Source organism: Pyrus communis, chromosome 4 (genome assembly GCF_963583255.1).
Source record: "Pyrus communis chromosome 4, drPyrComm1.1, whole genome shotgun sequence".
In the NCBI taxonomy this organism is placed as follows: domain Eukaryota; kingdom Viridiplantae; phylum Streptophyta; class Magnoliopsida; order Rosales; family Rosaceae; genus Pyrus; species Pyrus communis.
The window spans coordinates 27,972,978-28,035,795 of record NC_084806.1 but is presented as its reverse complement, the minus strand read 5'-3'; the positions used below and the strand labels follow the sequence as shown (position 1 = coordinate 28,035,795).

The following is a 62,818-nucleotide window of genomic DNA, read 5'->3' as shown; positions in this document are numbered from 1 at the left end:
TGCTATTTGCACAGTCACTGCAACATTATTTGCACAGTCGTTGCACTTCATTCGCTTCTCTGGGTTCATGTGCACATATATATATATGTATTTATATGGGATCGAATCGTCACCGCACAAACATTGCACAACCACTGCATTGCCTGCCTTCTTGCATCCCGACTGCCCTGCCCTGCAATCCTGCGCTGCCGGTAACCGCACGCACTGCTTCCTTGCTACACTGCGTTCTCCACGTCTGCTGCCCGTTGAACTGGGTGCTAGACCAAAAAGGGTGGTTGCGAGCGTAGGTTTGAACTGCCAAGGCGAGTTGCTTTCCACTTCTTCAACCTTTGCAGCTCTCTGTGCTATTTGTGGGAGTTCAGTTGCTGTGGATGGGAAGGAGAGGAAGCAGTCACTTAGCAAGTTTCTTTGCACAACCTTTGCTCTGTAAGGTTTAATCCTTTTAAGCTGAAGACGATTTTGATATGTACATATGTGTGTGTGTGTGTGTGTGTATATATATATATATATTGATTTTGACATGCACTTTTATATATACATATATATATATATTGATTTTGACATGCACTTTTATATATACATACATATATATATATATATATATATTGATTTTGAAATGCATTTTCTGACATGCATTTATATATATATATATATTGATTTTGACATGCACTTTCTGACATGCACTTATATATATATATATACATGCACGGACGTTGGATGTCCCGTGTGTGTGTGCACCTTTTATATATATATATATATATATAGGTGATTGTCTCATAGCTTGTCCCGTCACTTCATGTTTGTGCATATAAAATATGTAATGTGTGTACCCCACTGATGGATTTCCTTGTTGTGATGATACGATTTTTTTTTTTTTTTTTTTTTTTTGGGGAGGCAGAGCATGATGCTAGGACCCTTATGAAGTTTCCAAAGGTGTGGTAGCTGGTGGCAGAGTGGGCAGGATTGCGGGTGCACATATGCTTTTTTGCTGCCTAGTGTTTGTGCAAGAGACTGCAACGGGGTTCCGCTGTGTAGTGCCTTTTGATCACAGTTTTCCCTCGGTGGTGCGCTGCCGTGTGGTGTTGTGCAAGAGACTGCAGCGGGGCTTCGCTGTGTAATGCCTTTTGGTCACAGTTTTCCCTTGGTGGTGGCGTCACCATGCGGTGGAAGAAGCTGCTTGCGTAATCGTTGCGGGGTTGCGTAGTGCGATTGCGTGACATTTTGGTTTTCTTTGCCACTGTAGCATGTCTTGAAGGAACGTTCTGTGGCTGCCCTTTTTGCTGTGCTGCTCAAGTTTTGTGGCTGATTTTGTTTTGTTGCGGTCATGGTATTTTTCAAGTGTTTTAAGAGCAACACCATCACCATTCTTGCGAAGGAAAGTGATCTGCAAGATAGGGGAACAACGCTGAAGATTTACGCCCCACTGACTGGCCCTAAGGCGCTTGCTCTTCCTACAAAAGACAACTCCATGCATATTAAGTCGTGGTCTTCTGAAGTATCTTAGGAGGTGGCAGACTTTGTTCGATCAAATACGGAGAAGAAGGCGTGCACACTGAGGATTCTTATCTTGAACCCTTCGCACCACGCTCGTGACAATCATCCAGCTTCGTTTAAGCTTCTTGGTGATCATATCCGCAGTGGAGCTATGGCTTGGAACGATGCCTTGTCGACTATCGGAGAAGCCGTTTTTGCTGAGTCTTATTGGGAGTGGCTTGAAGATGTCTTGGGCCGATCTAAACATATGCTTACTAGCGTGGGCCTTTACCATGCCGTGTACGCATCTTTGTTCAGTTATGATCTCCATCATTCCGTCCTTCATGCGTTCTTCGAGCATTGGTGTTCATCGACTAACACGCTTCATACAACTCAAGGAGAGATGTCAATTTCACTTTGGGATCTCCACAAGATAGGGGGCTTGCCAATCCAAGGTAAGTTTTATAACGAGGTTGTTCCTAGTGCGGAGGAACTTTCTTTCTGCAATAGCCGAGGATTGCCTGCGAGTTGTCGTTGTTTATTTTGGGCATATCACAAGCTTTCCCAAGATGCTCGAGGTAAATCAAGCGTGAAGATTTCTTCATGGATTCGCTTCTGGTATTGGGAGGACATAAGGTACAAGAAGTCCTTGAAGAAAAGAGGTTGCAACAAAACCACTAAGCCAAAGGGAGACCCATATCTGTCTGGTGCTATTGGTTCAGCTAGGCGTCGTTCCCTTGCCGAGTTGAGAGCGTTTGAGGACCTTGGCATAGCATCAGAGCATGTGGAAGAATCTTACCTAGCTGCTTTTTTAGCTTGTTGGCTTTGTAAGTTTGTTTTTCTAACCGGCGACGTCAACTTTGTTCGTCCCGAGGTTTTCAAAGTTGCTAGCAAGATGGCTGCAAGTGAATCTTTCAGTCTTGCTATCCCGGTCTTGGCCAACATTTATAACGGCTTGAGTGTTGTTTCGAACTCGGCGAAAACTAAAGATCGTGCTGCGGTTCTTCCCTACCACTATGTGTATGGTTGGTTGGGTGAGTACTTCGACACTCATTTTTTTTCTTAAACTCTAGACAAGTCGAGGCCTTTGATGACGAAGTATTCTGGCGTGCTTTCTTCGAAGAGCCTCAAAGATTCCCAAGCGCAAGCACTGTTTAGAAGCTGCGAAGGCTTGAAGATGGACCATCTGGCGAGAGTTGGCTCGGTGCGGCGAGGCATCATGGATGATTGTATCTTCGCTTCTCGGACTTATCTTACCTTATAAGTCTTCGCTCGAGGTATGTTTCTTTGGGACAAGAAGATCGATGCATTGTTCAGCCGTATAGTCCCCACCGTTTCAGCAGGCAATTTGGTTTTGTCCAAAATGTGCCAGGCAAGCTGAAGGAAAAAAACCAATTAGACTCTTTGCAAGCCGTGTATATGCATTGGGAGTCTTATACCCGTGCATGTACAAATGCTTCTATCACCCTGCCGGCCAAAGACGAGTTCAAGAGTAGTCCAGTGACCCGTGCTTATGTAAGTTGGTGGTCAAAGGTACATTATGAGAACTTGGGGATAGCAAGTGGTACCAATTCTTCTCATTCACGCCTTAATGTATCGAGGGGGGGTTGTTCTGTGGTTCCTACACAACTGATATCTTTCGATTGCGCGAGTGCTGCTACTTTGCAAGATAGACCAGTGGTTTTAGTCCCTCAATGCCCACGCTTGTCTTCTCAACATCTGGATGTATCTGAAGAGGCCGGTGATGAAGTTGATTCGCACGAAGATGGACTTGTTTTGCGGCGGCGTCAACAAGTATTAAACAAGCGACGACTTGAAGGCGCTCAAGTCGATAGCGATGTTATTTTTTGTCATAAGAAGAAAGAAGTGTTTAGGCTCCCTCAACTCGATGACAGTGTGTCGTTTGAGAAAGATGTATACATTTTCTTCTCTCTTATGACTTCTTCTGCTTTCATTGTTCTAGGTTTTGTTTCTAACAGCTTTCTTTGTTCTCTTTAGGTTGGGCTTTCTTGTTCTTTTGACTTGGCGACCACAGGTATTTATTCTTATACGGAGATGCTATTTGGAGGCGACCTACCTACAGGCGGGGAGATAGGGGATCCACCTGGTACAGAGCTTGTCCCAAATCCGTCAAGTTTCCCAAGTTTGCCGTGTGTAGGTGGAGGTATGCAAGATCCCGTCATGCGTTCTATACCTTTACCAGCTAACTCTGAGATCTCTCTAAGAGGGCCAAACCTTAGTGGTACTGAGCAGCTTATTCATCGCATCAATTTTCGTGCGCCAATGGATATCAAGAGCCATATTGAGGAGAGGATTTCAAAATGCCCGCTGGAGGACCTTGCGTTGCTTAAAGAGGATTTATCGAAGCTTATTTCTGCAATTGCCAATCTTAACGCTGATTCTTCATCCTTGAAGATCAAGATCGCCGAACTTATGGCCGCTTCAACTGAGTATTCTTCCTTGCGTGCTATTTCCTCGAAGAAGTCGAGTCCAGATGTTAGAGCTCACCAGCTTGCAGCAATAGACTTGTCACTAACCCAAGTCCGGTCTTCTCAACAAGCTGCTTCGGGAGATTATCAAGCCACAGAAACTTCTTTAGCTTCCGTCCAAGTACGTCTAGATACGTTGATACGAGAGCAAGAACAGTTGGGCATCGAAGCATCACGACTTGAAAGTGTTCTCGGGGAGCGGGGAGCTACACTTTCTCAATGCCAAGAGGAGATTTCACGCCTAGAACAAGAGAAAGACATGGCTATGGAGTTGCCCATCTTGTCTCTCACCGAGGTAGAGACTTTGAAGACTTTGGAAGGCTTGCTTGAAGATCGCCTCCGCAGTTTTAGGGACATAGTTTTCGAGTAGTGTCTTCTGTCTTCTATTTTGTAATCGGACTTTTTCCTTCAAAGAAATAAAGTGTTTGCATTCTTGAATTTGCTTTTTATTCTCCAAAGTGTTTGTGTTTTTGTTGATGATGTGACTGTACTTGAAGTTTTGAAGTTTCAAGTTGCCTACGTACTCTTGGTTGAGGAGGGATCAAGTCATGACGTAGTTCAAATGAGTGATGCTTTTTTTTTTTTTTTTTTTTTATTGGATTTTAATGGTGATTTTGGTGATGATTTTGCCGTACACAATTTATGCTCTTGCGGGCCAGGAGTGTGGCGCGTTTGCTTTAAGGGTAGTAGCGCTTCAAAAATTTGCCGTTGATGGGGCCGATCTTCAAGCCGTCTTCTGCCATAATTAAGTAGGCGTCGTTGGTGTAGACCTCTTGTATTACGTAGGGTCCATCCCACTTTGATGTGAACTTACTTTTTGTCTTATGAGTTGTGATGATAGGCCTACGCAATGCCAGCACGAGATTTCCGGCTTGGAAAGACCTAGGGCGAACTTTCTTGTTGAATGCCTTGGATAACCGTGCTTGGTAGCATTCCAAGTGTTGTTGAGCTTCGAGCCTTCTTTCATCCAGTGCTTCCAACTCTTGAAGGCGCAACTTTGCATTTTCTTCATCAGTCAAGCCTTTTTGTATAGCCATCCTTAGTGAGGGGATTTGACTTTCGAGCGATAGAACAGCTTCCACGCCATATACAAGAGAATAAGGCGTAGTTTGGGTGGGAGTCCTATGTGTAGTCCTATATGCCCAAAGTGCTTCACTTATTCTTTCATGCCAGTCTTTCTTTGTTCGGTCGATTACCTTTTTCAGGATGTTGCACAGTGTCTTATTGAATGCTTTTGCGAGGCCGTTGGCCGGAGCATGATACATGGAAGACTTGTGCTGCTTGAATTTGTATTTGTCGCAAAGCTCGTCCACGAGTCGGTTGGAGAACTGTTTTCCGTTGTCAGTGATAATGTAGCGAGGCACACCATATTAGTGGATGATATGCTCCTTGATGAAACGAACGACAGTTTCTTTTTTGACTTCCCTTAAAGGTATGGCTTCAGCCCACTTGGAGAAGTAATATGTTGCAGCTAGGATGTAAGCTTCTCCTGCAGATGACTTTGGCATAATTGGTCCTACAACGTCCAATCCCCATGCGTCGAACGGCCATGAAGCAACTGTAGGGTGTAATGGTTTATGCGGTTGATGTATGAAGTTGGCGTGGAATTGGCAGGCTTGGCACCTTTTGGCGTGTTCCATGCAATCCTTCACCATGCTCGGCCAGTAGTAACCCATTCTTTTAAGCTGGAAATGTAGCTTTGGTCCAGACTGATGCGCCCCACACACACCTGAATGTGCTTCATCCATGGCTTGATTAGCTTCTTCCTCGCCTAGGCATCTCAGGAGCACTCCTTCAAAAGAGCGTCGGTAGAGTGTTCCTTTGTAGTAAAGGAAGCGAGGTGCTCGTCGACGTATTTCGGAATGGTGTCTAAGATCATCTGGAAGCTTTCCATGCTCTAAGTAGTCGATCAGCGACTGTCTCCACTCTTCAGCATCGACTGGAAGTACTGAGATGACATTTGTATCATCCAGTGACATTTCATTAACGAGCGGAATCACCCATCTTTGGCAAACTGGCACGTCTGTAGCTTCATCTTTTCCTAGTGTCATACTCGAGGCTAGATTGGCGAGAGCGTTTGCCATTTGATTTTCCTTTCTTGGCACATGTTCTAGTGTCACGGCCTCGAAATTTTGTAGCAGTTGAGTTGCTAGCCGGAAGTATGGGACGAGATCATCTTTCCTCACCTCATATTCAGTTAAGAGTTGATTGATTATGAGCTTGGATTCACCATATACCTCAAGAGCTGTGATTTCCATGTTGATCGCCATTTGGAGCCCGATGATCAATGCTTGGTACTCAGCAACATTGTTGGAGCATAGCTCACTCAGTTGGAAGGAGTAAGGTAGTATTTGCCTTTGTGGCGACATGAATACTACTCCTGCCCCCGCTCCATCTGCTCGTGCGGATCCGTCAAAGAACATCGTCCATGTCGGAAAGATGTCGATGTAGAACACCTCCTCGTCAGGCAAGTCGTCTGAGATTTTCCAATCAGCCGGGATTGGATGATCGGCAAGGAAGTCTGCTAGCGCTTGTCCCTTGACGGCTTTAGCTGGGACGTATATGATCTCATATTGATTAAGAAGCAAAGCCCATTTAGCGAGTCGCCCTGTCAAGACTGGCTTAGACATGACGTATTTGACAGGGTCGGCTTTAGCAACCAAGTGGATGGTGTAAGCATGCATGTAATGTCTGAGCTTTTGAATGGCAAACACCAAAGCGAGGCACATCTTTTCTATTGGGGAATAGTTCAACTCAGCACTGGTGAGAGTTCGACTGAGGTAGTAAAGTGCTCATTCTTTCTGGGATTCATTCTCTTGCGCCAAGAGTGCTCAGATTGAACTTTCCTGAGCAGCAATATACAATATGAGCGGTTTCCCGGGCACAGGTACCCCCAGGACAGATGGACTTGACAAATATTTCTTTATGCTTTCAAAAGCATTATGGCATGCTTTGTCCCATACGAATGGAACATCTTTCTTCATAAGGCGACTAAACGGTTGACAACACCCTGCAAGGTTGGAGATGAAGCGTCTGAAGAAGGCTAGCCATCCTTGTAGACTTTTCAGCTCGTGCAGGTTTCTTGGCTCGGGCATGCTTTGAATGGCCTTGATCTTTGATTGGTCCACTTCAATACCACGGTGCTTGATGATGAAGCCGAGGAATTTTCCAGAGGTGACGCCAAACGCACACTTTAACGGGTTCATCTTGAGGTTGTATTTTCGCAGCCTTTCGAACACTATTCGCAGATCTTTCAAATGGTATGATCTTTTCTTTGTCTTAACCACCACATCATCTACGTAACATTCTACGTTTTTGTGTAGCATGTCATTGAAGATTTTCTGCATTGCGCGTTGATACGTAGCTCTAACATTCTTTAGACCAAAAGGCATCACCTTGTAGCAATATATACCTTTTGGAGTGCGAAAAGCTGTTAGTTCCTCATCTTCGAGGGCCATGCGAATTTGATTGTACCCAGAAGAGCCATCCATGATTAATAATGCCTCATAGCCAGTGGTTGCATCCACCATGATTTCAATGATTGGCAAGGGGAAGTCATCCTTCGGGCAAGCATCATTGAGGTCCCGAAAGTCTACGCAAACACGTATTTGTCCTGATTTTTTAAGGACAATTACGATGTTGGAGATCCACTTGGGGTATTGCACTTCTCGAATAAAGCCTGCTTCGATTAGCTTGTCGATCTCGACCTAGATTAGTGGGATAAGCTCGGATCGATAGCGTCTTTGAGTTTGCTTTATCGGTCGCGTTCCAGGTTTGACCACAAGATGATGAACAGCGATGATAGGGTCTAGGCCGGGCATTTCTTTGTAGGTCCAAGCAAAGACATCTTTGTACTCTAACAATAGCTGATAATACTCTTCTATCTCATTCGTACTTAATAATGCACTTACGAAGATAGGCTTTGGTTCCTCGTTTGTACCTAAGTTGAGTTCCTTGAGATCATCAATCGTGGCTTGCCCTCCATCTTCGAGCTGTGGTGGTGCAGCAGTGACATCTTCCTCGGGGATTTCGTCTTCTTTGCCTTCTTGAATCGTGATATGGAATACATCTTGGACCTCCTCTTCAGTGCTATCTTCTCGAGCTTGTTGGCATGAGGATTGTCCGGTGTGGATGATAGTACGCCTTCTTACTTTTAATGGTCCATTTGTGTTAACTTCTAAGATTGATTGGCGCTTCATCCTTGAAGGAATCAAGCTTCGAACGTCGCCTTTTTCTGCTAACCAATCAAACTTTTCTTCCTTTGGTGTTGTCTTCCTCTTTCTAGAAGGCTTTTCATTATCTTCAAATCTTTCCGAAGCTGATCGTCGCAGAGGAGAGATAGCTGTGTTGCTTTGTTTCTTAGGCTTTAACAACTTTTCAAAGACAGAGCTTTGGGATGTTGGCGCGTTAAGCCTCTTGAAGACAGAGGTTCGGTCTTGACCACCAATGCGATTAAGCACTGAAATTCTGGGGCTTGAACGGCTCATCCTATCAAAGACCGACGTCCGAGAAGCGGGTTTAGGTTCTTCTTGGTCTTGTTCAATGCTCACGCTGACGTATTGAGCGCTAGTATTTTTCGCTTTGTTTGAAATCATCACAGGTGCATTTGGTGTGAAGCCAAGTCTGGCTTTGTTGTTGTCCACTCCGTAACCATGCTCCTTAAACTTCTTTTGAGTTTTGGTGAGGTTACGTTCTTTGTCATTGACAGTGTTTGAAACCTTCTTTCCAGCCGTAGAAGAGGAAGCGAAGTCGTACCCGGCCTTCAACATGAGTTTGTAGGCGTTTAGGTCGAAACCTTCCTCGGTCCTTTTGGTTGGAAGAAAGCTTGATTCCATCTCCTCTGGTAGAGCTTTTATGAAGCCTTGTGGTAGTCTTGCGACCTTAGCACTCCCTAGCTGTGTCAGAGGCAAAACCGCATTCGTCTTAAGCAACTTCACATTATCCTTATGCCACCGTGTGTCGGCTTTTCTTGTTCCAGTTTCGAATGGAGATTGACCATTCTTTCTTCTTGACATCGGGATATACCGGAATATGGGCGTGTTCGGTCCTTTTGAAGGCATCCTACTCCCTTTGGTTGTCGCAAGTTTAGCAAACTCGTCATCGTCTTTGCTTAACGATGGCACGGCTTGTTCTTTTTACTTTTTAGGCATGGCTTGCCACTCCTGCTTTTTAAGTGTTGCTTTGCCCGTGGATTTGATCTCTTCCGGAAGAGCTTCGGGTACCATGTCTTCGTCCATGTAGAACTTGGCGTCTGCAAAGTGTGATTCGGCTTTAGTGAATGGCTTGGTGTCACCTTGGATCACCTTCACTCCTTCTCGGTAAAATTTTAGGCATTGGTGAAGGGTGGACGGTACTACCCCATTTGCGTGGATCCAAGGTCTTCCTAGGAGCAAGCTGTAAGAAGTTCTTGCATCAATCACGTGGAATATCGTGCTTGATTTGAGCTCACCAATGGTCATCTCTACTCGGATCATGCTCATCGCCCTTTGTCCTCCTTGGTTAAAACCTTGGATCAGCAGACGGCTTAGGGATAGTTCATTCACCTTGATGCCAATTATGGTCATTGTTGATTTTGGCATGATGTTTATGGCCGACCCACCATCCACAAGCATGCGGTTGACTTTGTGTTCCCTTACGTACCCCGAGATGAAGAGAGGACGGTTGTGTGGCTTTGATCCCAGCAATAGGTCTTCGTCAGTGAAGTTAATTGCGTCATAGGTGGCACAACATGTGGCACATTCATGTGGCTGAAGCTTCGAGCCTTCGTCGTTACTTTCTTGCACTTCGTGGTCGCCAGGACTTGCCAAGACTGCTGCTAGTGCTCTTCACATCCTTTTTGGTAATTGTAGCGCTTCCTCGATGCTAAAGTGTGTTGGCAGACCTTCTTCAGGTGCGAGGGTCTTTTCTACCTCAGTGGCGACAGCTTTGCCTTTTGAGGGCTCTTCTATTTCTACTTTAACTATGTGACAAGCGACGGTAGTGCACTGTTGGAAAAAGTCATTCGGGAAGTACTCGTGCAAGGAAACGGGAACGCGTGGCTCCTGCTCCATAGGTTCACCAGCATATGTGGTCTTATCATCCTTTCTTTTAGGCTTCCCATTGTTGCGACCGTGGTGATTTCTTCTTTGTTCCACCTTTGGCTGTATGACCCGTGGTCTTGGCTTCCTTGTCTTTTTGTAGGTTACCAATATCCATCCTTCTTCATCATCGGTATGCGCATCTTGGTCGCTTTCCCCCAGTGATGGTTGTGTAGGAGGTGCCGTGCAGCTTGAGCATTCACGGGAATGGTCAGGTGTCTCTTGGAGAGGCATGGGATCGAACGATCCAAACGCAATTGTAGTGGTATGCGTTGTGGCCGTGTCCTCAAGGTCGAGCTCAATTTGCCCTTGTTGTGCTAGCTTCATGATGAGTTCTTTAAGAACGAAGCACTTGCCAACAAGATGGCTCATAATACGATGGTACTTGCAGTACCTAGGATCGTTTATGCGATTCATTTCTTCAGGACGCTTGCATTCGGGTAGCTCAATCACCTTTTTTTCTAGCAAGTTATCTAACATGGCAGCCATGTCAGAGTCAGGAAAAAGGTACGTTTTCTGTTCCAACTCTCTCAAGGTGCTCTTGTATCTGTCTTGGGTGAGAGAAGGCTCGCCTGTCTTGATCTCCTTCGCTTTCTTCTTGGAGAAGATCTTGATGGGCACTGATGAGGTCTTGATAAGGGTAGTGTTGACGGTGAAAGCTTCCTTAGCGGGCTTCTTCCCGGTCTTGTCTACATTTGGGGCGAATACTTTATCCTTCTTGAAGTTAGTAATCGGCTCATTTTTCCCGTGATTAGCGATACTCAGCTCCATGTCGTGGGAACAAGTTGCTAGCTCTTCGAATGTTCTTGGTTTTATGCCTTGGAGGATGTAATGTAACCCCCAGTGCATGCCTTGAACGCACATCTCAATGGTAGAGGTTTCAAAAAGTCGATCTTTGCAATCCAGACTTAACGAACGCCATCTATTGATGTAGTCGACGACAGGTTCATCTTTCTACTGTTTCGTACTGGTCAGCTCTAGCATGCTTACAATACGGCGAGTGCTGTAGAAACGGTTGAGGAATTCCCTTTCTAGCTGGTCCCAACTGTTGATAGACTCGGGTTCGAGGTCGGTGTACCAGTCAAAAGCATTACTTTTCAGCGAACGCACGAATTGTTTGACGAGGTAGTCCCCCTCTGTCCCAGCATTGTTGCAAGTTTTAATGAAATGGGCGACATGTTGCTTCGGGTTGCCTTTTCCATCGAATTGCATGAATTTTGGGGGCTGATAACCAATTGGCATCTTCAAAGCATCAATCTTCTTGGAATAAGGCTTTGAGTACAGTACGGAGTCATGTGAGCTTCCTTCGTACTGTGTCTTGATAGTGCTTGCAATCATCTCCTGTAGCTGCTGGATAGAGAGAGATCCCATGAACGCCGTTGCTTGGTCTAGCTTCAGCTTCTCTTCGACTTTCTCCGCTAGAGGCTTCTCTTCTTCGTCGACTTCTTTCTTTAATAGGCCAACATTTGGGTCGACTTTCACGTCGGGCCGCGCATCTAGTTGGTTGACAAGTGCGGCAATCTGCAAGTCCTTCTCTTCCACAGTTCGTGTGAGTTTTGCGATTGTTTCATTCATCTGAGCTAGTTGCTCATTGATTGAAGTTGCTCCAGTGGTCATGACTTGCATGGTTGTACTGCTGCTCGAATCAGCGTCGGAGAGTAGGGACTCTGAGTATTTGCTCGGGCTCTCCCCTCTTGACACCCTTAGCGAGGCTAGGGTGATCACAGGCTCGTGCCTCAGGTGCTCTTGTTTTTTTGACAGAGTTAATGCAGGGGTGGAAACCGCGGCAAAAAGGGCTCTTGCCTTACTTCGGGTTGTGATGCCCGAAATATCACCACTTGCGGCGATGATGTTCTTGTTCTTCGCTTTGATTGCGGGAACAGCTTGATCTTTTCTTGATGCCATTTGCGTTTTTCGATGATTTGAGAATAGAGATAAGAGGTAGAGATATCCCACCGGGCGTGCCAAATTTGTAAACACGAAAAATTCCTAAAACAAGAAACAAGAATACGTGTACAAAATATATTTTTGTATTAATGATTTTTGGGGTTACAATCTCTTTGTAATTTGATCCTCTGATTCTATCTTCGTAGGGTGTAGGTTTGTGGATGAACTGTTGATCCAAAGGACCGTCGGGGCTTGATCTAGGGATGAACAGTTGATGAATGGATCTTCAAGGGGCGTTGGGCTTGATCTTGAAGAATGGGTGTATAGGTTTGTTGAGATTGTTGATCCAAAGGGCCGTTGGGGCTTGATCTTAGGATGAACGGATGATGAATGATGAACACTTTCTTCAAGGGGCCGCCGGGGCTTGATCTTGAGTCCGTGGAAGTTCTTCAAGGGCCGTTGGGGCTTGATATTGAAGGAGGATTTGACGAAGAACGAAGAGTCCTTTCTTGATCATTCGGGATTTTCTTGAGAGCTTTAGAGTTTCAAGGCTTCAAGGTTTTAGTCTAAGTTTGTAAATTCCCCATTTTCTCTTGATGGAGAAAGCTATTTATAGGCCAAGAGAGTGAATCACCACCATCCATTTTTTTGGTGAAGTGAGTGGAGTTGGTAGGTGAAGTAAATATGTAATGTAGGTGAAATAAATGTGTGATGTAAGTGAAATGAATAAAAGTTGTAATTTTAATACATTGGTTAACATTTATTTTACTAAAATTTCGGTATCTACGATACGACACTAATTCCATTTCATTTCAACTCCACCTCAGTTCAATTCATTCTCAATTCTTCTCATTCCGTCTGTTTAAAGCTGGGGATTTGGGTGTTTTCTCTGGCCTGGTAAGATTGGTTTTCAAGATTTCTGGGGTTGTGATAAGGCCTGAATATTTAGCGGTTTTTGCGTTTGTTTCTGTGTGATTTGCACTGATTGTGGTCAAATCAATTTCCGATTTTGTTTTCCGTTTGAGCACCGGTGGTTTTTGCATCTCTGGGAAGTTAATTTTCTGCAACTGAGGTATGTTTTCTGACTACTGTGTTTTGGTTAATTTTGGATGAATTGTAACCCTTTGGTTTTGGGTTAGCTCTGATCATATGATAGGGTTTTCCTGGCTAAGAGGATATTCTGCGGTTTGGTTCCTCGCTTGGTCAGTCGCAGATTTACCGACGGTTCCGGCGATCCTGTTATTTTTTGGGTAAGTTTTTTCTTTTTTTGTTGTTTCCCCGTTTGACAACCCCTTGGTCAATGTTAGATTAAAATATGTTTGTAATTTTTTCGAACAGATGATAGGGGTGATTGGAATTTGGGAAAATATGGTCTCAAGTTAAAATTTGTATATGGTTTCAGCGCTGTGTGCATTGTCAATGTGAAATTAGTGAGCCATAAATAATTTGTTGGAAATAATAAGTGTCTGATGAATTTTAAGGCGTTGAAGCTATCTTGTTACTGACAGGTGTTAGGTTAGCACAAAAAATTACAGGATTTTAGTTTTTGGTTTTCCCTTGCTGAACCACATGATCAATTGGATTGGATTAATGTGTGTGGTACAGTATTTTTAAGCCCAAGAAATATTAAAGTATAAACATTCTTATAAGGAATTTTTTTTGTATGTTTTCTCACTTTTCTTAGTTTATGATTCAATTTTGTACTCCATTCATGTATTTCATCAACTTATCAATTAGGTTCTTCTTTTGTCATTTTAAGAATCAGGTTGTTCTTCTTTTGTGATTTCAGTAATTGGGTCTTTAGTGACTGCACAGATTCATGGTTTTTTCACTATTTCAGAAGCAGTTCATTGAGTTGGATGTAATTTTGTTGAACTTGAAAATCATTTGATCTTCAGGGCGACCAAGTAAGTTTGTGGAGGTCCATTTTGTTTTGATTCTTATACAAGGTGACAATATTTGTTATTTGAGTCAGATAATTTTTGGAATGGATTTGAAACAAAGATGAGAGAATATGCAAATTAGTCTGTTATATAGGAGGAAATGAGTCTATTCTGCCATTTGGATGACAGTAGTTTTTAGTTTTAAGATCATTGAGAGTGATGAGATTTCAATGATATTTGTTTGTAGGAAACTGATTTTAAACAAAATAGTTAGCTTTTTTAAAGCTCATGCAGGTTTTATGAATACCAAACCTTAGGGATATCGTGTTGTTTTAGCCTCTTATCCAGATTTACGACTGCACTTTCCTGCGGTGTTTAGAGAGGTTTTTCATGCTATCCGATGTTGTATAGTTAGGTTTTTACGTTTGATTATTTAGTTTAATGACTGTTTGGACCATTACAAGTATTCTTTCTTTGGGTGTTTTTTGTTCTGATAATTAAATTCATATAAATTTGTTGGCCTTTTGGTTTATCAGTTATGTTATGTTTGGCTGAGCTTAAACATAAAATGTGTTCCGTTGAGACGCTATTCATTAAACAAAAAATTATTGCTGCCTTTTGCACGTTGTTTAAATTTGAGATGCAAGTGTCTCTCCTCTTAGGTTATGACATGGCCTTGGATTGTACATGCTTAGTGAAAAAAGTTTTCATCTTTTTTTTGTCGTTGTGGTTTTTTCAGTTATACCCTGCTTTGAATGGAAAAAAAAAAGTATTTTGCATTCACTATTATGTGTGTTTAATATTTATATTCACTTTTTCAGTTATACGTACTGGAAACAATACTGGTTACAAAATTTTCATACCAAGGATTACTCTTGCAGCAACAGAGAGTAAGTGGCCTTTTGTTTTTAAAAGACGTCGATTCTCAATTAGACCATGTTTTGCAATGACTATTAACAAAAGTCAAGCTTTGAAACAAGATGGTTTATGTCTTCTTGAACCAGTCTTTACCCATGGTCAATTGTATGTTGCATTATTTAGAGTGACATCAAGAGAAGGTCTCAAAATTTTGATAACTGATGGAGAAAATAATGCCAACAATTATACTGCAAATATAGTATTTAAAGATGTTCTTCAAAATTTACAATCAAATTGTTAATTTAATTTGCCTATATTATATATATTTAGTACAATTTCGGCAATCATAAAACAATGTTTGCTTTCAGTCTCGAAAGCATTGTTAACTGTTATGCTTATCTATGTTCTGGATGTGCAGAATAAATGATGCAATCAGATCAAACGTAACATATACAACAACATTAAACTTAGGTTAGTTTTAATACAGCTATCTTTTTCACTCACCCGTGTTATAAATTCTTTTGTTTTACCCTGACTTTATGATGTCTTAGAATATTTGATCTCTGCATAGAATTACTGTTTATAATGCTTCCACTGACCATTTCGTCATCTTCAACTTCTAGAAAAATTACAGCTGTCTATATGAATTATACCAACAGTCCATTCCCATATCCTTTTTGGCTTTTTCATATTTTATTCTTTGTAATTTCCATTATGTAATAACTATAACGAACTACCTATGAAATTTTGAATACTTATATTCCTCAATTTACACCACAACTTAGCACCTACGAAAATTAGGCATTTTCATAATTAAAGTTTTAACATATACTCATTTACTCTGCAGGTTCATATTCCTCAATTTATCTTAATGCATTGGAAAAATTGCACCTCCACAGCCAAGGTAAATATTGCTAAAACTACTAATACTCCACACATGCCAAATATAAACAACCACACATATACGTTTCTTTCCTTTTGATAAAAATATGTCTCCAGCCATTTCTAGCATCTGTGTTTAATCTATAAAATATGCATATACAAATACTATGTTTGCTAAAAAAACATATTAATATTGATCTCTTTTTTTGTACAAATTAGGTCATCATTCTGTTGAAATATACCAATTTCTTTCTGTTTCCTTTCTTTCATCTTGCCAGCACCCATGGTGTTCATCACTCACTCAGCTACGCGGTTCATTGTCTCCTTTGTTTCTCATACAAGAACATTCCTGTAACAATTAATGGTATGTTAAAAATATTTTAATTTATTCCCTTTTCCATAAATGCTTTCTGCTTAAATTAAATTTTTACTAATCTTTCTCTTCAGTGGAACTGATTGTTACACATATATATATCCACAGTATTTGCTTTTTATTTGCTTTTAATACATCATTAATTACTTGCCTACACATAAATGGATTCAGTTGGACATCCAAAAGTGTTATCAAAGATGTTGTAAACAAAAATGTATCCACTCCATGACCCTTGGTTGAACAAAAAAAACACATCACCAATAAAAGAAATTGTTTAATTTATCTATACAACATTCTTATTATTGGTTAGATAGATTAAACAATTCTCCACTTCATTTTGTGTTCTTTTGTTCAATCAAAGGATAGCCATAAAATATACCTATGGTTAAAGAGTCTAGATTCATACTTTAGGATATCCATCTTATATCCCTCAATGAATAGGTAAGCAACTTATTGTGTATTTATAGCAAGTGAAAAGAAGAAACTATTTGTTTATGTATTGGTAACAGTCAGTTCCTCTGAAGAGGAAAGATGGACATGATCATAATGCCAAGCAAAATTAAAGTTCAAACATCACCCCAAATTATATCTTTGTATGCCATAAATATACAAAATAAGGCATATCTGATCCATCCCTCAACGTCCTTTGTTACCATTTTTACAATGAAAAAAGACATAATTCACCCTATTTTTCCATTAGTAATTTCTAATTTCCTTTCTGTTTCTTATTTTCAAACTCATTCCCCAGCCTGATCAACATCTTTACCTATTTTTCCATTGGTAATTTGTATTTTTAATTATTTTCCGTTCTTGCCTGAGTTTTTCTCACAACTTATAGTGTACAACTTGCTTTCTTCATTCTCTACACTATGGATTCGTGTCATTTAATTAGGATACCGTATGATTACACATTTTGCTATAGTTTTTCAAATGTCTTACAATGGTTTTGCATTACTGCTGATATCCTGCATCTCCACCTTGCAGAAACTACAAGGTATGCTTCCACTCCTCATGATCTGTAAATTACTATATTTGTCATTCAAATAATCTTAACAAACATTATGTAACCCATGTTTACCTAAGAAATCCAAAATTACAAAAAAATAGAAAACAATTATATAAAGAAATGAACATACACGAACCAACTCATGCACAGTTTATGTTACTGCATTTGTTTCAGCATTTTGGTGTTTGTTCATTTGATTGAAATGCTGTTCCATCCTTGCACAAATTACAAGGTATGCTCCAATCAATGCTTTGATAAATTCCATTCAAATTGATACCAGTTATCACTGCATTTGAACATGTTCTGTTTGACACGCGCAGCGTCGTGCGGGCACCATTTCTAGTGTGTGTGTGTGTGTGTGTGTGTCTATATATATATATATATGAGGGAAGGGATTCCCATTTTTTTATAAAAATGAGGATTAGTTGCGGGGTTCACACTATATCGAACTTTAATGATCCGAACCTTTTTTTTTTTCAAGTTGCACTTCATAAATCATTCTTGCAAAATATTAGCCAAATCGGAAATGTTTAAGACATCTAACTGAGTTTAAAGAAATTAACGAATACTTTGTTATATAAGAAACAATGAAATTTGATCATAAGGATGATCTACGAATCGAGACTTACAAAATAGACGGTTCAGATCGTTGAAGTTCGATTTGGAGTGAGCCTCACACGTAATCCTCGTGTTTTGAAAAAAAATGAGGATCCCTTTGCATAAAGGGCTGTATATATATAGGTTCAAGCTAAATCACTCATGGGCAACCAAAACTACTTGATTTCCAACATTTCTGCCACTAAAAAGTCCCACAAGAACTGCAGGAGCACTCTCAAAGTCCCACAAGAACTGCAGGAGCACTCTCAAGGCCTTAAGCTATGTCTTCCAGATACACTATTTTCCCTTCTCTGATGTAGGGGATCACCATGTCCAGAAACTTGGGGTAGAGGTGGAAATAATCAGACATGACGAAGCCTTGGATGCGAATCTGATTGTAGATGATAAAGACGCGGTTGCTGTAGTCTTGCTGCTGTTTGAGATTTTAATATGAGATCAATCCGCATACCGCAATTCGGCCATGACGTCTCATGTTAATGAGCACAGCATCCAGCATTTTTCCTCCAACGTTCTCAAAGTGAATGTCAATGCCTTCAGGGAAGTACCTTTTCAAAGCTGCCTCCAGGTCAGGCTCTTCCTTATAATTGAAAGCCTCATCAAATCCAAGCTTGTTCTTTAGTAGATCGACCTACAGCCATGAAGGCAAATTGTGGACTTTATGATACACACACACACACACAAATACAGTTATTGCGTATAAGATGTCCCTTTTTTTTCTTAAGGAATGGACTCGTCGAGAAAACCTATCATCTTTCCAATTTTCTTCAGCTTTAGAGTGTAGAATCACCTTTCAAAGTGTAGAACTTAAACTTTATGGGTTCTTATCTCGGATTAGTTGATGGCTTCGATTATGCATTTTAAGTAGTATCAAAGTTGAATAAACTTTATCATAAAGTGAGACTTTCTCGAAAGGTCCATCCTTTATAAAAGAACGAACATCCTACAAAAAGAATCTCAATTGCTTTAACTTGTTTTTCATACAGTAATATTTGACACTAAGTGGAAGGAGGATATGTACTTTATGGAGAGGGATTGGCAATGCCACACAATGGTCCAACCGCTTACTAGGTATCAAACTCAGCACAAATATTATACATCTCGCCATCTATTTGACTCGAACATGAGACGTTTTACTTACAAATGAAGATGAATGCTACTAGACTGTGGTACTAGTTGGTTTTAGTCGCTTGAACTTTGTTTGCTTAAACTTGCACTTAATGAGGGTTCTCCTTAATCGTTAATTTTATTCCTAAATGATCATAAAGCTAATAACGCACCTTCTCTTTGCTTCCAACACTTCCAACAACATAGCATCCCATTAGCTTTGCAAACTGCCCAACAAGCTGACCAACTGCACCAGCTGCGGCAGAAACGAAGACATAATCTCCTTTCTTCGGCGAACAGATTTCATGAAAACCAACGAAGGCAGTTATACCATGCCTAAATGATTCAAAGAAATAAAGGATTAAATAGTGATTGTACAAAGTATGAACATGTATAACTCATAGTTTTGATGAAGAACTGGCACATACCAAGAAGTCCAGTACAGTAGGCAAGGGGAACATCAGTGTGGTGGATTTTAAAGAGCTGTTCTGGCTCTGTGAAGATGCTGTACTCTTCCCATCCTGTTGTGCCCCAAACCAAGTCACCTTCCTTGAACTCCGGGTGCCCCGACTCCAAAATTTTAGCCACACCAAACCCATTTAATGGCTGAAGAAATGCATCAACAAGTATTTATTTTCAGATTTTTCATGTAGTGAATTCAGTTGTAACATGCTTAAGCCAGATGATTGAATCTCAACCCTCTAAAATGAGAAAGCATAGTGATTTCATACTCCGTCTTCTCCTTCCCCTATATTATTCTTTGATTTATTCAATCCAAACGCTAAAAAAGAGAGATGAGTGCAAAGGATAAAGGAGAGTGAGAAAATATTTTTCTGATAAAAAACACTAGAATATGGTCATTCGTGCTACGTGAGTCTTTAAACAGGAAAAGAAATTTCGATGTCTAGAGAGTCATCTGCCCAAGATAGACAAGGATGATTCCCTGCATTCAAGTCCTACATAGGCCTATTTTGGTGCCCCTGAATGCAGGGGATCCCCTTATGCGTGTCTTAGGCAGGACGTGGAACGTGGAACAGGTAGTTCTTGATCACCACTGCCTTGTAGTCCTACAATCTATAAATCACAAAAAATACATAACCAAAACAGAACATTGATAATCATGGAACCAAACAGAAAATCAAGAAAGCCAAAGAGAGTTTTCACAGAGCCAGGAGTGAGTGAAGTGAAGACACTATTAGGAGGTTGAGTTCTATCCATTCGAAGCCTCAAATAAGGGTCGCACGACAAGTAAAGGTTCTTGACCACCACTGCCTTGCAGTCCTGGGGAACCTTGAGCTTCAAGGTACTAACTGTCACGTGCATGTCGGACTTTTTGGCTTTTTCAGAGACCTAGTTCTTCAGTATCACCCGCTTGTTCCTCACTTCCTCTGCGCCACTTGCCGTTGCCGTTGCCATTGCCATTGCCGTTGCTCAACCAAAACCAAACTCTCCATATATCTTTTCAGGTCCTTAGTTTCTTTGAAAAATATGTAGCATTTAATTTACGGATAACACTAGGGTGACCAAAATTTTAAACCAAATTATATGATTGTTGATGATTGGATTAGTATGTTGATTAAAGTGCTTATTTTTTAATTGCTAACACGTCATTTGGTTTACTTAGCATTATCTTTAATTTACGTATCAAAGTTTGCTTGATTTTGTTTGTCAAAGTGTTTGAGGAGTTGTATGGTGGCACGTATATGGTTGGATATATCTCCTTCCATTCCATTTCTGCTCAAGAAAGCTACGGTCATGTCATCATCTTAAGGAATCATAGACGGAACTAATACTATAGCTGCCAAGAAAAGTCCATGCTCCTAATCTTTAAGAGCATTCCACCACACGAATACACTGACATTGCCACATGGCGTCCCTTGTCATTCAAGCAACATAACCAACGCAAAGTGTTGTTCGCAAGACCAACTTACATGATATAAGTACACCGCCACTATAGTGTTTGGTGTCAATCATACAATGTCTCGTGGAAATATACTTGCACGTAGCATTGCCCACATAACCCAAAACATCACGGCAACGATGTTGGTTAATACAAGATGCCACAGTTACTGTATACTCGTTCCATGGAAGTCTTTCTCGTCATTCACTCTCCGAAAAATCATCATCAAACTCCTTTTACGTCAATATAGTGAATGAAAGTTAAACATTGTGCATATACTAGTTGAGTATTTGTAGGAGTTTCGTCATCTGGGAAAAACAGTAACATTCACAACTTGGCACAGAAACATAGCTGCCTGTGTTTGATGTGTAAAGGATACTTTGTCCAGCAACAGCATGGGATTTCTAATCGCCAAAGCGTCGTCCATGAACCTTTACTAGGACATAAATTCTAGCTCATTCAACTGGGAAAAAATTAGTCGTTTTACGCCACAAAGACGACACTTCATTTTACGTCACTCCATATACCCTGAAAATAAATCAATCAGAAGGAGGAGGAAGACAACCGTTGATTTCGAGACATGGAATCATGGCAGCCATATTTGAAACGCATACAGCGATGGTATTTCAGCAACCGAAAAAGAACATGTAGAGAACTGAACAAGATTACAAGGCACAAGTAAAGTGCTGCAGCGTACAAAAGCTGAATTAAGGAAGAAATTATATCATTAATATAAATACTGGTGTTTTTCTATTAGACAAGCTAGGAAACTATTGAATTGCATCTCAGACAACTTAATTACATCGCTTGTTTCACCGAGTTAAGGCGAAAACTCTACATATTGATTTAAAAGGGCAACTATAAATAAGAAAACTTTTTTTATCATATACATAATTCCCAACAAAAAATTTGTTGGCAAATAATTCGATAGAGAGGCCTAATCTGGAAACAGCGGAAGCAGCACTACAACTCTCACCTTGAAACTTGTACAGATGTATTTTCAAATGTGTTTCAGCATTCTGGAGATGAATTTTGTCGTCATTACCATCCTCCACTTGTTCGGGCATTACAAGTCATAGTGAATTGGAACCAAGAGCTGAGTTGCTCAATTGATCAGGTTACTGTTTAACTCTAGAATTTGCTAACCATGAAGATTTTCGTGGAAAATTAACACTATTTACACATTTTCCCAGCATAAATGGTAACAGAGACATGCAAACAATTATCGCATCGGCATTACCTTATAGATGAAACAAGCAACTTGCAAGCATTCACTATAGTAAATTTATGCTTTAACAGGGCCTTTTGCTCCCTCAGTTCTCTTCTCTTCAAGTGGTTTTTTGACTGTCTCAACCGTGGAGACTTCTTCCTTACCATCTTCGTCAGAACTACCCTTGTTGCTAACGAAGATCCCTAAAAAAAGCAGTACAAGCTTTTTAACCTGATGCCGCTCAAAAAAATTCACTCGCTTTAAAAATTTATAATACGAATTGAACAAATTATTATAACTAGTTGTCCTCCACCAACCTATGAACCATATTCCAGACGCAAGAAACAGAACAGATGTCACAGCAAGAGTTGTTATCCTCCAATTTTTAACATGGTCCTGCATATGAAAAGAACAAAACCCAAAACGGGAAAAACGAACATGGTGAGGATGCTAAACCGACAAGACAACCCTTCTATGAAAATTCACTCCAAACTGAACACTGGAATCAACTTCTTTCCCTTGCTGTCAGTATACCGCCTAGGAGCTGCTTCTCCAAATACCAACAGTAATAGAGTGACATAATTATATCACCAAAACATCAGCAGTAATCTCCACTTCCTCAAACAAATTATATAGAAAATAACTTTGAAGGCGCACCTGGAGTATTCCAGCAAGAGGCGAGGAAGGAACATCACCAAAGATGTGGATTGAAACAGTTGAGACAGCCATAGCCAATGGCCTAAGACTTGGTGTCACGCACTGCAGAGACACATAATTAACTGGAGCCTGCCAAGGAAAAGTGATTAACAGGGAAAACGTTATATAAAACTGGAATAGTATTTTATATTTATTATATATCAGTGAGCAGTCATTATCATATTATATGCTTCAGACTAACCACATATGTGTGGGTTTTCATCCCTACTGGTGGTACTTATGTGCATAACCAAACGTTGAGTTATGGCGTTAAAGTTTAGTAGACAAGATCATACTCATCATATACTAATCCACTCATTATTATAAGCAGACTATTACAAATTGAAGTTTAGCGTGCACAGTATGAATTGAAACCACCAAAGTTCAACCCAAATTGGAGAATTTTAAGATTACCTGGGTTGCAAACACAAGGAGCTCCCCCAATGCGAAGAGAACTACAAAACCATACAAGTTCCTTACACAGAAGGCACTGAAGCAAAATATTGCGCCTAGAAATGTTGCAACAGAGAGAAGCTGTGAAAGAAGCAAAGGGTTTCAACAGCACATTCTAATGAAACATGTTAAAGAAGACCGTATCATAAACGCTGGACACAAGCAGAACTCACCTTAAAAGCGTTATAAATTGTGGCAGTCACTGCATCAAGGATGAGCCCTCCAGCTAACGTCCCCAGAATTCCACAAACAATTGTAATACCTCCGAACCACAAATCTGGCTTATTCTGTCCAAAGTTCCAATGAACGAGAATACTGTCAGAATTGTTAGAATATTATTTCCTTTATGCTAGACTGCCGTTATTAATATAGTCTATTATATTATAAGGTAAAAGAGCTGATCCCATAAGTAATATCACTGGGAGATCATCGATATACCAACGCTTTTGATAGTTAAGGTCAAAATTCAGTTTCCTTTTAGTAAAAAAAGCAGGATTACGTGACCAAAAAAAAAAAAAAAAAAAAAGAAAAAAAAGAGCAAAGAGCTATACCATATGATAAATGTCATAACCAGCCTTTGGTCCCCAGTACGAGTAGGCTCCAATGACAAAGTTATATGACACATAACCTGCCAGTCAATTAAATTGTGAGTAAAAAAAATATAAAAAGTATGTAAATAATAAATAGTAACCTTTAGTAGCACTTTATCAGAACTTTCTCCAGTTAAATTAGTGTAAGATTGCAAACATTACCACTTTTTTTTTACCCAATACAGGTAAAACATGATCAAGATCTATAAGATTAAGTACAATTGAAATTATATTTTACTATATTAGGATAAAATTTTAGAAGAACAAGTAGAGGATGAGGGAGTACCTAAGACATTAACAACATAAACTTTATCGAGCAAAAGCACTTTCATATCTCTTGAGAATCTTGAGAGTTGGCTCAAAGACTTTGTAGCAGGGCTTGGCCTGAAATACACAAAAAGAAGAACAATCTAACAGATAAGAAATACCATTTTAGGATGTTAGATGTGTAAGGATCCTGTCCTACCCTCTCTATTGATTCTATCACGCTGACATTACTAAAACTTTTTTTTTCAGTTGATTAGGGGGCTAGCAGCCAAAAGATCCAACAGCAGATTAAGAAGCAAGGTCTAGCCACATGGGACACAAGGAAAAAGAGAACCATGTATTTATTTAAACATGTTACTAATGTGCCCATATCTGAAATGGAACTGGCATTTGAATTGCAGATGCATTGCAACGGTTTTTGTTATTTGAGCACCCTACCTGGTAGTGCTCAGCAGGTTTTCCCAGTTGACAGAGAGCAGAATGGGAACACTTCTGAAGTGGGCTAATAATTCTATTTTTCTCATAATTACAAAGGACAGTAAAGATAACCAAGTAATAGGGAAAAAGATGGATGCAATCGTTACTTACCAAGAAGCTTTTTCTGTGACATCTGAATCTGCAGTTAGAAGCTAATCAGAATAAACATACAAATTTGGATATCAAATAACTTCTTGAAATTTAAAAAAAAAAATATATCAAGCATCGGAGAACTGCTTCCACACTACCATTCATAGTCATTATGTTGAACATCTTAGATCCACCCGAAGTTCCTGCCCTTACAAACGCATTTAGGGAAAAGCTACAATGTAACTGATTATATTGATACAAATGATTGAAGCTGAACAAGGTTTCTCACACATTAATACTTTTTAAGATTAACGTGGGATATCTTTTAGAAATTAAAGAACGGAAAGTTCACCCCATAATTATCCTACATTACTAGTAAATGACAACACAAACTGTTCCTGAGACCATTTTCGAACTAAAAAAATACAGAGTAATATTTCTTTTTTGAAAAATGAAATCGACTTTGCAAAACAACAGAACATGAAATACCTTCAATTAAAGGACTAGTTGTTTCAATAGGTTCCAAAGTTTTTCTTGTGTCAGCAGGAGCAAGACCTAAAGTTACCAGTTAAGTTACATTACAACAAATCTGATGGATCATATATAAAACATAAGCTTCTTTATCACAGACGATGCATCACAGAGTCACAAAAAGAACGAAACAATAAAATTCACCTTTCAACTCCAATGGTTTCATCACAAAAGCCAATACACAAAATGGAAGCATACTTAATGCCTCTCCCCAGAATGCATAACGCCAACTGAAACTGGATCCCACCTAAACATTGATCCAAAGCAGAATATCATTACGACAAGACATCTACCCCAGTGCAAAATCACCATGATATACAAGGATGCTACCAATAGATAAATTTGATTTATTCAATCCAATGACCACAAATAAAGAGAGGTGTATGAAAGGCTAAATTGCAGTTGAAATCAATTGCCCTTACTAATAAGAATTAAGAAGTTGAACAAGCCATTACCTTAGTACAAGGAAAGAAACGCTTAATTTTAAAACACTAGGATACATTCCAAATTCAGAAGTGAAAGGGAACCTTCAAGGGCAGAGAGTATTGCATGTTGTTTCTTGCAACCAACAATTTAAGTTATCGAACTTTTTGATTGGTTTTGTAGAATGGGAGGAAGAGAAAGTGAGGGAAAGGCCAGCAATCGTCTAGATACGTGAATAGCTATCTCTATAATTACAGACCCTAAAATATTGAACTGATTTTGTCAATGATGTCATGGATATCCAACAATATCATGTGAGGTGATTGGTACCATGAATAAAAGCGGATAGATGAGCCCACCCACAGTAAACCAATTAACAAGCTCCAACAGACACACACTTACCCAAAAACAAAATGGAATTTTGAAAAATTCAACCAGCAGCCTTTATATATGTATAAATATGAAGTTAGCTTGCAAAATTTAAAACTTACAAATCCACCATAAACATAGCCCACGGCAATTCCAGTTGGTATACACATGTAAAACATAGCAAGCCATGCTGTTTTCTGGGCCCACAATTGACAAATATTCAGCATAATTGTGAAAATAATCATCAAATACATCAAATATTGTCTACCTCTGAAACATATTTGATCGTAAAGAACAATAGGGAGGGATGAAGAGAAGGGAAAGAAACCAAACCTGAGTTGCAGGAGCATGGTCATCGATGAATGGTGCTGCAAGACTAATGAAAGATGCCTCACCAACTCCAACCAGCCTAGAATGGTAAACCTCAATTATAAACCCACAATCTAACACAGGAAGGTGATGCTGATGCAAAGAACAAAGCCAAAGTTGTAAAATCGGAGAATAGTACAGCATTGTTGCACTCACATGCGACATATTGCAATGGTCCAAAAGTTAATTGAACCACCACACCCGGCTGTGGCAAATGTCCAAATAGATAATCCAACTCCAATCAGCCTAAAAGGATTGTGACTGAAAAGACAACAATGCTTATGAATACTGTAAGTTAGCAACTCATCTCATGCATACTGTAAGTACTCACCTCTTTGCCAACGATGCAAAGATGGGTGAGGCCACAAGAAGGCCAACCATAAATGCAGATGACAGAGAGCCGTCTTCAAAATTGCTCAATTTAAAATCTCCCCTGTAAGAAACATGCCACCGTAAACCAAATACAACCAACAGATCAAAGGAATCGTGAAAAATAGTGCAAATTATTCAAACAAGTGACCCTAATTAAACACTTCACGGATTTTCAAAAACTTATCGGAAATGAATCTAGTTTCTTGATAAACAATTGGATAATGAATGCATATGCGACAACAGCCACTGAATTAGACAGTAGAATGCCAGATTAATATTGGCCTCTAAGGCTCCGAAACTCTCATAAGAAACTCTAAAAATCTTACTGAATTCCGGTACCCGCGGTACAAATGCCGCTAGGATCACAAACCCCAATGCTACCGTTGACACCATTGCTGGCTATTGCTCCTCGATCGACATAATTAATCAAGTTAATCACACAGAACATCACGAGCAACCTGTTTTACGTACGAAATAAACAAAATATTTGATCACATTCCAGGAGCAACCTCTTCCCTTCAAATGCAGCTTCAAAATTTGAAAATTTACTGGCTCAATTACATTTCCAGATAAGAAAAATGCAGAAAACCCAAGAATTTTCAATTCAAAAGTAATTTAAGGGAAACTGAGTTGGGAATGTTTACCTTTTGGGGGTGAACCATGATGGATATCGAGGTGAGTCTGAGATGGGGCTCTCCGACATATCTGGGTTGGGAGGATCGGACGGCGGAGTAGGGATTGGAGGAGGCGCTTGATGGTGGTGCTGCTCCTGTTGCTTCTCTCGTTGTTGTGATTCCGCCATAATAATGATGAGATTATGAGAGAGAGGAGAGAAGAGGGAGGGGTGGAGAAAGAGAGCCTTGTTCCGCAAGCAACCTCCAAAGTTTACAGCACCCTCTGCCTCTGCCCCCTCTCTCCCCTCTCTCTCAGGACACATCTTTAACCATGTTTTGAAACTCATTTTTATCCATTTACAGAAAATAATGACAAATATTCATTTTTACCAAAAATTTGTTTTAGTAGTATGGTCTACGGTATTTCTGTTCGAATGGCGAGAGTTAGTAGATTAATAATTATAAAATAATACTTAAGCAAACAAACCAACAATATATATCATAAGGCCATAGTTAAGAGTATTTTTATTTGTGAGAGTCACACTGCCATGTCGGGTTAGTACTGATCCACTTATACAATATTTGGTGAGCAATAAGATTAATGTTTTGTGAACCTAAATTATAGAATTAGTGAATAGAGAAATGACTGCAAGTAGTGGATTGCTTTGGTAGCTAGAGCTTTCCTCTTCATTCCTTGTGTCTCGGGTTCCAACCTTCCCTCTCCCCTCTAGTGTAGAGAAACATTGATAATTCTCTCCCCCATTTGATTTCTTGTTTATTTATCATTTTTCAATTGAGATTAGAATAATAATGTAGATGTCTACACAGCCACATTAGTTAAAGCTTATGCGCTCTCCTTAGAGAGTTAGAGTTCAAGTCCACCTCATGACAATTTAGATTGGTTTAAAACGGTCCGGTTACAATTTCGTACTCTAATAACATAGAACTCATTTTAGAAGTGCTTTCAAAAGCACTTGAAGTGCATTTAGGACAAGCACCAGTTACGTGCTTTAAGTTTAAAAAGCACTTCCAAACACACCCACAACAGAAGAAGAAAGTAGGTTTTGCAGTAGACAATTACATCCACACTCACCCAAATTGCGTAAATCTGTTTCCACTAACTAATTCTTAAACTGTAACAACTTGACACCATTTTACACACATGAAACAGATACAGAAACCCAACTTTCTTATTCACCCGCTCATACCTACTCGGTTTTGAAACTGTACATCTCTAGAACCCAGCTCTCGGCAACGGAAAACCTGCATAGAGGAATACGCAAGCTCTAACATACGCATTTATGTACACGTTCACAAATTTTTCAAGGCTGTATACGCAGAAGTATGGATGTCGCAGCACTCAGCATCCCACGAGAAGTCCATTTCCATGGCATCCGTTATCTTTCTCTTCCACTTCGACGGGTTGTTTTTCTTCAAATAACAGGACAGCAGATTTCAACAACTTTAGCATCTTGATAATAATTGGGAGTTTAGAAGAGAATCTGAAAGTTTAATGCCCAGGTAAAGAATCGCATACAATTTCATCCAGGGCTTGGCTTAGAGTCATATTTCCAAACGTACAGCATATGAAACGTGAGAAATTAGTGGTCTCGTAGTTATGTTCGACAAAGTTCCTGTTCAAAGTTATAGCCAATGAGACATTTATAATTATACTTTCAAATGAAATAACAGCACAAGAAAATATAACCATCTGTACGTTTTCATTCCGAAGAAGAAAACTTACCCGAACCCCTCGTCGTTGGAGTTTACTGTAATTGGACCAGCTCCGTATATTAAAGCCTTTAGCTACATACAATGAATAATTGCACATCAGACAAGGAAAATTATTTCCGTAAGTAAATTTCTCCGGAAATTTTAAAAAGTATTCAATTAAAACTAAAAGGAGAAAAGACAGGAACATAAACTAACACTGGGGAGACGGAAAGAGAGAACTAACTGGAACTTGAAGGTCAGGGTCATGAAAAGATTGGCATAAGATAATATCAGATCCCGTGAAAACCAAATGTGATAACGCTTCATCATTCCCATCTATGAATTGTACATTTGCATCCTGCAGCCAAAGGAGAACACAAAATATGTATAGGTGACGCGAAAAGCATGCAACAACTTTTGTTCTCACATCAAAGAAATACTGCCACTTACGACCTAATAGTTATACACATCAAAAGAATAAAAAGAATCTCATAAACACAACTATGGGTTGCATTGAACATATTAGGGTCTGCAGAAACTTTTGTTAAGACGCAAAAGATCAAAATACAAAAGCAAAATTCTATAATGATTTACCACAAATGTCCTTAAAACAATGAACAAGAGGCAATGCGACCTGTACCTTCAAGGGTTCATGCAAGGATCCCAACTTGTTTACGCTTGATATTTTGCCAATCCCCATGACGATGAACTGTAGGAAGACACTTAACCATCACATCCACGAGAAACAATCTAGAAAAACAACTTAAATACCAGGTTCCTTAAGTAAAGTTTTCCGAAAGAAATGGCTAGTTATTTCTTCCCTTGCTACCAAGCACACTGACCATTATTTTTTTTTGAAATTACCCTTTGCACATCATAAAGGCGTTCAGCAAGTCTCGGCCACTAAGCCATACAATTTTCTGATGAGAAAAGAAAAAGGGGAAGTACCTACCTTTACATCAATCCTGCTAGTTTTCGAAAATATTTCCCTCAGCTTCTCCAGATCAACATCTGATACTTTAGAGAAAAGATGCATCCAACCTGATAAAATATTCGTAATTTGTTGCATTTCCAGTAAAAATCAGAAAACAAGTATAAAACCTTCCATAAAAAATGTAGGTGAAAGGAAGATAAAACAAAAAGAAAGTCAAGTTATTCTGAAGACAAGGCTTCCCTGAGCAAGCAGTCCCATACCATAGATTAATTTCAGAAAGACAATCAAGGCTTAACTTGGAATGTGGATTTTTTTGTCAGATAACACACATCTAACCGAAGAATGTTAATTTTGTCCATGTTTTCAACTTGTCACCCACCTAACATGGTTACCTAAGAAATAACAGGTTGTAACACACCAAGTACAAGCTAATGAAAACTAGGTGTTCACAGCTCAGATAATCTCAGATGCATACGTACAAGAAAAGTAGAAGCATGCTCGGATAACCCAAGGTGCTGCTGCAATGCAGCTTTGCAGACTGTTTTCCCTTTCATATCCTTCGCATTATACTGTACAGGAAGAAAGTTGTCCGTGGACGGATCCAAGGTGGAGTTGTCAAATCCACAAGGAGCAATAATCACTTTGTTTCTGAAAGAAAATGGGAACATTACATGAATTTTCTTTCAGTGTAAGAAACCAAAAGAATCTGCATGAATGTTTGAGTGAGCTACTTACTTGTGAATGTTCAAGGTAGGATCCAACCCAAGACTCAAGACTCTGAATAACCCTGCCTTTTGAAAGTATGGATGACATAATGACAACTTTATTGGAGTAAACAACTCCACCCTGCAAATTTATAGAAAATAAAACCTCCAGGGAATCCATGCCGAATATTAAAGGAAACTAGAGCTTCCGATAAAGAATGGACTTTGAAGTATGGGAAATAATATTGAATAACAAATGAAATGAGCTGGAAACCAGGACATCATAGCAATGCTGCCTTTTTATGTGTTCTCCAAACTTATATATGGAAGCTGAAATTTGAGGGAATACAATGAAAAAGCAAGGGTTGTGATTTTCACACACCCTTAACTACTTTTCCCACACCCCTTCCTATTTTTTTAATACTTAATTGGTATCCTACTATTTAATCTTTCATATATACCCTTCCTACTTTTTTATGGTAATTAATGAAAGATTAAATAGGGAGGGGTATATATGGAAGATTAAATAGTAGGATACAAATTAAGTATTAAAAAAATATGGAGGGGTGTGGGAAAAGTAGTTAAGGGTGTGTGAAAATCACAACCCAAAAGCAAACATAAAAGAACTAGAGCCTATGTATTGCAACCGTTCATAAATAAATATACTTTATTACCTTGGCCTCCTTCACAATTGTATCTTAACCGAGCCAATTTCCATTCAGTTGAAAGTCGAAATGATATATTGATTCTCATTTGAATATTTTAAATTTTATGTATCTACAATCTGAATTAAGCAGTAAACCATTCATAAAGTCACCAGGTCAAGGCTGGAATGCATTCTTATTTCACATCATACTCAGGAAAGACGGAAACAATACTCAAATCCTAACCCATGTTACATTGTCAAAATTGGACAAATTGCGGGAAGTTTCTCAGACATAAGATAAAATAGTGACTTCAACGTAAGAAGACTATAACATGCAGTCATTGAAAAATATCTATCCAACTGTGTATATTATGCATTAGTTACATGACATAAGATATATATATATATATATATATATATAAAGGACGGTGAATTCCTGTATTATCTTGCAAAAAATTATCAAGAGAAGAGAGACAGAATAGCTATGGAATACACCTTCAACATATTAACGAGATGTGCCTTGGTATTATCTTGCAAACGATCAGGACGGTGAAGTCTAGCGGGATCGAGTCCACATAACTCTAGTTTCTCTGGATGCTCAAGACACTAAAGTATCGATACACAGCATTATAAATTGGATCCATGTGAGTATGTAAAGTTAAAAAGAAAAAATATACAGCTACTTGCCTGTGAGTTGAGGTCATGGCATGTCAATAGAATTCTTGTACCTTCAAGTCCCTGTACAGATGAGGAAAAACAATTATACGGTGACACGAATTCCATGCCAAAAATAAATAAATGTTTTTCTCTAACCTGCAACCACAAGTTGGGAAGGGGCAAGAAAAATACAACAAGATACATTAGAAAAATTGACTCTCATGTGACGGAAAACTAAAGCAGCCAGTGATATCAGTACTGTGATGGACATTTAAGGTACTTAGATTGGCTTCCATGTTGACCACATAAAGTTTTCTGCCTTTCCACATCCTTTATAAATTTCCTTAAACAAGGTGCGAGTTGTATAATGCAGGACAGACACGTTACCACGTAAGCAAGCTGTTAGCATCATACCATCTTCCCCACTACATATTTTCCATAATTCACACTGAGACATTGCCCTCAAATTATATCCATAGGAAAAAGAGCTTCCTTATTCGGTCCTTATTAAGTAGCTAATTAAGTTATAGCATCTCAACCAGGAATCAAATTTGAAGTATGTATGGCTAAGTACACAATGGGCTGCGCACACTTAGCTACTTATTAGATCACTCTGTACGCATACATTATAAATTTGTGTCAATATATATCAAATACGTCTTCCAAGTTGCATTGCATTAAGTTTCATCAAATGAAATGAATTACATGCAAATTTATTCTTTGAAAATGAATATTAAAAGAAAGGTTCATGCTCGGGAGCAAAGAGAAGGATGCGGTAGTACTTATTTAATGGTATTCAATATAGAGCAAAGAAAATACAGTTTTAAGCTGTACCTGTTTAACAGTAATATCCCAGAAAAGTGGCCCAATAATAGCAGTCTCCCAGTTGTGGATATGTATCACATCAGGATGCTTTCCAGATTTTATGATATAATCCAATGAAGCACAGGAGAAATAGGTAAACCTGAATGCATCAAATACATGAACCATCACAGAAGAAATTGTTCATGGCAGAGCTAGATACCATATTAGATATAATCTCCTAAATATGGAGATACGGCACCACAAAAGTTAGGCCTTTTCTTGTATAGAGAGAGTAAGATACCCATGAGTATCTGAATTCATGATGGTTTTAAAAGCCCAAAGTGCTCAATATAATTTTATTTCTATGAGAGCATACTAGTTCAAAGTAACCCACTTTCAGTTCATAATACTTTAAGAAAAGGCCAATCTTACGAACCTATGTTTTAGTAAGGTTTTTTCCTCTAAGAACCTCATCAAAATACAACCCAAAGATAAATCGTCAAGAATATGAGTGAAAATTATACCGACCTTTCAAAGTCATCTGAGTAGCCATATAGCCTCTCACGATTGAAAAAGGATGAGTAGTATACTGGTTGAATTAAAGTAACTCCAATGCCATAGACAACGCTGCATAACAAGTAGATAAAGCTAGATAAATACAGAATTTCAAACATAACACTATAACAACACAGATGCTTTTCTAATAAAAGAGCTAGTTAGAAGTTAGTTGGTACTTGGGATCTAGAACACAGATGCGCACACGCACGCACGCACGCACCCAAACAGACAGACACATGAAAGACCTCACCACCACACAGTCCAAGTCGATCAACGTACTAATCTGGTTTCTTAATTTTTCCCCTTTTAGTCTTATGATCCTCAGCAAGAGAGGGCCCATTTAAAAAATAAAAAACATAGCCACAATAGGCTCATGATCATAATACCATGGCCAGTTAATGGGCAATACCCATGAGCCTGGTCAAGTCTGACTTCATATGTTACTGTTAGAACTCAAGTTCTCACGTAAACGGGTTAGCCAAATGTTGTCAGCGGTGTACCTTGAACCCAGATATATTCGACTATTACCAAACTGAATTTTCTAAAGCAAACATAAATATAGTGTACAAAGAAACAACTCAAGCTTACCCGGTCCAGATTTGTTCCCATGCAACTGACCATTGTAATACGAATACCATTAGATCCTTCTTTCCCAAAATTATATCTTCGGAAACAACAAATTGAACAAAGAAAAAGAGAACATTCACATTTTCCATATTCTGCAATCCTACAGGTTTTCTATCTTCATGACCGCGCATTCTAATGAAATAAGCGGCAAGTCTAGAATACTTCAGATCCCATGAGAAAAGAACAGACCTAAGTGAACATACTTGGTGTAACTATCTCTTCCATCAGCATTCCTACATCAGACTCTGTTTCCTCTATCTCCCTTGGCCGTTAGGAATGCGGCAGGCAACTGAATTAAGCAAGAGCTACCTAGTAGATTTCTTGGACTACACGAGGATGTGTCAATAGCATACTACTGCCAGAGTACCTACAACAGGTTTCACTAAACCAATATTATTGTCACAGTTTCATCTTTTCTTCTAGTTATCAACTTATGATTATCCACCCATACTTATGAGAGCAATTTTTGTCTTAAAGTTCTCTATCAAAGAAAACAATATTTAGGTCTTCCATAGTTAAGCACTCTGAGTAAAGAGAAACAAAAATTACAAAGGAGGTCCCATAATTACTTGGGAAGGACCTCCACCAAATTCCCCTTCCTTTGTAGTGCACAAGACAAGCCTGTCACATATGAAGCCAAGGATCCAAAAGAGACCGGGCGTGCCATTTCCGTGCATACATGGACAATGTGAAAGCCATTCCTGAAAGTTTCAAAATAAAACATAACATCACTTTTTGAAAGAGAAAGAAGCGACAAAAAGAATGAGAGTAAAATGCCGATCTCCCCTCTGAACTTCACCTAACTTTTGATTTACCCCCTAAGCTTTTAAATTGGAAAATCAAGGACTTAAACTAATTTTTTTGGCCAATTCCTCCTCCCCCCGGGCCCCGGCCGTTAGTTTTTCATAAATTCCAGCCAAATAAATGTTAACTCTTATTGTGTGCACACCACATGACTTTCCCTTGAGAACAAAAGCATCACTTCGCTAGACCTTCAGATGCAAAAGCTATAGAATCACACAGATTTGCATAGGTCAACATTCAGAAATCTAGGTTTTTCAATTATTTTAAAGAACGAAGCGACCGAACTACCTCACATGTTGTGCATATGTTTTCATTTAACAGAAATTTGGATTGGAAAGATTGGTATATTTTGTATGTCAAATATGCAAACCACTACCTTTTGATTCTCTCGGAGAAGTGACGGAGTTCAGCTAGAATCTCAGTGTCTCCTTTCTGCAGGGTGTCATTAAATACTTCAGGTCAGCAAAATTTGTTATCCATATCCAGCCTTCTCAAATCGGATGCCTCCATGGTGGTAACCATTCCATTAAGGACCATTGAATCTATCCGAAAGAGTGGCTCCCAACAGCTTACCCTTCTGGTTTACAGTACATCAACAGAAAGACACTCTTAAACTAACCCTCATGAACTCTATATACTTCTTTCACTTTTGAAGAACATGATCACCGACAATTGTCCAAAACAAGTAAAACAACAAATATTTCATCACATAATGGTACATAAGCCTAAATTAGACCTTTAGTTCCCATGGTTTAGGCTCAATTCCACTGTACGTTTTATAATTCCAATTTCAGTAAGTTCATTTGTATAGATTAGTTCCCCATCATTTTCAACGTGCTCCAAATTTACATTTCTGTCACATTGTTTGACGAAAACTTTCAAATTATAACCAAAGCATGTTCACCATGGCCCGACTTCTGATTGTTAGAAACACCGCACCAAATTCTTAGAGTTCAGAATACAAGAAATACTAATACTTATCAGGGATGATTAAGGTACCTTGAGGTCTTGCAATGGCAGCCTGCTTTTCCAGCTCCAGTTGCTCAATCCTATCCACCAACAGCTCTTTCTATCTGTTGATTTTGTTGAGTTCTTCTACCGCCTTAACGCGTTGCTGGTTTAACCGCAGAATATCTGAATTTTCATTCCAAAAGTGGAATGGAATTAAAACAAGTTAAAAATAAATAAATAAATAAACAGAGAGGAAAAAAAAAAAAAAAAAAAGCCACAAATAACATGAATTGCAATTGAGGAGTTTGGTTTTGGCTTACTCTACTGAGCTTCTCTGAAGAGTTTCCAAATGTCTTCGGCCCGAGAGACTGACTCCGCATTTCCATCGCCCTTAACCCTAAAATTAATTGAGCTTGGAATGATTAGATCAAAGTACAGCAGAAAATTGAGGTTTTAGAAAATAATGATAACAATTAAGTGACTGACTTCATTTCTGAGGAGGAGGAGGAGGCATTGACGGCGGAGCAGCAAACTAGTGGAGTTAGAGGTTTCTGATGCGGTGGTTGCCATTGCCACGGGCGGAGGATCGAGCTGCTCATCAGCGCCTTCATTTTTCCGACCAAACTGGTTTGAGTAATGGAGGACGAGGAGACGATAAAAGTCGTGATTTTTCTTTTCTGTAATTTATTAATTTTGACTTAATTAGCGTTGAAATCACAATAATTTTTATTAAAATATTACTTACCTGTATCCGCAACGCAACCGGCTAACTTTACTGAATTCGTTCTTTTTTGTTTTTGGTAACGGGTTTGGTGATTTTCTGTCGGATTGGATCGGCAACAAATATTTCAATACCAATTTAGAAAAGTTTTGGACTCGAACATTAATTTTACTTTTGGATTATTAGAATTTATCAGAAATTTCGAAACATAATTTAGATTTCCTACAATTTGCAAGGCTTTGATCCATTCATACACGATATGCAATTTATGCTCATGCTTCATCTCAAACTATCATGTGGAGACCACTTCATGCACCTAAACTCGAAATTAATTTTGATGGCTGCCGATGGGTTCATCATTAGAGATGCTAATGATTCACCTGTTGTGGTTGGTGCCTACAATCCTAGAGAAGTTACAATTTTTGTTGCTGAAGCTCTTGCTCCTCGTGATGCTTTGAGATTTGCAATAGTCAAACGTTTCAAGGACATGTATGTTGAAGGAGATTCCAAACTTATTATTGATGTCATTTTGAACAAGTGTAGTACATCTTCTGACAATCATTGACGACATTATATCTCTTGCCAATTCTTTTTCTTTTATCTCTTGATCACATGTCTTTGTGAGGCGAATTTTCTTGCTGATGTCATTACTAGTGTTGACCACTCGATATAGGATACTTATATTTGGGATAGTCATTTCCCATTACTGCTACAAATACATTTTTATAGGGAGCAGTTCTACTAGAGGTTTTTCTCTTTAATTAAATTTCTTTTTCATAAAAAAAAATTAATGAAAATGGCTTCAAAACTTTGCATTTTAACCAAAAATCATAAGAACAAAAAATTAAAAAAAACATAAAATATAAACATGTGTCAGCGCACGTCCCCCCAACCCCGCCCTCCTCCAATATAATTAAATAAGAAAAATACATGAAAATATTATATTATGTATGAATTAGCTAACTATAACAACCATTTTTGGGTCTTTCACAAAGCAAGATAACACAAACACACATCTGGTACTATAATCTTGTAAGGTGTATTTTCATGCATATAATAAATAATATATAAGAATGATATATGTATATTTCACTCTTACCTACCTAAGGCAAAAGAAATAATATACATATATACAAAGTGTAGTACCGTTAAGTTTCATAAACAATGTAGTATCGTTAAGTTTCATAAATAGTGTGATAAGTTTCATAAATATTGTACTAAGTTTCATAAACGGTGTAGTAACGTTAAGTTTCATAAACAGTGTAGTAAGTTTTATAAATAGTATGTGTGAGGGCATGAGGGTCCCGTGCGTCATTTTTTTATTTATTTTGTTAATAATAAAATTATGTCTTTTTTAATTAAAATTTAAGTTCTTTTGTTATTTTTATTAAATTTAAGCATTTTTCATTAAATAAGTTATAGCATGATTTTTTTAATTAATAAACTTGACCCAAACCGTTTTCATGAAAATTTCCCAAAAAATAGGCTTTAAAATTTTTCCAACTTTTATGTATGCACCATTTAATATATTTTTCTATTTTTGTGATCTTTGTAGTTCAGTACGTGTGGATTATGTATATATTTTTATTGTGATCTTTGTACATCAGTACGTTTGGATTATACACACACACACATATATTAGACAGGACAATGTTTGTGAAGTTTGCATTTCATTTCCCTTTCCAAATTGATACTTAATTTTTTGAATATTTCTATGAAAATATCAACAATTTCGTGGATATTTTAAACAATGATAGTAGCCGACAAAGCAAAGGTGAATCAACAGCCAGAATTAAAAGTAAGATACACAATATTTTTGATAAAAAGAAATAATGCTTTCAAGGACTTTCTGGTTGAACTCTTGAACCAAAAGCCACAAGTCAAACTCAACTCTTTAAAACTGAAGCTCCACTTTAGCTTGAGATAAGATTCCTAAGCAGAGACGAGTCCTTCACAAGAAACATATGGATTCTGATCTGAAACATGCACCTGACTCACTTACACTACTCTCAATCTCAAATTTTCTCATTTTTTATTTTTTCTAATAAAAATATGGATCGCCTACAATGCGAGTAATACGAATATTAAGCAAGATCTAACGGGTGGCTTTAACTCCTTGTATGCAAAGATCTAATCCCCTAATTTTCATAAACCACTAAGCAGTACGTACCATGGAAGAAAAGTTGCCAAAATATATCCGAAAATACTTCCCGACGCACCTTGGGTGTCATTCTGTTTATTTGTAGGCGGAGGGGTGTTTTGCAAAACCAAAAATAAAGCCACAAAATGCATCTTCATCCCCGCTCTCCAGCACCCAAAAAACTACATTCTACATTATTTTACATTGGAAATACATTTGAATTTGCAACCAAAAAAATCTCCTACAACTTCAGGATAATTTAGTCCCAAAACATCAACTCCGCTTTTACAAGAGCAAAATACAATGGTGGTGGGACTTAAATTGACCAAAGAATTTTTTTTTTTTTTTTGGTTATATTTTTGTCAAGTGAGGCGAAAAAAATTCCCCTTCCTTCACTTCCCTTCCCTGTGGCTGGTCACTCTAATGACCGAGCTTACGCTTGCGATTTTGTTTAGCCATCCGTTCCCTCCTTTCTTCTTCTTCTATCAACCTAGCCTGCTCTTCGTCCTCCCTTCTTGCGATTAGCGCACTGCAACATCACAACAAATATATAATCTCAGAAAGGCTCATACACCACAATGTACGTTATCTATCACAGATACAAGTGCAGTTAGTGCTAAGAAATCACACAATCATGATACTTTACTGATAGTGAAACACCATGCTTACCTTCGTCTCTCCTCCTTCATAATATCCTCAAAGTTCGCCTCCATATCACTATCGTCGTCGTCACTAGCGTATCTTTCTGGTTGACTGCAAGAATATCGGATTGATAATTAGAACAATATTATACAGTTCCTAACTTCCTTAACCATCAAAGTTTCAAACCAAGATGAAAATTCTTGTAATGGGCATCTCCCAATACGCTCGGCTCTAGTAATGGCCAACACCAGGCAAATTTCAATCTCTGATATTTTACAAAATCATTCCATAAATTCCAATTTGTTAAGATCAGGCTTGTCACCAAGTTAAAATACCTTCAGGCTTCAATTGTATATAAAAAAATGAAATAGAAAAAAACATATTTGGCAGGCATTTAACTTTTACATTGTTAACCATGAATTGACCAAAAACGGCTAAACTGCATTCAGTAGCCCAATGTCATTTCAGTAAAGCTGAATTTTGAAATCAACCTCAGGCTTTACAACCATTTAAAAATTCAGAACAGAAGAATAAAAAATAATGAAAACGCTACTTACCGAAACATTTTTCTGATCTCACTTCTAAAATCCAGACCCGGTTCATCATCATCTGGGTGCTGTCTCATAGGCTTCTTTTTGGGAGGACGCTCGTGAGACACAGGACGTGACGAGATTTGCCTTTGCATTTGTGGCTTGTTTACGTGCTAAATTCCATGAAAAGTTAACAGATATTATGCACTTACAAAAAAAACTACAGAAGTAGGTCTCTGGAAAATTTACCATTCAAGGGAAAGAAAATATGTAGCAGATGATGGGATTCATACCTGAGGTCTTGACAATCCTGATGACTGTTTCGGTAACACTTTGGGCTTATTAGATTCTCGTACTTCTTTTTTTTGTTGCAACTGCTGCCTTGGAATAGATGACTGCAACTTTGAAAGAGGTGGTTTGGTGGGCACACCAGACATGGGATTCTTTAGGCCTGGTGTAGAAGCTTTCCTCTCAGTGGTTGAAGCAGGCATCTTAGATGGCAATCCTTTTGTCTCTAGAGGCCGGCCAGGCCCATTTCCACCGTTGCTACCAAGCTGTCTTCTCGAGTCCATTGATGTTGCATCGGGTCGTCTACTGGCAGAACTCAACTTATTGGGCCCCACTTTAGAATGCATCTGTCCATTCGTAGATACCAGTTTCCTTTCATCACGACGGCCAGGTACAACTCTACCATTATTTGCTGAAGGTACATGTCTGCCATTATTTGCTGAAGGTACATGTCTACCATTATTTGCTGAAGGTACATGTCTGCCATTATTTGCTGAAGGTACATGTCTGCCATTATTTGATGAAGGTACGGGTCTGCCATTATTTGATGAAGGTATATGTCTGCCATTATTTGATGAAGGTATATGTCTGCCATTATTTGTCGCCATTTGACTAGATCGCACCTCTTTAACATCAGCAAAAAACCCATATAAGTTCCTCGATGAAAATAGAATGTTCAATGACCCATAAATAGAGAGCCAGATAAGAGGTAGTAGATCACAACACACCAGAATTTGAAACAGAGGCATTTTGAGGTGGTCGATCTTTTGTAGGGGCTGGGGGCTCTGCATCGTCAGAAAGTAAAAACGAGTAATCTCTTGTATCCTTAATCTTTTGTACTTTACTCTTAACCTGCACCTTCCAGAAATTCCATTAGCACATAATAAGGCAACTAGAAGACTAATTCAGAGGTAAAACACCAACAAAAACAATTTGCTCCAAGCACCTCATTAATGACTTTGGGTTTCTGATCATTTGATACAGATTTCGTTACAGCAGAGGTTGATCCAGAGCTCTTCTTGTTCTGCAAAGGAAAGTGCCATCATCAAATTAATGCACTATAACTTATAGACATGTTTTTGTGCTAAAACAAAAAAGAAGAGTTGCAACAAAATATTTTTCTGCAACAAGAATTTAGGCATGTAAAAAATCTTATTAAGCATATCATTGTAAACATTAGCATGTTCATAAAATGAAGAGAGTTCCAAGAAAATATTTTTTTTTGTTACATAAAAAGGAATAGCTAATGCGGGGGTTAAAAACTAAACAAAATAAGCAGCAAGACACAAATCAGGCATGCCAAGTAAGTCATAAAGTTTCAAGATATAAACCTATACGGGTAAATCTAGAAATTCCCAGACCCTCACCAAGAACTGAGTTATCGGTAACACTTTCATCAAATTTAAGATTAGAACCAATAAATGAGGTGGAAAGCAAAAGCAACTCCAAAATGGTTCTAGCAACAATAAGATTGTAAATTACACAACATGGAAAGAAGAATCTCAAATAATATGCACGTCAAATGAATTTCTTTGAACAAACTAAAGTTCCCAAAAATTTCCACAAATAACAAGATACGACATAACACAGAAATTACAGGGCCAAAACTATCCCATAATCATTTTGGGATCAGGACGGCATAAGTGAACTCATTATATGTGTAAAGTGTAGACCAATTGTATATGACAGGTACAGAAAAAAGTCAATGTGAGGAAGTAATGTTATGAATTTATGAGCTATATCAAAAAGGGGGAGTAATAATTCATACATGATGGACAGAGTTGGTAGAACTGGATGTTAGGTGCTTGGTTTCTAACAACGATTTGCTTTCTTGAATCACTCTCTCAGCAATAACTGGTTGAGATGGGCCAAAGAAAGATCCAAAACTGTAGAATAAGTAGGGAAACAATTTAAAATCAATTTCAAAACTTCTAATTTACCAATTACCACTATATTGTCCACAGAAAAATTATGAAACAAATCATCTGTCTGATAACCTCATCACAAAAAAAGAAAACAAGGAACTGCAAATAAAGTTGCAAGGATGACAACTCTTCAGAATGTATTCTCATTTCTCTATTTTACTTTCAGACGGTGATACCCCTGGAAAAAAAACACATTAGCCTGTCCTAGAAATTGCAACTATAAAACCTATATTGTTATAGGCATTGGTAGAATGCAAGCAAATCAATACATTACAGAACTATTTTAGTTGCATCACTTATTGCTACCCTACAACTTCAGATAACAAGGCCATATATTGTTCATCAAATAATCATTGGTTACTTACAATAAGGAAGCATTGAACCTAGTAGTAGAAACAAACAAAACTGCCTGCCTTGTCTTACTAAGAAAGCATGGATATTCCACGAAGGAAAACCAGCGATTATATAGTAGTTACTCACTTGTCATAGGGGAGCTTCTTCTTTTTATTACTGGAGTTGGCCAAAGAAGAACCGCTTTTCTTCTTTCGTAATTGTTCTTTCAAGCGTTGTCTCAACTCAAGGTATGCCAATGCTTCCTTGGTAGGCTTTGGATCTTCCTCTTCCTCTTCATACCCTTCACCATCCTCATCGTCCTCATAATCCTCATATTCGTCGCCTGATTGACCATAATCCTATCCCAAAAAATTGTCAAACTAATTTTCTTCAAAAAATAATAAGAGTATCAATATCGAAAATTTACATATAATAAAAAACAGATTGACGAAGATCCAAAATTTGCTTACATCTCTATCATATCCCTGCATTTCCCTCTCGAATTGAACAATTACAAATGCAAAGTACCTGAAAAATCACAAAAGAAAACCCTAATTCTTATCATGTTGAACTGAAACAACTGTTCAAAATCGGCAATTTTTGTCAAATCAAACAATTATAACCAAAACCCATATAGGCTCTGTTCGATTCCATGGATTTGGCATCGCAGTCCGGATGCATAAATTTCATTCCAAAACTATGAAATTCCAATCCCAAATCTCCTTAAACTGAAAATTAGAACGAAACTACTCACCTGAAATTCCTTTCAACCACAACGCCGATCGAAAATCTTAAGGCCTCTGAAATCGAGGATAATCTGTGCGGAGCCGCTAAAAGTACGATTCCGATTACCCTGCCTTCAAGCCCTAGGCATCGAAAATCAAGTTCAATTTGAAGACAAATGGATACGATGCGATCAGAATTCTCGAAGAGAGAATCTGCAAGCCCTAATTTGTACAGCTTTGGGGTTCGACATTACTCTGAAACGGAGAGTCCAATTTTCGGAATAAAAATAGCAATAGTGTCCACGCGTTGCTGCGGGTGTTGAAACTATTGGATGTAAAAATGCATAAAAAAACATGTGAATATGGTGTAAAATGATATGTAAGCCAGTTTTGTATTGAGAAGGCAGGCACACATCTTAATTAAAGCGAAAAATGATGTCTAAGGATTAGATCTAGTATATTTCAGCTAATGATACAACTGCCTCTGAATTCCTTGCTGCAAACTTGCCTATTGAAAAGCCTCTGAATTTATAGCCTAAATAAGCATCGCACCATTAAATCACATTATTAAATCGGAATAAAAACATTGAAAAACATATAAACTCATGCCCAACTTTGATATCTGAACAAAACAAAGCCTTCAGATCAAAGCAAAAAACTGAAGATGGTTAACTGAATTCAATAAAAACTGAAATATGATTACCCTTAAGCATGCTTTTTTTCAGGAATCAGTAAAACTTGAAAATATCCCAAACAGACTCTTATACCTCATGTATCCAATAGAGCTTAAATTTCTAAGGGAAAAACTTGAAATCATATGCGTAAGAGTTGTGTTCACTTTGCCAGATAAAAGTGAGAAAGACAGTTTTCCAAAATTCTAATAACTTTACACATTATGAATTTCGCAACAAAACACATTGGTTCCAGCACTAACAACATAAAAAGTTTTAAAATTGCAATCTAAACTAATGTTTTCTTTCTTCCTCTCCCTGTTCGTAAAACATGAAGACAAAGCTTTCCGAAATTCCAACGAATCCTCTCATTTCTTCGCAAAAATCATAAATATATTTGAATCCAACAATTATCAATGCATTTTAAAACTGGAAAAAAGCAGGACATAAAACTTATCCAAAATATAAGAAGAGCGTCACAGGTGCCAGCAGATCTCAAATTCATTAACCGAGCAACCAAAATGTACTGTTTTAGCCGGGGAAAGGCCCAACAGAAAAAAGTCAAACCATAAAAAACATACTGAAAAAATTTTCCAGCCCCCTGCTGCACCAACAAACTGTGTATCTACAATTTGATAGCGTTTCTACCAGACATATACCAAATCGCATTAATGATTATTAAACTTGACCCTACACTACATATGAAAATTTACTCATTGCTCTGACAAATCACTCTCACAAATCCAAAATAACATAGATATCACTCTTCTAATTTTATCACGACTACCTCAAATCTTATGAATCAAGCATAACCATCACAGCAAGTCAAATGAAAAAAAGCAGCTGTGGATTTAAATAAAATTGCTAGCACAAAAATCAGCAAGAAAACATGCATTACCAATTAACAACCCAAACATGCACAAAAAAGGTCCCAAATCACCAAAACAAAACCAAAAAAAAGTAAAATTTAGCCGCAAAGAAAACAAATAATACATTTATATACCTTTAGCACAGAGAGTTCCAAGAATCAGAATCGAAAATCCAAAAATCTGAAAGGGACGGTTTCCCGAATCTGGAAAACAAAATGCATCAGACACGCACAATAACGATCCAACGAAAAAAAAAGAAGATCCAAACCATATAAGCTGATAAACAAGCAAAACTCACCTGGAAACGCTGGATTAGATCGGTCTCAACCAAGTTCGAAGCGAACCCAAGATGGGCACAAAATTTCTGAAATCAAAGAGCAAAGCCCATGAGATATTAACAAAAAGCGTCCAAAGGGCTTCTTTAGCCAACTCACTTTTTTTATGTACAAACATTAGTCTTTTAACACAAATTTTCAACATTGTCTGCGTGTTCACCAAAAACACAAAGGCTTCCAAAATTCCAACGACCCTTTTAATTTCTTCTCAAAAATTCAAAATCCATTTTAATCCAAACTGGAAAAAAGCAAAACTATAAAAAAGCACACGCAAATAATTTTAAAACAACCGCACTCACACAGTTTATATCACCAAGAACATATAAAAAAAATTTAAATCACAATCTAAACTAATGTTTCCTCTCCTCTCCGTGTTTGTAACCCCCTGCAGCATAAAACCCAGAAAAACAAACCTTCACACAACCTCAACAACTCCTCTCATCAAAAACTACGAATCCGTTTAAATCCAATAATTACCAATCAATATCCGAATCAGAAAAAAAGCAGAAGCGCAAAAAAAATACCCAAAAAATTACAGCAACGTTGCAAATACCAGCAAATCAGAGATTTGCCAACTGAAGAACAAAAACGCAAAATTCTCCTTTAACAGGGAAAACCAAAGAGAGCACCACAATTGACAATAAAAGGAAACGATTAAGGTTTCATCAAAACAAAGGAAAAACCAAAAATAAAAACCAAAAGAAAATGATTATAAAATAAACCTTAGTTGGATCACACTTGTTCCACAGCGGGCTGCAAAGACGCCACCCTTGAAAAGAGGTGTAAATCGGCCAAAAACCCAGCCACAACCCAGAAATCCCAAACGGAAAAAGGGGGAAACAGCAGGAATTCTTTACCCCAATTAGAGATGTCGAAACCCTCGGAACGCAAAAAATCCCGAATCTAAATAGACGCACAACGGCCCGGCAACCACAAAATCCCTTAAACCACGAAAATCAGAAACCCTTTCCGCGAAAGAAAGCACGGATATCACAGGAAACAGAGGATTGGAAGAAAGAACAGCCAAAACGAAAAGAGCAAAAGCCGAAATCAAGAAAAGCAACGAAGGAACAAAACCCTAACTCAAGATGACTCTCAAAGTCGAGAGAATAAGATGAGCGCCTCGTGGAAAACAGGGACACAAACGGAAAGAAAACAGAGAAGCGAGGGCAGTTCCGTCCGGACACTGGTGATCTACAGTGCCGGGGAAACTCACGTTTAGTATGTACAAGAAGTTAGAACAAAACCAATATTTTTACATAAGAACAGAAAAGACGGAGACAGAGCATCAACTAAGAGCAGAAGACAGCAGAAATCATAAGAAAGCATATTAAAGCAGGCAAAAAAGATGGAGACAGAGCATCAACTAAGAGCAGATTTCCTCCAGATTTGCTTAATGCAAAACCATAAAGTGAGTTGTAATCTAAAGGCTCCTACCTTAAAATTAGACGTATTTATCAAATATATCATTTAATAATCCTCACGCATGTAATTATCCTAAATAATCAAATGCGAAACATATATCATAATCTTCGGTTGAGAAAGTCAGTTTGTTTTATTGGGTTTTCACTATTTTCAAAATCAATATCAAATTTTGTAAGGATGAGAAAAGAATTTACCTTTTGTTCTTTCTTAACTTTAGCTACTTCAGCTACATAACCGGAAAAAAATTAATTTAATTATAGTTTAACTAATCTGGGTTAAGATTAATCAAAAAGCTTGGAAATTTCAGATATAAAATCACACCTCAAGCTGCAAGTAGAATCAAAACTATGGAATTTCAAAACCACTCACCTTAAACACAGAGGTCTTCGCAGCCTTCAAAGAAAAGTCACAAACTCGAAAAACCCAATCTCCTGAAATCGAAAACAAAAACTAAATTAACCATCATCACCCAGAATCCGAAGCTACAAAGAAAATTCCCAAAATCAGAACAAAAAACCCATTTAAAATCCCAATTTACACTCGCAAGAACATAAAATTCAAAACAAAGAATTACCCAAATCAAATCGGCAGCAGGAGATGCAATCTTTTATGGGCTTCAAATTTTCTTCAAATCGAGACCAAATTCGCTAATTTTCAGCAAGAGAGCGTTGCCGTTTTAACCCCCGCCGAATAGATCTAAACCAATTTGAATGACTTAGCGTTTTCTGGAAGAAAGCAAGGCACATAGAGAAGTGGAGATCGGAGAGCAAGGCAAAGAGAGGTTTGAGAGAAACAAAAGGCTTCTGAGAGAGAGAGAGAGAGAGAGAGAAAAGAAAAGAAGAATCCGGAAGAGAAACGTTGTGGTCTGCGAAGAACACGCGTGGCAAAGGAGGGCAAATCCGCCCTTTAACTGTTCAACCAAGTGAAAAAAACGCCAGCAAATGAACCAAATGGAGGGTATTTTTGCCATTTTACTGTCCGTGAACAGTGCATCCGAGTTTGGGTAAATAATGATGATTTAAATACATCCCATCAAATAAATATTGTACTGTTATAAAAGGATTAAAGTTTGAGAGATAACCTTTTAAGTGGTGGGTGCAAGGTAAATGTAAAATGCCACACTAAAATTATAACACAGGCAGATAACAAATAAAAAAGCAGAGGAGTAGATGATGTTACTGATATTTTTCTCTAGTTTTCTTTCTTCTTCTTATTTTCTTGTAACTTACAAACATGCGGAGTGCTCTATTTATAGAGCGTCTCCAAACTGATGCAGTTAATGCATCCTGAAATTTAAAACGTATCCTCTAACATTACAATTCACTTTCCAATTTCACTTTGCATGGGCATTGAAAACTTTGCCCATGCAGAAGACTTTTGCTTTGTGGGCATTCATTGCCATCAGACATTAGACTTTTCAACACTCCCCCTTGGATGCCCACATATCAACATGAGTTGCCTCGTTAAAACCTTGCTTGGAAAAACCCAGTGGGAAAAAACCATAGCGAAGGAAAAAGAGTACAACTTTTCCTGGATCGTTGATATAGTGTCAAGTATGCTTATGTTGCCTCGTTAAAACCTTGATAAGAAAAACCCAGTGGGAAAAATCCTAATCGAAGGAAAAAGAGTACAACAAGCATGTATCAGGGATGCTCCCCCTGATATGTATCTCTCCCTGATTCCGCATTTTCCAAATTTAGCTGTTTGGTAAGTTGACGTAATTCGATGCCTTGCACTAACTTCTGAAATGTGCACTTTGGTAAAGATTTGGTGAACAAGTCTGCCAGATTTTCATTTGAACGGATTTGTCTGACTTCAATAACTTTAGCCTTCTGAAGCTCATGTGCACTGAAAAACTTTGGAGATATGTGTTTAGTCTTATCGCCCTTGATGAATCCTTCCTTCATTTGGGCAACACAGGCTGCATTATCTTCATGGATGACAGTTGGATTGTCTGTCTTCGAAGTTAGACCACATGAATTCCGGATATGATGGATCATTGATCTTAACCAAGAACATTCACGACTTGCTTCATGTAAAGCAAGTATTTCTGAATGATTTGAAGATGTAGCAACTAATGTTTGCTTGGTTGAGCGCCATGAGATTGATGTATCTCCATTCTTAAACACATATCCAGTTTGTGAGCGGGCTTTATGCGAATCAGAGAGGAAGCCAGCATTTGCATATCCAACAAGGACCTGGTCATCTGTGGAGTTCTTTGAGTAGAAGAGACCCATGTATGTTGTCCCACAAAGGTATCGCAATACATCTTTGATACCCTTCCAATGGCGAATTGTTGGAGCAGAGCTATACCTTGCTAACAAATTAACTGAAAAAGCTATATCTGGTCTAGTACATTGTGCTAAATACAACAAAGCACCTACTGCACTCGGATATGGTACTTCTGGACCAAGGACCAGCTCATCATCTTCTTTTGGACGAAATGGATCTTTCTTAATGTCCAAAGAACGAACGACCATTGGCGTGCTTAGTGGATAAGCCTTGTCCATACCAAATCGCTTCAGAATTTTTTCAATGTAAGCTGATTGGTGGACCAAAATTCCACTAGCACAATGCTCGATCTGCAGGCCGAGACAATATTTTGTTTTTCCAAGGTCTTTCATTTCAAATTCGCTTTTCAGATATTCAGCAGTTTTATTGAGCTCTTCAGGAGTCCCAACTAGATTCATATCATCAACATATACTGCCACTATAGCGAATCCAGAATTGGATTTCTTAATGAACACACAAGGGCAAATAACATTGTTGATATACCCTTCTTTGATCAAATACTCACTGAGACGATTATACCACATTCGTCCAGATTGCTTCAGACCATAAAATGATCGCTTTAATTTGATTGAGAGCATACCTCGTGGTTTATTACTTGTTTCAGGCAACTTAAGTCCTTCAGGGACTTTCATATAGATGACAGTATCTAATTCTCCATATAGATACGCAGTGATGACATCCATAAGTCGCATGTCAAGTCTTTCTGAAACCACTAAACTTATTAAGTAACGGAACGTAATTGCGTCCATTACAGGAGAGTATGTCTCCTCATAATCAATTTCAGGTCTTTGAGAAAAACCTTGTGCAACGAGTCGTGCTTTGTATCTTGCGATCTCATTTTTCTCATTGCGTTTCCTTGTGAATACCCATTTGTAACCCACGGGGTTTACACTAGGCGGGGTTTGGACTACTGGTCCAAAAACATTCCGCTTTTCCAAGGAATTTAATTCTGCCTGGATTGCATCTTTCCACTTAGGCCAATCCTGTCTCTGTTTGCATTCATCAACAGAACGGGGCTCAATATCATCACTTAAGATGATTTCAGTGGCTACTGCAAATGCAAACATATCATCGATGATTATTTCATTTCGATCCCACAATTCATTTGTACATGCATAATTTATGGAGATTTCTTTGCTTTCATGTACTTCTGTGTCTTCAGGGACAGATGTCTCATCAAGGACATTTTCTTTTTCTGGAAGTCCAGAATGATGAATTGTGGATGTATCATTCATTTTCTCTTCCTGAATGATTTCATTTGGATTCAGTTGTGCCCTCGACTTTCTCTTTCGATGAGCTGAATCTTTTGAACCTTGGGGTCTACCATGCTTCAGGCGTGCACCAGATGAATCATTTGCTGCCACTTTATTTTGTCCAACAGGGACATCAATTTTTGCAGGTGCATTTGCAGCTGGTATATGTGATTTTGTCACTTTCATAGCATCATTAAATGCATCTGGCATTTGATTGGCAATGCTTTGAAGATGAACGATCATTCTCACTTCATTTTCACATTGAATGCTGCGAGGATCAAAATGAGACAAGGTGGGAACAACCCATGTCAGCTCTTTCCGTTCTTCTGGAACGGTCTTTTCTCCCCTTAACAACGGGAAAATTGTCTCATCAAAGTGACAATCAGCAAAACGAGCTGTAAACATATCACCTATCAAGGGTTCCAAATATCTAATGATAGATGGTGAATCAAAACCCACGTAAATTCCCAGTCTACGCTGAGGTCCCATTTTAGTGCGTTGCAGCGGTGCAATAGGCAAATAAACAGCACAACCAAAAACTCGTAAATGGGAAATGTTTGGCTGATGTCCAAACACGAGTTGTACTGAAGAGTATTGATGGTTGGCTACAGGTCTCAATCGAACCAATGATGCAGCGTGTAAGATGGCATGTCCCCATGCAGAGACTGGCAATTTGGTTTTCATAAGCAGAGTGCGAGCTATTAACTGAAGCCGCTTGATCAATGCTTCTGCTAAACCATTTTGAGTATGGACATGAGGAACAGGGTGTTCAACATCAATGCCCAATGTCATGCAATAATCATCAAAGGTTTGAGACGTAAATTCACCAGCATTATCAAGTCGGATTGACTTAATGGGATAATCTGGGAACTGTGCTCGTAACTTAATTATTTGAGCAAGAAGTCTCGCAAAGGCTACATTCCGAGTAGACAAGAGACAAACATGTTACCATCGGGTAGATGCATCAACCAAAATCATAAAATATCGAAATGGTCCACATAATGGTTGAATAGGCCCACAAATATCCCCTTTAATTCTTTGCAGAAATGATGGGGATTCAGCATCAATCTTTAGTTGAGATGGTCTAATTACCAACTTCCCTTGAGAACAAGCTTTGCAAGGGTTATCATTTAAGGCAGCAATGTGTCTGCTCACTAATGGATGTCCATTAGAGTTGGTAATGATCCTACGCATCATGGTAGATCCTGGATGACCCAGACGGTCATGCCAAAGCATGTAAACCTTTGAAACAATGAACTTCTGGTTCATGACAGTATGTGATTCAATTGTCCTTATGTATGTATAATATAATCCACTCGACATACCATGCAACTTCTCCAATATACGCTTCTGGGTATCATTGGAGGTAATGCATAGATACTCCACATTTTCTGCACTTTTTGTTTCAATGTGGTATCCATTTAGACGTATGTCTTTGAAACTCAACAAATTTCGAGTAGATCGAGTAGCATACAATGCATTCTGTATAGACAATATTGTTCCATTTGGTAACATAATCTGGACTTGCCCTGAACCTTGAATTACATCTGAAGGTCCTGATATTGTTGTTACCCCTACTCTTGTAGGTATTAAGCTTGAGAAATACTTTCGATCACGAAGTATTGTATGTGTGGTTGCACTGTCTGCAAGACAAATATCTCCGCCATTTCTCATGTTCTGAGAATAACCACAATTTTTATCCATACTCTCTGAGTAAGAGAATCAGAATTAAAAGCAAGTTATAACAAGAAATTTACATGCCACTTTTATTGAATCTGAAAATACTACAAGTTCAGCATAATAAAAGTACATTAATGATTCAATCGGACCGATATACTTCATTTCCCCTTTCCACAATATAGTCTGAAACATCTAGATGAGTTGTGTTCAACTGCCCTGATAAGTCAAACACTGGATCAGGTATATCCATTAGTCTAGCCTGGTCGAGAAAGTTGGTCTCGACACCCTTCTCCTTGAGGGAGGCTTGATACATATCCACTAGATGTTTTGGGGTACGACAAGTACGCGCCCAATGCCCATTGCCACCACACCTATGGCATGCTCCTTCAGGGTTTCTAGGAGCATTATTCATATGAGCTTTGCCTTTGTGGCGATTCGCATTTTTGAAGCTCGGGCTTGAATTATGCATCGGAACCTGGTGGTGAAACTGAATTCCATGGTTCTTGCCTTTCCTATTCCATCGACCTCGCTTGTGGCCACGTCCTCGTTTATGATTATCACCACCAGAGTATGTGGCGTTCACTTCAAGGGAAGCATCATTCACTTCTGGGAATGGTGCAGATCCAGTAGGTCGGGAATTATGGTTTTTCATCAGGAGCTCATCATTCTGTTCAGCTACTAAGAGCACAGATATCAGCTGGTTGTACTCAGTGTAGCCTCGCGCTCTATACTGCTGTTGCAGGAGCACGTTGGAGGCATGAAATGTGCTGAGAGTTTTTTCCAGCATATGCTCCTCAGTAATAATATCCCCACAGAGCTTCATCTGAGAGGTAATTCTGAACAATGCAGAATTGTATTCTGCCACTGACTTGAAGTCTTGGATCCTCAGATGAGTCCACTCATAGCGGGCCCTTGGAAGAATCACCGTTGTCTAGTGATTGTATCTATTTCTCAAGGCATTCCAGAGAGCTAACAGATCTTCAACCGTTAAGTACTCGCTCTTTAGCGCCTCATCAAGATGGCGGCGAATGAAAATCATGGCCTTTGCCCGATCTTGAGAGGATGAATTGCTCTCTTCCCTGATGGTATCTCCAAGATTCCCTGCTTCCAGATGGATCTTGGTATCCAGTACCCAGGTCAGGTAATTCTTCCCGGTAATATCCAGGGCAGCGAATTCAAGCTTCGCCAAGTTCGCCATTTTCTTTTCTGAAAGAAAATGAGATGTGTAAGAACTTGCAATAATATGTATTCCTAAAGGAATATGATGTTAGAACTTCTGGTTCTTACAAATTTTTCATTTTGATCTTCAGGCCAAAATGATAAGCACTCGAAACTTCTGGCTCGAGATTTTCAGGGTGAATGAGAAGGGCGATCGTACCGCACCATTCTCATTGAAATAATGTAATATAGAATGGGCGATTATTCCGCACCACTCAAGTAACAGGAAAATTAAATATGCAGAGCAGCGTGGGCGATTATACCGCACCACATAAAATTGCAATGAAATTAAACAGCAGGTAAATTCAAATATGCAGGGTAGGGTGTGCGATTATACCGCTCCACCTAAAAATTGCAGTAAAATTAAATCTGTAGTCCAAGATAGGCGATGATACCGCACCGTCTTGGATCGCAGTAAGAATAAATTTGCAGTTCAAGATGGGCGATTGTACCGCACCATCTTGGAGTGCAGTAGAATTAACATAAATAAATACTGGGTTAGTAATCAATCTCTACACCAAACAAGTAATCAAAGATGTATGTAACTGTTAGTTGGAGGACTATGAGCAGGCACGGAGCAAACAATTCGTCGCGAGGGTACACGGCGCAGTTGAGGCAGAGGAAGAAGATGAACAGTAAAAACCTTAAAGGAAACATTTTTTCTTTCTTTCGTTCGTTCGGCGAAGAGAGATGAGAGAATAATTATATATAGAGACTCGTGCTGATAACGTGTTATAAAAGGATTAAAGTTTGAGAGATAACCTTTTAAGTGGTGGGTGCAAGGTAAATGTAAAATGCCACACTAAAATTATAGCACAGGCAGATAACAAATAAAAAGGCAGAGGAGTAGATGATGTTACTGATATTTTTCTCTAGTTTTCTTTCTTCTTCTTATTTTCTTGTAACTTACAAATATGCGGAGTGCTCTATTTATAGAGCGTCTCCAAACTGATGCAGTTAATGCATCCTGAAATTTAAAACGTATCCTCTGACATTACAATTCACTTTCCAATTTCACTTTGCATGGGCATTGAAAACTTTGCCCATGCAGAAGACTTTTGCTTTGTGGGCATTCATTGCCATCAGACATTAGACTTTTCAACATGTACGACATGTGAGTTATTTTTATTTCGCCACATCATGACGTCAGTCTATAACCGAAGTATTGTCCTTTCAGTTTGCCTCTCGTTTCCACAGACAGTTTGGCGAAAATTTCACAATTCCATTTTTTTTCCTTGTCCCTATTTCTTTTCTCTACGTTGTATTCAAGGTTTAAAAAGACACTAAGCGCTGGACGGGTAGCCAGCTGCAGTTTCGCGTCCAGGCATAGAGCTTAGCGCTAAGCGAGTTCAAATAAATTTATTATATATCATCTACATAAGTGTTAATTTATACATAACAATATATAATCCTATTGAGATAACAAAAACTACAAAATAAAATGATGTATAGGTTTAAAGTATCAGAACATAATGAAAATGTGGAAAACAAGCTTAGAATACGTGTTCAATATTCAATAAGTCTCTTACAATTTATTAAAAAAATAAAAAGTAAAATAAAAGTTGTCTATTTTTTGTCTAAGAGAGAATCGCGATTTAGACGGATCTGATAGGACAGACTCTTAAGACCGTCTCCAACCTTGACTTATGACCTATTTTTCCCCTTCTATTCCCCCCCCCCAACAAAAAAATATCCAATCCAACACAATCTTAAAATTGGACCTAAAACTTAAAACTTTAAACAAAGCCAAATTTAGCACATGATTTAGCTTAGGATTAGTGGGGCTGGCCCACTACATATGTATATTTTATTTAGTTTTATATTTATAAATTCATTGAATCCAACGGTTAAGATCTAATTTGACACGTCCCAACCCCGATATTCCTCAAATACCCGGATAGGCACGTACTGGTCGACACCCGAGGATGACGAAAGCCATTTATTGAATACAAGAGTAATGATTAGGAGGAAATATACATGAATAAATAATCATAGGGGAAATTAAGTGAATTAAACAAAGTTTAAGAAAATAGCTAGAGTGCACAGAACACGCTCTAAAACAAGATCACAAAGAAAAGATCATTACAAGATATCACACAAGTGAATGATAGACCGCTACTGGTAGGAAAATGCCTCGTACGTTGTGTCGTACACTACTAGAAATTTGGCTATAAGCCACCCTTTTCATTTGGTGGCTATTGTCAAGTGTTGCCACTCACATTGGTGGCAAACCTCTATGACCACCAAGCACCCTTAAACTAAAGAGTGTGATCTATGTAGATGACTATTGTAACAATGGCTACCAATATTGCATTGGTGTCTTTCCTGTAGTGCCATCCTAATTCACATCGGTGGCAAAGTTGCAAAATAATATTTTAAAAAATGATGCCCTGTGTGAGCATCCAAATTGGAGTATCATATTTCTTTTTCTATTTTTGGTGAGAAAACAAATTGTTATATCATTAAAATATAAGAATACAACTATAAATTTGCATAACTGATATTTTATAAAATTTTGTACAAATGTTGGAACCAAACTTTACAAAGTCTTCGAACCCTTTGTTTCCAAGAGCTTAATCATAGTTATTGAATCTGATTATCAGCTGCAGCCTGCACCCAAAATCAAACCCACAAATTTCGTAAGAATAACGTTAACTCAAGTCCAACTACAGTCTGACAATTAAAAGTTAGAGCAACAGAGTATGTATGCTTGACCCAACTTTTCACCATCTAAACAATAAAAGGAATCAAAATATCAGTCAATTATATAAATGAGTTTTTTATTCTATTTATGAAATAGATGACACAAATATCCACTTTGGTTGGATCAATGATTCGAAAATCCATTACATCTTCATAGTTTCCACTGTCAAACAAATTTGCAATCACTTAAAAGTTATAAATTCTTTATAAAGTATGATGGCTTACCGTAACTTCAATGTCTTGAAAACTTACTTAGTGTGCAGACTTGCATGACTAATAGCTTGAACAAAAACATTTGATTATCAGTAATAGTGACAGATATAAGGAAGGGAAAGACAAACGATGGAAGACAGAATTTTGGATAGCAGAAGATTAGCAAATGTGATTAACATGTGAAAAAAAAAATTATAAGCAATTGAGAGCGAGATTGAGATAGAAAGACACAGATGTTACACTTTTATCGTATGAAATACAACTTCATATGTATACTCTTAACTGAAAGATTGAAAACCATGCTATATCCAAAACTAAAGAGAACAGTAATGCCACAGTATGGGTAGAAAAAGAAGGAAAAGAACATACTTTCCAGCTTCACCAAGTATACTCTTAAGGTTCTCCACTGAATGATCCTCAGGTAGGTTCTCTACCAAATCAGTGCACTATAATGCACAAATTAGATGCTTGAAGTTTCCAAAAAATAATACATAAAAAAATTAAGAACAAAAACTTAAAAAATTAAAATCAAGTTCGAAGGGATACCTTTGCTATCAACTTTTCTATGACCGGTAACAACAAAATTTAATTAAGACTGCAGTTTATGTAAAAGCTCCAAATTTATTTCACAAATCAACAAAAAGAGCTTTAGAGAATGACAGATTACCAAAACCAAAAGAGAAACTAAGGTTTGGAGTTAGCTTTATGAAGAGATTACATGTAACATAAAAATGAAATAAGACCAACCAAAACACAATAAATAAAAATGAATTCCATGATAATACTACCAAACTAATTATGGAGTAGTAGCAAGTAACGATGATAAGAAATTACCAGAGCTTGGCTCCAAAACAGGGCACTCTATTCTTATAGTTGCCATGATCCCTTAATCAGCTTTCTCTAACCTTGAAACATATTAAGAAAACAACAAATCAACCTTGAAGCATATTTCAAGCATAAAACAAACACTAAAAACAAATAGTTTTTCAGTTTCTAGACTCCGAACATAGAATACAAGAAGAGCTCTCAAACATTACAGAGTAATCACATATGTTAAATAGTATTTCACAACAATGTATATGTGTATATTTCAATAATAATCACAGCTACTAGAAACAAGTAACAAATCAAGAAGTGGAACATTAACAACTTCTTCACCGGGTATTACAATTGCCCAGACGGGTAGCCATTAACAACTTACTTCTACGTTGTATTCAAGGTTTAAAAAGACACTAAGCACTGGACGGGTAGCCAGCTGGAGCTTTGCGTCTAGGCACGGAGCTTAGCGCTAAGCGAATTAGGCGAGTTCAAATAAATTTATTATATATCATCTAAATAAGTGTTAATTTATACATAACAATATATAATTCTATTGAGATAACAAAAACTACAAAATAAAATAATATATAGGTTTAATGTATTAGAACATAATGAAAATGTGGAAAACAAGCTTAGAATATGTGTTCAGTATTCACTAAGTCTCTTACAATTTATTAAAAAAATAAAAAGTATAATAAAAGTTGTCTATTTTTTGTCTAAGCGAGAATCGCGATTTAGACGGATCTGATAGGACAGACTCTTAAGACCGTCTCCAACCCTGACCTATAACCTATTTTTCCCCTTCTATTCCACCCCCCCCCCCCCCCCCAAAAAAAAATCCAACCCAACCAAAGCTTAAAGTTGGACCTAAAACCTAAAACCTTAAACAAAGCCAAATTTAGCACAGGATTTAGCCTAGGATTAGTGGGGCTGGCCCACTACATATGTATATTTTATTTAGTTTTATATTTATAAAGTCATTGAATCCAACGGTTAAGATCTAATTTGATGAAATTCAATGGTAAAAAAAAAAATTTAACAGTCCAAATTTAAATATAACGGCTAAAATAATAACAATAAAAAAATCTTTTATTTGTTTCATATTTTTTCATAGTGCTTAACGAGTTTCATGGTGTGACAGCCCGTTCCGGATTTTCAAATCGTAGGGGTGAAATGACGATTTTGCCCCTAGTGTGGTTGTTTCGTTGTGTGGTTGTTTTTGGATTTTGTTGGCAGGTTTTGGACCACACACACACTCTCCCACACCCCCTCACCCTTTTCCCTGTCCTGCACCCCTGTCCCGAGCTCTCTCTCTCTCCCTTTCCTATCCTCTTTGTACGGACACACCCAAAAACACACCAAACCTTCACAGATCGAGGAAACAAATTACATATTCCTGCTCGTGAGGTCCGTAGGAGTTCAACCATACCCATTTCAGGTAAGGATACCTTCGTTTTCATGTCGAACTCGGGATACCCCGATTTGGTCACTGTTTATGCACACGTTAATTCTTGTGTTTTTGGGAATTTCAAGCTTGTAGGAAGCTTGGTGGGGTCCTTAGGAGGCTCGGGGTGGTTTGTTTGAAGGTTTTGGACGTCGGAATCATAAGTTACAAGCTTGGCCGAAGTTGGTGGTGTTTTCCCGTCGAGAATCCGTGGGTTTTAGTGCTTGAAAGTGGTATGGATTTGTTCCTCTCGTTGTAAGCTTCATTTTGGTACCAATTTTGTGAAATTTGGTTGAAAAACGAGTGAGATACAAGGTTTTAAAGTTTTCCCAATTTTCGGCGCCGGAGCTTCGCCGGAGAAGATGACGGAATATTCCGTCAGTTTTGACGGAATATTCCTAACGGCGTTAATGGAATCCGTTAAAGTTAACGGAATATTCCTGACGTCGTTAACTGACGCCGTCAGTGTGCCAGGCACGTGCCTGCGCGTGGCCGGCGCATGTGGCCGTGCCTTGGCCGGCGCATGGGGGCGCGTGCGGCGGTGGAAATTTTTTCTAAAAATATGGGGATGTTCCTGAGGTTGAGTAGATCACGTTGGTGTATTCATACACCCCATTTGAGCTTTGTATGAGAAGTTATTCCTTAAGGTTGGTTATGTGCTTTAAAATTTACGTTTTTATAGTTGTTTCGCATATAGGTGAGACCTATCCTGAGGACGAGCGCGGTCACTCGAGGCAAGGGGGTTACGACCCTTCTACATACCAGTGAGTGGGCTTTTGGTTTTCCGTATATACCTATATACTGATGTTTTTCCCAGAAAATGAATTGAAATGTTTATACGTTTATATGCCATGCTTATTGTTGCCATTTATTTACGCATTATTAGTCCCATATGTATATATGTCTGGTGCTACGGACGCACACGTAAGTGACAGGTGAGTTATGATTTATGTTTATATTCAGTAGTGGTTTGAGATGCATAGAGAGCTCATAACCTGCACACTCGGTGTTAGTGCTCCCGCCCAGAGTTGGGCACAGTCCTTCACGTGATGTTCACCTCCCACACCACACACTCATCTTGGATCTAAGTTAGGTGCACAGTCCTGTCGTACAGACCACTTTAGGTGGTTCCGACTCGTAGGTGACCTGCGATTATTCGCCCAGCCTTCACGTGATCGTAGCACTTGAGCGTACTTATATTACCCCCAGTCCTGTCGTACATACCACTTTAGGTGGTTCCGACTCGTGTGCAGGTATAGTTAGCGAGATGGAGATTTGAGCTCTAGATTCAACCGTACAGGTCACGTTAGGTGACTCCGGCTGACAGATTACATGGCATTGATTTGACATTTCCTGAGCACTTGCATTTTATTTCGAGGCTTTTGGCATGACATCTTTTTGAGTGTGATTTATATATATATATATATATATTCTATTTTTCTGGGAAGTATACAGGTTTTACGACGAGGGGTTAAAACTTGTTTATGAAACGGTTTTGAAAAGCTTTGTTTTTGCCCACTCACACTTTTTGTTTTGCGCCCCTCTAGGTTCTAGTTGGCTAGCACTTTTGGTGGCTTCCCAGAGAATTTCCCCGGCATATCTTACAGATTATCACCAGTGTAGGACCACCTTTGGGGTGTGTTTTGTAGTGTTATTTCTCCCAGACTGCATTAGGTCTTCGTGCTCTGAAATTTGTTTTTCACTCTTACGCTTGCACATGTATGTTCTTACTTTGTGTAAAGTTGGTTTTTAATTATTCGTACTTTTATTATTAATTTATTAGCTTCCGCACTGTGCACATGGTTACGTCACTTCCACGTGACGGTGAGCATGCCCTGATCTCGGTCGGGGTGTGTCATATGGTGTCGGTTCAGTGTTTGTCAAAATCTATATATTTTTAGGTTAAAATGTTTATAAGATTAAATTTGGATAGTCTACATAATTTTTTTTCTTTTTAAAAAAGTTACTTTAAGAAGGAAAAAAATAGCCTAAATTCTTTTTTTAATAATCTATGAATAAAATTTTAGATAAGAAGGGTTTGAATAGAAAAGTTATTTCTGGGTTAAAACCTAAGGGTTGTTTGGTATTGGATTTGAGTCCAAAGTTTTTAACTCAAAAACAATTTTTAAGTTGTAAGGTAAAAAAAAACCTATTTGGTAGGACTATCTTGTAAAACTGGACTAAAAATTTTTTAAAAATAACCATTATAATTTGAAAACAACAAAAGTCAGGTTTTATGGGTTTTTTTTTTCACGATTTCATATCCTGCGCCGCGCAGGCAGACCACGAGCAGGCCTTACACCTTACCAATGACGAATGACGAACAACCAATAATAAAGATGAATAGGTAATCCCTTTTTTCGACTTTCTGGGTCTTTGAGACTGCAATTCCTCAATCCAATTCGAAGAGACCATTTTCACATTGCGTATTTGTGACTCCAATTTCGGATGTAATTTTCTATAACTCTCTCTCTACTTTCTCTCTCTTGTATTATCTGTTTGTGTTGAATTGCATGAATGTTTGATTGTTTGTATAATTGGTCAATTCTGTGTTTTGATTGGTGGTTTCAGAGATTTGTTGCATCTGCATGTGACAATTAGTAGTCACTTGAAAAGTATTACCCACTCAAAGATGTCTCCAGTTGTTAGTCTTTATTGAAATCGACTTTGTAATAATGATGCATTTAGGATGACACTGAGCCAGCTAAAGTAAAATGGGTGAAATTGTAGTCATTGGTTAGTGTACTGCAGGTCATCTGTTTTCAATTCTTGTCTAGACTGGTTCTTCTACCAATGCAATGAGGCATTCTTGCTAGCGTTGTTGATTTCTTATTCTCTGTGTATTGGGTTTTTGTGTGTATACTATTTGTCCGATTGTTAGATCGAAGAAGGAAATTTAATTTATCAAGGATCAAGTTTTGGAGTAGCAGACGCCACGCCACCTTTGGTTCGAGGCATGGAAATCTCGAACTTGGAATCTACTTGGAGTTATGGTTTTATCTGGAATTTACTTGGAGACCCTGCAATTTTTTTTTCTTTTCAATTTTGTTAAAAAACGTATTGATATGATTTTTCCTTATAAGATACATATAACAGTTGCTAATAATTATACAACTACAAAAACAACCTCCGCAATTCCATCTACTTTTCTTAAGATGTAAAAAAACTCCGTGGTTTGAACTGGGGAGATTGTGGGGAAGTTTTGATTTAAATTCTTCATATGAAAAGGGTATAGTTTTCCTCTGTGCATTCATGTATTTGTGCCCTATTCTTAGTGTAATCTGTTTATTCTTGGTGTAATATGTTTCTTCATATGAAGTGGTCTCATTATTCAGCTCGAAAGCATAAGGAGATAGAGAGACTTCTCATCATACATATACTTTCGACATCCTTTGTAAAACTTATAACATATTCCCCTCAGTGACTCTGCACTTTCTGCCAAGCCTTGTATATGTTTCCAAAATAGCATAATAGCAAACATCAATACTTCAAGTGCCCAAATTGTGTAGAGTAGCAAGTGTCGGTTAAAAGGTCTTTTTTGTTATGATCACTGTTATTGTTAGTCACAGTGACCATCTGCAAAGTTGTAAGCTTTCAATATGTTGTTATATGTTTGCTGCTATAGTCAACATTGTATACCTCTGCGTTTTGTTCATTGGAAATGTTGGTGTTGGTTTGACCTTTTGTCGTTACCATCAACATTCATATTATTTCAATGTATTATATTGTTTTCAATTTTTAGAACACCAAGTTTACATATGCAACGAAACTGCAAAGAAAAAGAATTTCTTATATGTATATTGTAACGACGCGTCCTCAATTATTACGATTTTTATAATTTTTAAATGTGAATTTACAAAAATGCATTCGAGGCAAAGTGTTGACTTTTGTTGACCTCCGTGTCGTGTCACATAAGGTTCATTTTCTTGGCGTATCCTTGTAGCACTCGTCACCACGAACCCGTGGGCGCAAACGGATCGTGATTTGGAATTATAACAAAGGAGATATTAATCTTTAAAGCTGGGGGCATTTTAGTAAATTGGTTATTTTATGGAATATTCCATATTTTTGGAGAAAAATCTAGTAGCCACATGTGTGGCCCAGATTAAAGCAGAATGGTGATGAGCGGTGGAGATAGGAAAGTAAAGGAGAGAAGGAGGGAGAGGTGTAGGCAAATGGGGAGATGAGAGAAAAGAAAGTGCCCAATCAGAAATAGAGAAATGAGGGGAAACAAGAGAAGATAATAGGTTTCCAATGCCCAAAGAAGGTACAAAGTCATTGACACATATCAAATTACTTATAATTTTTTTTCTTATTGTATTTAGCTCAAGTGAAATACTTACATGCATTGTTCTTGGAATAGGAAAATATTATGTTGTTGATTCCGACTATGCCAACATGAGTAGGTTTCTTGCACCATATCACAAAGTGTGTTATCACTTGCGTGATTTTAGAGGAAGAGGTAAATGTCCAAGAGGAGCAATGGAATTGTTCAACTTTAGGCACTCATCACTACGTAATGTTGTTGAACGAAGCATTGGAGTGCTTAAGAATCGTTTTCCTATTCTAAAGTTGATGCCAAATTATCCAATTAGGAAGCAAAGACGCATTCCCGTTGCATGTTGTGCCGTGCACAATTTCATTAGAATGCAATCAAGGAATGATATTTTGTTTCAACAATTTAAAGACAATGATGTTGATGTGATAGATGAAGAAAGCTCGGGGCGAATCAAGAAGGGGAAAACATGCATTTGAATGGCGACAATGTTGTGAATGATGTTAGAGACCACATAGCCGGATCAATGTTGCTTGATTATGTCAATAACAATTAGTCTCAAAGTTTATTGGTTTTCTAGAATGTTTTAATGTAATATTTATTACCTAAGACTTCAAGTTTATTTTGATTATCGAGCATATATGTGTTGTATTAGCACATGGATATAAAAATAGTATGTTTAAGGTTTAATTTCATATGTTATGTATATCTTAAAACAAATACATAATTGGAAGAAGAAAAAAAATTAAAAAATTGTTTTCAAGAGTTAAACCAAACAAGTTTTCAAATTTTTAGATTCAAAAAAAACTTTTAAGGTCAATGCCAAATACGTTTTGTTGCAACTCTAAAAATTTGGGATTGGAATTTCATAGTTTCGTAATATACTAGATCTAATCCTTAGACATCA

The 62,818-nt window shown here is 38.2% G+C and overlaps 3 protein-coding genes and 2 pseudogenes across 24 annotated transcripts; 1 reads left to right on the top strand and 4 right to left on the bottom strand.

Annotated features, from left to right (window-relative positions):
• Nucleotides 1-12,720: 12,720 nt before the first annotated feature.
• LOC137731343 (uncharacterized) lies at nt 12,721-18,982 on the top strand. Of its 11 annotated transcripts, none has more exons than XR_011068251.1 (10): nt 12,721-12,998; nt 13,083-13,176; nt 13,767-13,833; nt 14,631-14,699; nt 15,086-15,138; nt 15,515-15,571; nt 15,828-17,765; nt 17,797-18,111; nt 18,530-18,614; nt 18,858-18,982. XR_011068251.1 is itself a non-coding variant. In XM_068470447.1 (6 exons), exons 2-6 carry the CDS (start codon nt 13,076-13,078, stop codon nt 15,902-15,904), a joined length of 357 nt encoding a protein of 118 aa, XP_068326548.1. In that variant the 5' UTR covers nt 12,721-12,998; nt 13,066-13,075; the 3' UTR covers nt 15,905-15,933. The 11 variants fall into 11 exon arrangements, 3 of the variants coding, with proteins under 3 accessions (XP_068326548.1, XP_068326546.1, XP_068326549.1); XR_011068248.1 differs by having other exon boundaries at nt 13,066-13,176; XR_011068253.1 differs by having other exon boundaries at nt 12,755-12,823.
• LOC137731342 (2-alkenal reductase (NADP(+)-dependent)-like) lies at nt 17,761-20,066 on the bottom strand (annotated as a pseudogene).
• A 1,187-nt stretch (nt 20,067-21,253) lies between these two features.
• Nucleotides 21,254-27,199, bottom strand: LOC137732093 (probable sphingolipid transporter spinster homolog 2). The gene is made up of 16 exons (XM_068471387.1): nt 27,042-27,199; nt 26,724-26,855; nt 26,357-26,458; nt 26,182-26,286; nt 25,990-26,065; nt 25,779-25,853; nt 25,009-25,111; nt 24,823-24,888; nt 24,355-24,382; nt 23,786-23,883; nt 23,461-23,537; nt 23,083-23,196; nt 22,871-22,990; nt 22,418-22,546; nt 22,078-22,156; nt 21,254-21,963 (listed from the first exon to the last, which is right to left on the bottom strand). Exons 1-16 carry the CDS (start codon nt 27,197-27,199, stop codon nt 21,836-21,838), a joined length of 1,590 nt encoding a protein of 529 aa, XP_068327488.1. The 3' UTR covers nt 21,254-21,835.
• Nucleotides 27,200-28,115: 916 nt separating this feature from the next.
• LOC137732935 (probable starch synthase 4, chloroplastic/amyloplastic) lies at nt 28,116-36,102 on the bottom strand (annotated as a pseudogene).
• A 2,222-nt stretch (nt 36,103-38,324) lies between these two features.
• Nucleotides 38,325-46,831, bottom strand: LOC137730795 (uncharacterized). 12 transcript variants are annotated; one of them, XM_068469757.1, is made up of 15 exons: nt 46,588-46,831; nt 46,383-46,444; nt 45,311-46,239; nt 44,552-44,617; nt 44,388-44,456; nt 42,743-43,248; nt 42,459-42,516; nt 42,136-42,347; nt 41,499-41,616; nt 40,677-40,754; nt 40,459-40,582; nt 39,736-40,355; nt 39,470-39,615; nt 38,940-39,023; nt 38,325-38,799 (listed from the first exon to the last, which is right to left on the bottom strand). In XM_068469757.1, the coding sequence occupies exons 7-15, from the start codon at nt 42,477-42,479 to the stop codon at nt 38,691-38,693; spliced, it is 1,512 nt and encodes a 503-aa protein (XP_068325858.1). In that variant the 5' UTR covers nt 42,480-42,516; nt 42,743-43,248; nt 44,388-44,456; nt 44,552-44,617; nt 45,311-46,239; nt 46,383-46,444; nt 46,588-46,831; the 3' UTR covers nt 38,325-38,690. The 12 variants fall into 12 exon arrangements, with proteins under 12 accessions (XP_068325858.1, XP_068325857.1, XP_068325861.1 ...); XM_068469756.1 differs by having other exon boundaries at nt 42,743-43,038; XM_068469760.1 differs by having other exon boundaries at nt 42,743-42,854.
• Between the last annotated feature and the right edge of the window lie 15,987 nt (nt 46,832-62,818).

Coding starts and splice junctions, on each gene's coding strand:
- LOC137731343 (XM_068470445.1), top strand. CDS start 13,076: ATGATAGGGTTTTCCTGGCTAAGAGGATATTCTGCGGTTTGGTTCCTC. Junction 15,139..15,514: donor TACAACAACATTAAACTTAG/GTTAGTTTTAAT, acceptor TTTACTCTGCAG/GTTCATATTCCTCAATTTAT. Junction 15,572..15,768: donor ATTGCACCTCCACAGCCAAG/GTAAATATTGCT, acceptor TGTACAAATTAG/GTCATCATTCTGTTGAAATA.
- LOC137730795 (XM_068469755.1), bottom strand. CDS start 42,479: ATGCAGGGATATGATAGAGAT. Junction 42,348..42,458: donor TGCAGGGATATGATAGAGAT/GTAAGCAAATTT, acceptor TTTTTGGGATAG/GATTATGGTCAATCAGGCGA. Junction 40,583..40,676: donor AACCCAAAGTCATTAATGAG/GTGCTTGGAGCA, acceptor TGGAAGGTGCAG/GTTAAGAGTAAAGTACAAAA.
- LOC137732093 (XM_068471387.1), bottom strand. CDS start 27,199: ATGGCGGAATCACAACAACGAGAGAAGCAACAGGAGCAGCACCACCAT. Junction 26,856..27,041: donor TCATGGTTCACCCCCAAAAG/GTAAACATTCCC, acceptor TACGTAAAACAG/GTTGCTCGTGATGTTCTGTG. Junction 24,889..25,008: donor GAAACCATTGGAGTTGAAAG/GTGAATTTTATT, acceptor TGGTAACTTTAG/GTCTTGCTCCTGCTGACACA.